Source organism: Anopheles ziemanni, chromosome 2, assembly GCF_943734765.1.
Source record: "Anopheles ziemanni chromosome 2, idAnoZiCoDA_A2_x.2, whole genome shotgun sequence".
Lineage (NCBI taxonomy): Eukaryota > Metazoa > Arthropoda > Insecta > Diptera > Culicidae > Anopheles > Anopheles ziemanni.
The window spans coordinates 17531230-17603318 of NC_080705.1; the positions used below are offsets into that span (position 1 = coordinate 17531230).

Sequence of the window (72089 nt, forward strand, 5' to 3'; positions counted from 1 at the left end):
TGCGCATACGTAGTGCCACGGCCGATAAACAAGTGCACATATTGTTTGAGCTATTTTCGGTAGTTTCTTGTGGATTTTCGAATCCCGACACGATTTGCCCAGCTGCCCCCTGCTGCAATTTGGACGGTGTTCAAATCCGTCCTCGCCATTTTGTGAGTGTTTATTCGGAACATTGTCCGCGCGAGATCGACTCTCTTTATCCATCGCATACGGGCGGCTCGGTTTGCTCTCTTTCGCTCTCGCTTCTTTCCATTACATTGTGTCCACGGCACGATTACATCCTTTGATCTGTGATGAATCAATAACGTTGGTGGGTTTTAAAAAGCGGTGCTCCGGCAGCAGCCGTTTGCAAGAGAAGGTTGATTTAATGTCGTGCAAATAGTTGTGAAAACAAATCAAACTCCTCGTACGTCATCTTGAGGGTTCCGCAGCTCCAAACACTCACGTGACTCTTTGGGCACTCACCGTGCGGTTTCGAGTCACTCACTGGGGCGAGTAATTTTGACAGCTGAGACAGTGGGTATCCCTTCTTCCGGCTCCCCTTTAAAAATGGTTGATATGAAAAGATAGTTATAGCAAGTTGACTAAAAACTTGTGAACATTTTCAGAAAAAAAAACGGTTTGGATCAAACATCTTCCTTGCCAGTAGTTTTGCACAACTCGAAGCTCTTTTTTAGTATGCTGTTTAGGAATGGAATCAGCTCAAATATAGTGAAGCAAAAAGGATGCAACCGACTTTTACCTGGAAAAGTATTATAAAAAGTAGTAAATATTTCAACCGGTAAAGGTACCGAGCAACAGCCCCAAACGAGGAGGCTTCGGAGGATGTTTTCTTTCGATTTCGGGGCCCGTCCCATTTTGTTGGGTCACGTAATCCTTCGGAAACCCCAAAACCGGATCCACCATGTTACCCACGTGCGAACGGAGCACGGTAGCGTCGAAATAGCAAATAACTTCCCAACCAAAATGTCCAAAAACGAAAAGGAAAGGTATCCCCGACGGCGCCCGGTGGTTTCAATTGACTTGGTTCGCCTTCCGTCCCGTCGGCCGCCGGGCTTCTGTTTCTGTGCGCAATGGCACTTTCAATGGCTAATTAATTACACAAACTCAGCAGCAACGGTCAACCCGAAATAAAAAGTGGGGAGGCAACAAACAAACTCTCGGTCAGGGAGGGAGACGAGAAACGGTGAAGATAAAAACTGGGTTTCGTACTTCTCGCTCCGGGAAAAACAGGTCGAGACCGAAGCCCACACTTTCCACGCGGGGGCGTGTGTAGTTATGGAAAAGTTCTTGCTCATTTAGCTGGGAAAAGGCATCATTCGGGTGCTTGCGTTTTCCGGGTCAGCCGGAGCTGGCTAGCGATCCAGGGTTGGGTTTTATGTGCAGCCTTGCATCGGCAACCAACCGGCAAAACCCAGCCGTGTACCGTTTCAGGTTACGGGTTAATTGCTTGGACCATGGCTCAATTCGGTCGCCCGGGGAACATCAAGACGGTGGCAAGCAAAATGGTAGTAAAGATAATTTCCCCGACATTAAAATGTCTTGTACACCAGAGATACAAATGGAACTAAAGGAAAAATCTCACTAATTTAGAAAGTACTCACCACAATTCAAAGGCCACTGATTAGCCACTGATATTTGAACAAAAAGGGGCTATAATCAAAACAGCCGACAACACAGGCCATGTAGTGTCGCCTGGTTGGTGGTTATATACTTGGTTATTTTATTTTATTTCTAACTGAAAAGTGTCCGAACAGAATATTTGAGGGTTCAATTTAAATGCAAAAATAGTCACATGGAACTGGCAATTTAACAAATCGCAAGCAAAGGACACTCCAATCGGGAGACAGAAAGCGAGCCCGTGCTTCGGAAGGAATTCGCGAGTCAACCACATAGAACACCACCACCACCACCACCACCATCCGCCGGGGGCCTTCCAGCGCGGGAAAACCAAACCCGGGGGACGATCAAGTGTTTGCACTAGTTCCTCCGTATCTGGCCGCCTTGTTTGATCATTCTTTTTCAATATTTATTAGAATTTACGTACGAACAGCAACGCGCTCTGTGAAATTTGTTTACTTTCCATTTAATATTTGTTTACATCCAGTAGTCTGTGGTGCGTATCAGGAGACAGCGTTGACAGCACACCAAAATGATGTGATCGGATACATACTGAAACGGAGCCATTACATCCAAGCGTGTATCCGGACGTCAGAGTGTTAATATTCCCGCCTTTCTCTCCCACCTTCTCTTACAGTTTCCGAGTTGTTGTTGTTGTTGTTGTTCGGGAAGGTTTTCCACGGAAGCGAACGCGGGAATCCTCACGCATCCAGGCACTCCAGGCCGTAAGTGTGAGTGCGTGTTTGTGTGTGTGTGCGCCGTGTGTTGCCATCGACGTAAAAGGTGCGTGTGCCCCCCCCGGTTAGGAGCGGAAACGAGCGGTGTGTCCCCCTGTTTCCGTGTGCGCGCGTGTGTCTGTGTGTGCGTGGGAAAATAATTTCCGGTGCGCGTTTGTAGTGCATCGGCGGAAGCAGCGGCAGGAGCAGGATCAACCCCACACCCCGACACGATCACCGTGGTGTATTGTGCGGCGATCGAGTGTGTGTGTGTGTTCGGGTTGGGAAAAGTGTGCGAGTGTGCGATTTTTGTTGTTGTTTTTGTTGTTCGTTAACGCAGAAAAAGGGCAGTGAAGGCGAGGAGAAAGTAGAAGAAAAGGGGAAGCGCAACAGATCGCCACCACCAACCATCGCCAGTGTTTCGGTTTCCGTTTCCGATTGTAAAGCTGACCGACCACAGCCTGCCTACTCGTGAGGCAAGTGGGAAGAAGATCACCGAAGGCGGCACCGATCAAGGTGCGGTAACGTCTTGCTAATCGAGAAAACAACCGACGAAGACGGAGGAGTTCTTTTTCGCGGCCGACAAGCGCGTGCCACAATCGCTTTCTTCCAAAAGCCCACAAAGGATCCAAGGCATAACCCTTGTTGTAGGGCCCCCCCACCGCAAAACAAGCAGCATCGCGCACCCCAAACCCCGGTCGCCGCCTGTATGAGCAACGTGTGCCGCCGATAGGAGCTCCGGACGCAGCAAGCAGCAGCAGCAGCAAGGAACGAGGAAGAACCACGGACCCGACGATGGATTGCAAACGGATTTTGCGCTACTCGCCACTAGCAGTGCTGCTCCTAGTCACCCTAGTCTTTGCACAAAACTCAGGTATTTCAAACGCTCCCCGCTTACCGTTTTCCGTTTCTTCTCCCACTGTACTTTACGTCTTTTCCTTCGATCGGTTTCGATCCTCTTCTCCTGTGCGTGCGTGCAGTACTACAACCTTCACCCTTTCTACAACCAAAACTTCTACTGCTGTTGTACACAAACTAACCTTTTCTTTAATAACAAAAACAAATCCTTTACGTTCAAAAAATGTTTCACTAACTCTAAACACCTGTTTTATTGTTTCTTACAACGCTGTCAATGAAATGAAAATAGATTTCTTTCCATTCTATTTATCTTTTCTTTCGTCAACTCTTCAAACGGGTTATGTTCTGTTGATATTGTAAAAAGATTGTTATATTTTTTCTTACCCCAACTTCGATGTTACCTGTCGAATCCCTTTTTACAATATGCTGTGTTTCGGGATATCGCAAATATGTTTACCTACCGTTTTCTTTATTTATTTATATAAACTCTTTTATAATAAACTCTCGGCTTATGGGACCGTCGTGTACAAACGAGAAAAAAGAGACACCGTATCCGATTACGGATGGTAAAACGATGCAAAACAAATTGTAGTTACACCTTTCTAGTGTCATGGAGCCGTTGTAGCGCCTGTCAGTAAAAAATATTGGTTTATCTGTTTCGAGTCATCGCCCCCTTTGTTTCCACATCAACACATTGCATTCCGGCCGAATGACAAACATCTTTGGTGTGTATGATTTACTTGAGCTTGGTATGTTTATGTTTTCCTCCCCGCCCGAGCGTCATCAACCTCATCGCCGCAATCGATTTTGTGTATATCATAGGCCGTAGGTGCTCCGGTAAAGAAAAAATCAACTGGCTAGAAACTCTCCTCTATGGCTTTTACCATATTTTGCCCAGCATCATGAGAGTATCTACCGAATTTCCCGGCGCGCAAAACATTTCATCAAAGCATTTCCCTGCATAAAAAGCCGTACGATCATGCGCTAAGCTTTTTTGTTTTCCATTTCAAATCGACGCGTTTTGGTGTCCCTTTGCTCCTCCATCAACACTTGCCCTGTCTGAGGATTATGTTTTTTGACATTGTTGTGATCTTCGTCTGCTTCTTTAGATCAGGGGTCGGCAAAGTCTGGCCCGCCAACTGATTTTATTCGGCCCGTCAGAAAATGTTAGTGCTTCATACAAAAAACTAGAGTTGTGTAACTCAGATTCAGAATCCTTAATCGCTATGATACTTTGCGTTTTAGAGGATTCATGAATCTTTGGATGAGAGATTCATGAATCCCAAAGCAACATCAACTAAGGAAAAGTGATGAGCCAAAAAATGGGTAGAGAGACCCTCTTTTTTTTTAATCCATGATCCAATCAAAGAAACGTCGAGATTAGTGCAAGATCCTTGAAAGATTCATGAATATTCATTCGGGTGACAAAAAGTTTATCAAGCTTTGAAGATTCGAATCTCCACAGATTCATGAATCTATCGGAATGAATCTTAGATGAAAGATTCATATGAACGAATCTCACCAAAAGATTCATGAAGCACAGCACTACAAAAAACCTATCTCAATTTTTATCGGATTTGTTCACGATGTATGGTTTATTTTCTTCCCAAAAATGAATATTTAAATTGTTGTTGAACGAGGTGTTGTTCCTGTCATATGTTGGAAAACCAAAATCAAAATTCAACGAAAATAGGTATCAAAATGTTGAAAAAAGTTTTATTATATAATTTCAAATATTTATTCTTTTACCACTTTTTATGTAACTTTACTATTGAGAAAGTTGATACTCCATTCAAAAGAGTACTACTTTGAAAATATTAAATAGTCGTTGATAAGGCATCCGGCCCGCACTTTCGGTTTCCTTAAAATCATCGGGCCCTTTTTTGGGAAATGTATGCCAACCCCTGCTATAGATTAATCATATACATAAACTCTCCTCCATAAACTCTCCTACAGCATGAAATAGTACATTAAAAGTATCACAGCGTACCCGCAGGCTTGTTTTAAGGAACTGTCATGTTTTGAGACAAGTTTTCTAAAAATCTTCGAAGGATGCGTAGGGGAGCCATTTTTTTTTCCTCGAATCATGAACACAAATTGGGATTGCAATGCTGTGGGTGGTGAAAACGTTGAAAAAGGGAAACAAAATTTCAGTCCCTGCATGTAAAAGTTGTGCAAACGAAAATCTTTAAGCAAATTTCGTGCGTAGCTTGTTTCTGCCTCAGGAAAAAAGAGAGAGAGGAAAACTCTCGCCTGTATTTTATATAGCCGGCATGTTAATGTATGCGCCGTACGCCGGCATTGTTGGGATTAAATCTCGAGGATCTTGGGTGTCCTCGGTTTAGTTGAATTGTGTCGCCCTACGCACGGTTCAGGTGGAGTATTAGCATGGGAGCTTTTCCCCCGCCCCACCAACCAACAACCATGCCGGGCTCCACGCGTGTATGATGTGTTTGGTAGCAGAGGAAGAGTTTTCCACAACACACAACGAAGAAAATGAACCCTTTCCATATCGTTCGCAGCGCAAGATGGAAGGGATGTTCCACTGCGAAGGGACTTTAAAATGAGCTTTTCCTCGCTGTTGATGTTGGTGTAACTATCCTTTTCTTGTCTGTTGGCTTGTCGGCGTTTGTTCGTATGGATGTTTCCTCCAAAGAGAAAGCAGCTCCTATATCCTATCATCTCACGCTCCGTGCTTTCCGAAGGGTTCCGACAACCGGCCCGAGGAACCCAGTTGGAGCCCAAGCAAGAGGGCCCTCCTAGGGTATGATAATACATTTTCCGATGTAAAAGGGATTTTCCCTCACATTCCCTCCCGGGGTGATTCCGTCCAGCGAAGTTGTTTCACCCGGATTGGATTGGTTTCGCGTCACCCACCCCTTTCCCTCCGTTTTAACTCCGTTTTCCCTTTTCTTTATGTTTTGTTTTTGGGAAAATCTGTGTGACGATGCTCCGTTCTCTCGTTCCGTTGTTTCAGCCATCTATTGGTTTTCTTACCCATCGCAGGCGGTCGCTTTTCCTTTCGTATATTCTCTGCGCCCCCCCCATTTTTCCTTACGTCAATGTCGCAATGTCGTCCACCGAGCACACATACACACACAACCACGTGCGTTGTGTCTTTCGGTCCTTGGGACGCATGATGATGTTGTGTCGTCGTTACATAACTCTTCAACAAAGGCCTCCACACGCTCTGCTTTGCAATTACAGATAAAGCCTCGGCCCAGCAAATGCCTGTTAGTGTGTGTGTTTGTGTGTCTGTGTGCGGATTTTCGACAGGACGTTCAGGGAGCTTTTCTTCGCCTGAAAAACACTGAAACACTCAGCAAAAAAAAAAGGGAACCAAAAAAAGCACACACAAAACAAAAGGAAAACACACAGAAGAAATCGGTGGTGGGCAAAGTTTTCCCTCGACCGGAGGCTTTTCGCTGCCAATGCTCTCCCCCCTTTTTTGCAACAACGATTTCCACGACGTTACACAACGCCACCAACCACACGCTGTCCGGTCGATGTGTGTGTGTGTGTGTGTATTTTATCGTTCACCGTTCGAAATCCTTGAACTAATTTATCCCTTACGATGTTCTGGATGGACCTTGGGGGGGTTCGATTGTTGTGTTTGATTATGCAATTTTCTGTCGACCAGAACTAACTACAGGTTCTTCGTACGCTTGGATGGAAAAGAGATTATTTTTCTATTTGTTAGGATTTGTTTTATGCAATTAAAGTTATTTTAAGAACGTTTTTATCTTCAACAAATATTTTCAATTTAAAAAACAGGTCTTCTTTCATAACAATTTTATCTCAACCAACTAGTCATTCGTCATTTTAAAATAATCGGTACTAAAAAAAACCACCCCCCACCCCAACACAAATCATCGCTTCGTTGAGTTCCGAGCACACGCTGTGTTTGTTCGCAAACCAATTATGAATGCAATAAACGGACGCGAGGGACCTTGGTTGTGTAGAAAACCCCGATGGCGTCAATCGGCGTGCCACCTCGGAATTGGCATCATCGACATTGGCGTTTCGTGTGACACTGACAGGGTGGCACCCACACACACGCGCGCTCTACTGTTTCCTTCAGCGATGGATTCAAGCAAACCGGTATTTTGTGGAAGTCGTCGTCATCTCTCCCTCAGCTCTTTTTGTTTCTCGTTAAGGCCTTAGCTGTACAGTCGTGGCTTGGTCAATGTTGTTAAAAATCATCTGCGAGTCGTTGACATGAGCGTTTTTAAACACGAAACAAAGCAAGTTTCTTATCAACGTCACACAGCGCCCCGTCGAAGAACGGTTTGCGTCTTGCGTCTAAGAAAACAGCTCCATAGAGTAATCGAGCAAGAACCGGTCGTGTTGTCAGGGGGTGACGACTACCGACACCCGCGTTGCATGCGTCATCTCGACGTCGGCATTTCGTCACACACAAGTTCCAGCGAAACGCGATCGATGGAATGGGAATAAAATGAACCTGCACATACATATATATTCAGCAATGTACGCCTCGCGATCACCTACGCAAAGGCTCGGTAAAACATATCAGGTGTGTAAAAATACACCACGGAGCCCCGGAATGCATCATCGGTGAGCGATTTCGCGTGACTTAATTGAAATGGATGCGCGCGGGAGTGAGGACTTTCTTAACATTTCCACCACCCCCCGTGAGCGTTTGGAGCGTGTAGGAGTGCGAAATTGATTTCAACCCGACGCCCTCCTCCTCCTCCGCCGACGCTAGGTCCCATTGTCTCTCGCGGCAGGACGGCAGGAAAAACTATTTTTGCATCGCCCACCCCTCACCCGAACCCGGTGGGTGGGCTCCGTCGTCATAAGCGGATAAGCCACCGCCTAGTGTGCCTTTCGTGCGATGATGGTTGCCTTTCCTACACCCGGTTTTTACCGCCTTCGACGCCGACTAATTAGAAAAGAAGCCGTCGGTGGAAGGTGCAAAAACGTCATCCATGCAGAAAGCACTCCAACCACCCCGGGGTTGTTAGATATTTGCCTTTAGTCTACAACTCACACGCCTGGCGGTGGCGCTATTTATTCGTTCGACACTTGACACGAAACCAGGGTGACTGTGAGGTATTTCTAAAGTGAGCGTTTTTTTTTTAAGTCATTTCAACGATAGAAATACTCGATAAGTCTTGTTCGGTTCAGTCAATAAAAAATCTGTACGCTTACTAATCATAAAAGTTTTGTTTTTGCGTCGTGCACGTTTAATTTTCCTATTTTTAACTCATGCGTGGAAAGTATAACGAACGAATAAAGTTTTTTAAATGACGCATTCATAACTATTTTTTCTCGTTTTATCAGAGTTATCACTAACAAGGTTATGAAACACCAACCATATGACTAAGTATGTTTCATTTCAAGCTTAAAAAGAACTGAGCATTAATTTAATAATTTTTAAAATACATTTCAAGGGAGTAGAAATTCCTGTTTATTCAGAATTAACAATATGACACACACATGTACTTATGAAAGAATTCATTCGGTATGCAGAGCATTATTTCACTGTTGACATAGAACTCATGGAAAATAATCTTCTGAATATCGACCATTAAGTGCAACTTAAAAAACTGGAATGGAAAAAACAGTGTGGAGAGGTTGACTGTAGTCATTTATTAAAGTTGCAAAAAATGAAACATTTTTTACTTCACCCGGGAAAATTTTATTTAAGTTTGATGGCTTTAGAAACCACAGGAACATGAAATTTAAATTTGTTTTGTTCGCACCATCATTAAAAATTGTCTATAAAATGTACCCAACCAATGGTTTTTGGAAACGAAGTAAAGATTAATTTTGCGAATGAATTTATTTTGTAATTACTATATCTTTTATGTTATACATATGTTCGTTTACTTATTGTATATGTACATTTACTTTACCTTTTATTGATTATTTTACAAACTGATATAGTGGAAGGCTCTTGTAAATATACAAATTTATCCTTAGAAAAGCTTGGTCTGTTTGTTATTTTGATTAAGAAACAAGTTTCAGTATTTGTTTTACATCAAAATTTCATCAAAAATGATTGTACAAAAAAAGTGTTCTAGAAACGCTCGGCGTTGAAAGTGTTAAACTTTTATTCATGCCAATTTACATTTACATTGCAAGACGCAGATTACCTTCATCAGTATCTGGTTGTTAATCTGCGGTTGGATGATTTGAAAAGTTCTACTGCATTCCAATCAGCTCGCAATTAACATCTGCATGTGCTACCTCGGTGAAGAAATTATCAGCCTAACCGCTTATGGTTAAGCTCTCGCGTAATACGTCATCCCCAACAGTCCCGGGTCTCGGTATATCTCTCATCTGCAATGCAGTCTCCGTGCGTGGCTGGACGCACGGAGATGGCCGGCATCGGGGGGTTGCTATTTACTTACCCTCGCAAATGGAAGCCGCCTTCCATATCTCCTATCTGCGAGCTTCATAACTCACTTAGCGCCACCGACGAATGGTCGTAATTACCATGCGCCGTGTCGCCAGATCCCATTTCTGGTCCGGTTCGCTTTTCTGTTGCCGGTTGCGTGGATTTTCACCTTCCTCGAGAACCCGAAAGGCGTCGACCTCCTCGCGGGAGCAATCTCGAGCCGCATTATTATTGCGCATCGGTCTCTTAACGACACGGCTTCATTCCGTGGCCTGCTGCAGGTATGGCACGCCTCGTGTTACACTCTGCTGTTTGACAAGTGTTGGTTGGTTTGGTTGCGATAAGGAATGTTATCATTGCGGGGAGATGATTGCTCGTTAGCCACACGCATTTTACGGCGAGATAAAAGTCACCTTCGCCAAAGCCCTGGCAGTCAGATGACACGGGTTGCATATGAAGGTGGTGACACTGAGCTCCGGGAGGTGTCGTAAATTCTGGTTAGAACACAAATTGCCTAATCCTCTACACGGGCATAAGAGGGCCGTGGCCTTTTCCATCAAGCACCAGTGTCGTGTGATGAGATTAATTTTCTCCCGTTTCTAAATGTGAAAACTTTCTTCTTTTCCCAAGCTCGCGTTTCCGAGCGCTCGGTCTCGCACCTCGTGGATCTAATTTATGGCTCAAGATGAGCTCACTCGGTCCGCGGTCGATCGATTTACGGACCTGATCTGGATCCCGATTAATCTGCACCACTACGGCGGTGGTTTAGCAGGGAGTGGAAGAGGAAAAACAATGGACACCGCAACTCCGTGTTGCCCAACCGGGGAGGGATGATCGTGTTGATTGCTCCCCATCCCCATCAAGCCTGTCGATAGCTTTTGTTTCGCGTTCCCCAAAATCATCACAATCCACACCCTCGAACCGAAAATCCGAAAAATCATCGCGCGGACGAAAACCCCACACGCGTCGTCACGGTAGTTGTTGTTTATACGTTTCCCGGCGGATAAATCGACGGATCGCGATTATTTACAGAAATAATCCAACCTAGTCGGCCACCTTCCCGCCGTAGGTTTGGCGCCGTTTTTCCTTCCCGCCCGTCGACCGGGCCCGCCCTTGCGGTGTTATCCGTGGTGGAAATCCGAACGCACCATCGAACACGTCTCACACCCGCAGAGCGATCCAGCGGCGTTGGTGAGGAAGATGGGTTTATCCTCGATTTCACAGGGCACCGATCGAACCCAGCATATTGTTCTGGTTTTTCCACACCCGCTGTCCATCGCCCGGGAAAACCTCCCGAAGGTGATCAGACTTCAGACTTCTAACTGATCGATAATAAATTTCCGGATTTTTGCTAACATTTAACGAAACCCGAATCATTTACGTAAAATCATCATCAACAATGTGAAGCCCGGTGTAGTTATCGAATTCACCTTACAACTATAGGAATTTCTGGTAAGTTCATAAAATGAACGAGTTAATTTTTTGTGAGAAAACTTTATTTGTAGTCTGATCCATTTTTGAAGTTCGGGTCTTTTGTGTTCTTGTACAGGCCTTTAGATCAAAATTTTAAAAAATTTTTTTGTTTTTTTTTTTAAATACAATTTGACTTTCATATACGGCCATATAGCTGTGTATAATATCAAAGTCTGACGAAAAATTGCTCGAAACATTAGAAAATCGTCGTGAGAAGTAATATTCATGGTAAAGCTACCTAATGATGGAGTTAACCAGTCTTAGTCGGGTATTTTATATTTTTAATACACCATTTATGTGATACTATTCGATGCAGTGGAACCTTCTTCGACACATTATTAACTCGGTTGCCTTTTGATCGCAATACACTCTATTTCGACGATAATTTCCTCTCGTATGAAAATGGGCACAATATTTGATTCAAGGCATGAGAGCGATGAAGAATGTTTGAAAACTTAAAAAAATAAAATTATAGATGATAAGCTTCTCTAACAATCACAAAGAACTAAGTCGTACTAAAAGTGTAAGCATAGTTGCTCTAAAATTGAACATTATTTAATGAACAAATTTTCAAAATCGTTGGACATTGTCATTTTTCTTCTGTTTTCGACCATAAACTATATAAAAATAAAGAAGATCCTCACAATTATGTGCGCCATTTTCCTTCAAGGCACAACAACTTATTATAAGTTAATTAAGTATTATAGCCAACGAACGTAGACCGCGCTGTGAGATCAGTACTTCGGAAGCTTAGATTTTTAAGGGCCCTTTCTTTTTAGTCTTACATATACAGTTGTTTGTGATCCTCTCAGTGAGAAAGTAAGCAAATTATTGTTTCAAACGTTTTGCCTTATCTTTTTCATTCCTTCTCCCTTGAAGATCTGGGGATTAGAAGGATTTGCCTGTTCGGTTGCACAAATGGTTATTTTTTTTATCTTTTTTAATGTTCTTTACTCAAATTAATAAGCTAAGATATACCTAGGCTTTCTTTCAACCTTCTTTTCCCCGATTATAAGCCAAAACTATCCTTCATTAAACAGCTTCAGTAACAGAGGCCCCAATTCCGCCCGGCTTTCGTCGGCTGGCGATAATAAATCGCCAGTTGAAGGCCTTAAAATAATGAGCCACTGCCAGAAAGCGTGCGGCAAACATAAACATCGCCCGGCCGAAAAAGAAAACCGAACCGAACGGAAAACACTGCTTCTCTCGCCCGGTGGTGTTTTTCCTCCGAGCGAAAAAGCGAAGCACCAGCGGGATCCCCCATCAAGCCGCGCGGGCAAAACAAACAGCATAATAAAACACGCGAACGTCAAATTTTCCCAAGTAAATTTAAATACCACCCCCGGCCGCACACACCCGTCGGAACTAAGTTTGAAACGAAGCATCTACAAATTAAACAGAAATTTTGGACCGAAACGAAAAATAACGCCCGAATAGGGAAATCTCGGGCTGCGCTCGGGTGGTGGGTTTTTGCATTTGCGTCCGGATCGGCGGGGTTGGTCTAAAACAGTACAAAAAGAACCACGAGCGTTTCTTTTCGTCTTTTTTATTTTTTGCAAACCCACAACCACGAGGTTTATCCCAAACGCAGGTCGCAAACGAACGAGTGGCCGTCATCTTCTCTCGTGACGTGTTCTTGTACATTTCACCAGTTTTTATTCGCTTCTCTCTTTCTTTCGGCCAGGGTGGTGTCTTTTAGGTCTTTTTTTTCTTAATTCGCATTTTGTGTACCGCGTGTTTTGCTTTTCGCCTCCCCAACACCCATCAACCCCGCCGCCTGATCATGTTGCTCTTTACTGCTTCTATTTTATGCTGTCACCGAGCCGGACCGGTTCTTATGCTCCGCTTGTCGTAGTATGATTGGCCCACGGCCTTCTCGGAGGGTTGGAAGGAATGGGAGGAAGGGAAAGTAAACAGAGCCCCCCCCAGCACCAGAAACCTCCTCCTTGCTCCTCCAGGCACCCATCCGCCGCTCCGCTTTTTCCGATCGCCTAACGTTGAAAACCGGTGATGGAAAGGTTGGTGAGTAAGCGTTTGCGTACGCATGCGTCTCGCTTTTTCGGTGCCAACCGGGCGCCACTGAGCCCCCACACTCGCCTCTTCCTCCTCTCTCCCTTTTTGCGAGTCACTTCTCCGCACGCAAGAAAATCCCTCAAAGCTCAGGGAATTCTTCGGGGGTACGTTGGAAAAGTGAAGATAGAAATGCTGGATGTGGAACAAAAATAAAATAATAATCATAAAAAAACACACACACACACACACATCCCCAAAAGCTCGCACGGTCATATTTGTTCGGACATTAGGCGTAAGTGGGGTGTGGGAGGAGGGGTTTTTGTTGCCTGACATTAAAACAACAGTGTGGAAAAAAAGGCCGAAAGGTCAAACGGTTTTCGAGTTCGCGAGTTTGTCACCACAGCATCCCTCGCAGTAATTATTCCACCAAAGGAAAATCGAAGTGGAAATGTTGGTTCCCCCAGTTCCCAGGGTTTGTTTTTTTTCTTCTCTCACCCTCTTCGCCTCTCCCTCTTTCTCTTTCGTGCAGCTCACAAATGAATGAATTGTTTTCTGCCTAGTCAGCTGCTGCTGCTTGCCTCAAAGGCTCAATCGATCGAACCGCGCGCGGGGGTTCTTTCCTTTGGTCGGAAAATGTATGCTCGTTTTGCCACAAATATAGCTCTCTGTGGAGCCACTCGTTCGTGCGTGAAACGGTAGCAACCTTCGACTTCAATTAGCTCGATGAGGAGGCATATTCGGGCCTTCGCTTCAGTGGGGTCTCCATTTTCGTTTTCTGCTGCATGCGTGCGGTGGGATATTTTTACGATCAGCTGTGTGTTACTCCCGTTGCATGGGAGCAACCAGTTTGCAACAGCGAAACCACGATGTATATGTTGGAATGTTCACTCTTTTGATCCCATCAAACGATGATCGTCTCACCACAACTTTTTTAGTGACATTTGAAAATAAAACACAGCAATTGTCTCTAATTTGATCGAATAAAATTGATTGATTGCACCGGTTCAGCAAAACCCCCCTCCTCCATTTGGCGCCTGATAAGATTATTCTCCCTCCCAACATTGTGTTGTTCTTATCGGGGCACGACGTGATTGATAGCTCAATGGCCAACCGCAAATGTAACCTACATTCGTTCGTGACCGTCTCGCCACACTTTACCTTCATGCTGCACGGCATGCATGCATGCTCCATCCACAAATGGCACTCGAGTTGTGTGCACAAAACGTGGTAAACGTTTTATGCAAACGTAACGAGAAGAAGAAGAAAGGCCGGTCGACATTCGTTTCGATGCCGATTAAATCTAATTGCCGTCTCGGGACTCTCTCCGGTCCTGTGGAGTGTTTAAAAATAAATCACTTGTGTTCCTCCAACCTGACCAAAAGTCAACAATCTCGAAGAAGTCAAGGAACACCCTTTCCACCTACAGCATACCTATGCTCCCCTATCTGTAAAGGGATGAAACATTCCTAACCGGAAATAAAACGTTTAAAAAACGGACCGGGTTAAAAAAAAACAATTGCCGCCCCGAAGAGGTGACCGAGAACGGAAATTGAACGGGGGGCTAGATGTGAAGGTCTTTTTTATATTTGTTTTTGATGTTGCTTTTTTGAAGGCCACCCGCGCATCGTCGTGCACCAGTGGCGCTAGGGGAAGATGGGGGGGGGGGGGGGAACTTACCGGTCCACGGATATCGATTTATGTTTTATTAAACATTATCGACCTCTTAGCAGTAGCCGGTTCGGTTCGGTTCGTTGCTTTGCCGGGATTGGTTTATAGGCTTGGTAGGGAGGGGAAGGGGGGGGGGGGGGGGGGAGATGAATGGAAAGGGGTGAAGGAGAGTGGGGGGTGAGTCACTACGTGCTGATATTTCAGTTCGGATGAGACCGGTTGACTTGAAATGGGGGCTCCGGACCTCGTTTGATTTGATGGTACGAATTCCAAATGGCAACTGATATGTGTGTGTATGTGTGCCATGGGGTTTCCCATTTTGCAAAAATGTCCGTTTGTTTTCACGTTTGTGGGTGTGTGAGTGTGTGTCTTTAACTGATGATCGAAGGACACAAAACCACACACTAAAAAGGGAAAGCCTCTCCGTTACGATCGTTTGGGGCAGGTAAAGCACATCCCTTCGGAGGCCGATGGCCATTGGTTTTCCTTCCACGCCCCCCCCCCCCCCCCCCCCTACCTTATAACCCCTTCCCACCACCCTACCAGGGGGCACTACACCACCAAACAACATCGTATGATCCCATTGGTGTTAGTATGTGTGTGTTGTTTTTTCGCTTTCTCCTTCTTCTCGTTTCGTATTCGTACTTTGATTTTTCCCTTTGAAATGTTTGTTGGGATGGACATTTATTTTTAGGTCGAATTGATTTACCCCCTCATCAACCCCCGCAACAATCTTTCTTCCTGGTGGTGGTTTTAACATACACATACACAAAACAACATTGCTGCCATTGCGGTACGATTTAGTGCCGGTTTTTTTTTTTATTTTTTCTTCTGCTATATACATTTTCAATCAACCTTTTGCGGGCCAGTAATTAAAGGATAAATAATAGAACCGCCATTACCGACGCTGGGATGTTGTTATCAACTAGCAATTTCGAGGAATTTGTGTGATATGCTGTTGGTTTCAACCTTGCGCCTGAGTGTGGGTGTCGCAACATTTCGCATTTTACATCGCAACGGATGTTTTTTTTATGTTTTGGATGATTCATACTACGTCGGGTATTATTTTTGTTTTCTTGTCCGCATTATTTAGGTATTATTTAATTCGATACACATCTTAACCCTTCTCTCGCAATGTGTATATGTATTTGAAATAATAATATTTACTGTAAATGCATTTTGCGTTTCGTTTGTTCGACCTCAATAAACGCAGACAATCAACGACGATAATAGTATGTGTGATCTCCATTTTCCTTCTAGTCTACAACATATCCTGAGGTTTTTATCAAGTGTGTGTGTGTTTCTTTACATTATGTTGCAATAATTTTTACACATCGTTACGTCATATTGCATATAAGGAACGGACACATTTCCTTCCTGTGACCGCACGTTTGCCACATTTCTCCTTTCGACTGACGTGTTCTCCGGTCATTGTCCTCTCACCGGCATCGGTCACCTGATCGTTGGCAGCATCGTTGCTGGTGCTTGCTTCGCTGGCAGTGGGTTGGGTAGCTGTTTAGTGCTACTTTAAATGCACGTTTGTGGATGTATGACGTTGTCATAGATTGTTGCGTCTGGCCCATATACCCAGACCAAATGCCAGGCCGACCAACACGAATGATGTCACAGGGCCCGTTTCGTAGTTCCAGGGCTCGATCAATGGGCGACCAGCCCACATTATTCTGAGATCCCATTGGATGCCACGGGGCAGGACAATCGTAGCTTGTGCTGTTACTTCCGGTAGCCTTAGGTCATCACGCCCGACCAACCAAGCAACTACAGGCTCCACGATCGCCAACTGGATAGGCCAACGTAGCTCGAATATTGTGATCGGCCGTTGGTTAATTATGCACATGATCAATCGAACGCCGTTTTCCACCATATTTATTAGATCTTGATTATCCATCTTAACGAGCGGATGATTCTTTCTAAGGAGGCGATGCACGTCCGTATCGATCAACAGCTGCAAGTGCAATGACACATTTTCAATGACCGATTATCGTCGTCGACGACATGATAAGATAAAGATGGTTAAATAGGTTCGGAACCATCACGATTAGTTAATCTTGACCCAACTAGATTTAAAACAAAGGTTACGGACACCGACATGTAGAATATTGAATGTTTTAAGTTTCTTTTTATAACCCTTACACATTAGAAAACTCCCACAAGCATATCTTAGGCAAATGTGTTTGCACGGTATGTTAGGATGCTTTTTAATGTTGTTGTTTTGGTAGACATATGATGGAAATGAACATTGATTGAAGGGACTTATTAATATTTCCTCCCACAAGACGTAACTGAAAAGGATACCAGTCCCTTTAATAGTGAATGGGTTTTTTTTTCATCGTGATAATCAACATATGAGTTAACCTGTCGGATCGAATCACAGCGCATGAGGTAGGTCCTTCGCGCACGACCCATCACTAAGCCACGTTGACAGCTGCTGTTGTTTACATTTTGCGAACAAATTGTTTACATTTTTATTTAATGTTTCTTTATTAATAAATCGATTATTTTATTCTGTTCATACAACATTGCAATGCTAGAAAAAAGATTTTCTTAACGAAATCGCAAAGCCACAGATGTGGCACATTTTCGGATGTCGTATTGACAGATAATAGGAGCAAAAGCTAGCAAGTAATGTGTGTTGTATTCAACTTGAACTTTATTTAACAAATGGTACCATTCAATAAATAAATGCTGTTTTTCTTTTATTTCGTCGATAACCCATTCGCATTCCACACGTTTAAGGCCAAGAGTTATTGCATGAAAGGCCACGCAAAATGGGAAACCGTAATCCATGCAGTACTGATTACTTCTCCATCAAGCGTACTTTTTCCTCTCTTTCGAAAAGACAGCTAAGAAATAACTTTCTTATTAAACTGCACAAAACTGTTGTATGCAGCGGGGGCAAAGCCTTATTGCTTACAGCGACACATTCAACTAGAATCCGCTTTATATGCCCTTCGAGCAATGCAGATACTCAGATGGGCACGGACAACCGGTTCCGGTGATTGACAACCCATCGCACCGGGACCCCTCTACAGTTAAGACGCTGTCGAAGGACGGGGGAGGCAACGATGGGGCTTTCGTGGGTTTTGCGTAAAAGAGCGCCTTGCGGAAGTTGCACCGAGGTTGTCGCTGTAATCGAAAATGGCCTGAGATTCGCTGCCACTCTAAGCGGCTTATACGCGTCGTTCGTACCATCCCTTGGCTTTCCCCGACCCTGGCTCCAATATAACATATTGCACCCAACCTTCAGTGTTCGAGAGTCTGGTTGTTTTTTTTGTTACTGTTACCATTCAGTTACGATCGAACCAAGGTGTGTCCCCGTCTCAGACAAGGTAAGAGGCACCGTTTTACCAAAGAGGTTCGACCGCCGTCGGAGGGATACCCGCAAAGTTCTCGAGGGAAATTAATACTTATGCTAATTATGCTTAAGTAACCAGAGCAGACGATGGTCCGCGCTGCGGTTTTTCGTGCCTTTCCCGGCGGGCAAAACGAAGGCATAAATTAGAACAATGGCGAAGATGTACCGTGAGAGAGGGCTAAGGCGTTTGTTTTCTCCTTCGTCGAGATCAAGGTCGGCCCACGTTATGCACGGACATAAATAGGGGGTTTTCTTTTTAAAATGTTTCGTTAATTGCTCCAAACGATTATCTTCTAGTTCTCTTGGTGTCACAGGTGATGATATTTTCTTTAGCCTTTGGAAACTAATATATTTTCCCTCGTATCTAATTTCTAATATGGTGGTCAGTCGATTTGAAATGTCCTTTTCGAATGTTTCTTTAGCGTGCTGACTTTAACTATGTTTTTTATTCATTTTATTTAAATCCCTTTCCTCCTTCGTACCTTATGCGTTTGCTAAACGTTCCACCACACCACGATTAATGAGCGTCGCTTGCGCTAGCATAATTATGAATTAGGAAATCACCTTCCAGTTTGCCGTTCCGCCGAACGTGGTGGGGTGTTTTTAAATTAAAATTCACTACAATTAAACACTTGCCGACGCCTTCGCGTTAGCACACGGCGCTGCAAAATTAATCACTTCCCGCGCGTCGTCCACCAGCGCGAACTAAGTTGATCTCCCGGCCACCGTTGGTTCCTTGAGCAGCGGCTCGTCGGGAAGCCGGGAAAACCGTGGAGACCGCGAACCCTGACGACGCGCGGCTCTGGTGGAAATGCATAGAAAAGCGAAATTATTCACCTGCTCGCGGGATGGCGTTGGGCGGCTGGGTGGTGGTGGTGCGTTCTTAAGGAAAATGTAAATCGCCAGCGCCGGAACCGATTCCCTCTCTCCCTTTCTCCCGTGCATTGCATGTGTCTCACGTGTTCGAGTGCTGTTTCCGACAACTTGCTGCTTGCAAATCGCGACAACGAGACACGCCCCGGGTGCGAACTCTCTCGGTGTGCCCGCCGGGTACACTATCTTGTTGCATGCACTTCAGCACCGACACACCACACACACACACACTCCCGGTTGCATTGCGGGTTCGCTCGTTTGCCCGGCCAGCTTTCGTCGTTCCGCCTCGGTGTGCATATTTTTAGCCCCCCTTCCTAATGGTGTGGATCAAATTTTTCATAAATTTTCATTCACCCCGGTCGTTCCCCAGCCGTGTGTCGGATTGGGAAACTCCTTCGGGGAATGGGTAAAATCGTGTTCGTGAAAAGACAATTTCACTCCGAGATGCGAAAGGAATAATCATTTTCGAAACCGTATGTCGTCGGCATGGTGTTTCAAAATGGCTGGCACTGGCTTAGTGGCTTTAAGGAGGTTTCCTTATAACCCACCTACTTTCGACTCTAGAGACAAGACCCATGTTGGAAAATTCATCCAACTGATGTTGGAAAATTCATCCACCCCCAAAATCCCGCCCCGCGTTGCATGTGTGTCACACAACAAGACAAATTACTTTACCACTGCGTTGGCTCAACGTTCGCCCCTCCTCTCCCTCCCCCTCTTGTTGAGATGGAAAATGTGTTCTGCTTTCGCAAAATCTGGTTCTCTCCAGTTTTCATTTGTTTCATTTTTTTCAAACATACTCTCTGCTCTTACTGAACGTTTGTGTAATGAGTCTCCAAATTGCAGATGGGAACGTTTTCCCTCGTACCATCACGATGTGGTGCGAGATTAAATTCAGTTCCGTTTGCCATGCTGTCTACTTCCCCCGGGTTTGGCGGGCAAGGATTAAAATCAAGATTTCGGCATGGAAAGGAAAATTAATTCCATTTTTGTAACGAGTTTTGTGTCATGTCGCGGACTGAACTATTTTGAAACAAAAATGGTTTAAATTTTAGACTTTAGTGGACGAAGTTCTAACCCAACAAACTGAAGGAGATTCATGGACATATGGTTTTTTTTCCTTTCCGTTGTGAAGATTACAAAGTGACTAGGCAAAATGATACGTCAGGCATTCTTTCACTAGGTGTCAGTTGTTCTCAATCAACACAAAAGGCTAGTCACATTTTGACACGATCTGCTCAAGACAACATCTCCCCCCCTCGCGGGTCTCGTAATCCGTCGCTCGGCAATGCGAAATGCCAATCTCATTAATCTTGATCAACGGATATCCCGCCAGGAAGGAGTGGATTCGGTGGTTCCGCCCGTTCGCTTCCATCGCAACTTTTTGTGTTGTTGTTCACGTTGTTTTTCCACGTCCAAAGTTACCACAAACGAAACGACCACAGAAGTGTGTTAGAAGCCCGGTGGCGCCCGCTTGCCTGCCGCCTGACGCCTGGGTGCGAACTATCGAACAACTTTCAAAGTAATCCTTTCTGATGGTGCCGCCCAGTTGTGCTTCCTTCGGTTTTTGCGCTGCCCCGCGAAGTCGTCGTGCAAATGCGTAATGCTTTTGCAATATCGAGCGATTGTGAAAGCTATTAATCATTTGAACGTTGCTTCGTGCACCCTAGAAGAGCGAGGCGGAAGCTGCCTTTGGTCGATTGAAGCAGTAGAGTAAAGTGCACATGCTTCATATGCCTTGCACTGGGGACGCATAACTTCTGTGTGTGTGTGTGGGTGTTCTTCTCTTTGAACTTTTGAACCCCGCGACCACCATCTTACATTGAGTTTAAGTGCGATTAAATTCACTTTAGAAGGGAGTTGGTGTACCAGTTCACTTTTATGATTTATGACAAGCTGTTTTTGCCGATCGATTAGCATATTTAAATATGTGGCATAATAATTGTCAAATAAGTAAAAAAAATAATCTATCTATATAAAATTCTTGTCTCACGGTGTTGGTGTTTAAACTCCTCCTAAACGGCTGAACCATTTTTAATAAAACTTTGCACACATGTTTCTTAGGTATGAGAATAGGTTATTAACTATATCTCACCTTTGGAAACTACATACTTTTTTAATAAATTACGATTTTCTATCGTCATATATTGGTTTGTTTACATTCCGCAATGACATATGGAACTTAATCTGAACTCTCTAGTATAAACTTTTCGATGATTTCGAACAAATCGTTTCTTTTCAATAACACCCAAAATAATCTTTGTTATTTGTCGGTAATAATAACAAAGTTTGTTTAGTTGTGGTAAAGTTGAAAACCAAATATTTTCAACGATTGCATGTCGTTCAAAAAATGTTTAACCGAGCTGAGGAGAAATTAATTTCTCTGATCGATTGTGTTCCTTAATTAGAACCAATCTTCGCCTAAACCGCCAGACAACGAACAACGTCTCATGCCCGAAAATGAATCTATGACGTTCCAGGGCATCAACATATTCTTCTTTGATTACCCTTGCCTTGGGTCAATTATACAAGTCTGTTTCATTTGGCGTTGGCACAAGCATATATTTTCTCCGTAATATTCATGTACCGAACCGAACGACATAAGAGGTTTTTGTGGATCAGGTTAAATTGATTTTCTAGCATCCACAATTTTGCCGAATCCTCACCGTATTGGAGATTTGGCATCCTCTATCCTTGACAATCCGAGAGAAGAGAGAGAGAAAGAGAAAAAAAGAAACGGAAAAGCTGTATTTGGATGAAGAAAAATACACACGTCGCCTCCATTTGGCATACGGCTTATAGACATTCCGGGCATGTAGGCATGCAGTAGAATAACAGATTTTTTGCTGCACCCCCCCCCCCCCCCCCCCCACAATCCCCCCCTCTCTTCCACCCCGCCTTTTCCAATCGTGCCGTCGTGCAGACGGGAAAATATGCATATGATAAAACCCGGCAGCAATGGGTAGGAAAAACTTGGCACTTGGTGGTTCCCCGGTAGTCTCTCGGATGTTTTCCCGAGACACCGTCTGTGTGTGTGTGTTTGTGTGTGTGGGGGGAACTATGTGATGCACCTGATACCTGACGTTGTCTCTCCCTACGAAGCGCGTTTGACATACTCGTACTCTCGTCAGTGCGTTTGGAGCGTTTTCCATCCCCAATTTCGACAGATGTGGTTTGGCAAAGATGAATTCTACCCTCCACAGGGAAGTACCGTGAAGTAGCTGGGGGTGGCATGTTTCTGTTGGGACTTTAAAAACTCCATCATGTCGCTTTAAAACCGAACTGTTCTTGGAACTACAACGATCGGTGGAACCGGGAAATGTCTCATCAGCTTCTTTTCTTCCGCTAGAAGGGGGGGGTAAGGTAGGGTGGAACATTTTATTTCTCATTTATACAAACACACACACACACACACACATCAGTCATCGTAAAAACCTGCCAGCAAGCGCCATCGTCCGAGCGAGCGAAAGGAAATAATAATAATAAAACGCACGCGCGCACGCTCACGGCACGGCGAACGGGAAAACTTTGTCCACAAGCGCCCACGGGCCAATCTCACTGTGTCAACTGCAGACCAAGAATAAGGGTAGGCATGTTACAAAAAAACAAAAAATGGCCATATAGTCGAGAGCCACAGGGTTTCGGAGCGTGCAGCACTTGGACGATGGAAATGTTGAAAGAACATCCACATCCAACCTCCAGATGCTTTCGGTCATCGTTTGTGTGGGTGTGTGCCTTGTACCGGGTGCATCCACAACCCCGGTGATGCTGGCGTCTGTATTGGGCAGTCAGCCGTCCTGAAAATAGGCCCCAACCCTCTGACCGCCGGCTCGCTACAAAAGCCTACAGTAGTTAGTATCTTAATTTTTCCACCCATTTCCATGGGTGTGTGGGCGTAGCTGGTGGAGGGGGGGAGTGGGTTTTGAGCAACCGACTCTCGGGACCTGGCAGTCTATTTATAAGCTCGGATCGGAGTTTTATCTGTCCACTGGCAGCACCGAGCAGCGGCGCAGTGCAATCGAAACCGGTCAGCAGCTTCAAACCAGCCGGAAAACCAACAAAACCGCAAAGCACCTACACCTAAATCTCTGGAAAATAGAGCGACGGGGTGGTTGGGGGATGGTGGGCAGGAAGGTGGCATACTGAATGTTGGAGTGATGACATTCCTTTCCCACCTCCTCCACCGGTTGGGGTTTTTTTTCCCCTGCTGGGGGTTTGAGCCTCAAAGAGTTGGTGGTATTTCTCTCTCCCACAGAGGAACGTTTTATTTTCCCTCTGTTTTACTTGCGAGTGGGTGTTGTTTTGTTCGCTACCACCTGCCCACACATCGGGAAAACATCGTGCAAGATATACATATCAAGATGGCAAGGTCTGCGTCGGCCTCTGCCGACAGTTGGTAGAACATTCGCCAATTGTTTCGTTTTTCTTCTTCCCGATTCTTTCCCAAGTGTCCTGCCGCTCATCGACTGGTCTCGTTTTCCATCAAACCGAGCGTCGAAGGTCGTCTGCCCAGGGTGCCCATTACATCAATTTTGAAAATTCCTCTAGTTGAAAAATTCGTCGAAAACACAAGAGGCTTTCCTTACGCTCTTTTTTCCCCAACTGTTCCTTGACAAAGAAAATACTGCTCGATTTCCTTCGAAAATCAGCAACACCCACCCGTACTCCTTTAAAAAAAAAACACCCTATGATGTAAGGCTCCCAAAGTTGTGCTGGAAAAACGGGAGTGGGATAGATAAACGGACGAACGAAATAATGTAATGCTTTCCAATAAAACGTGCCGACGAAGGAAAGCAACCAACGCGCAACGAAAAGGGGTAGTTGGGGGAAAACAGATGTAAATGTGGTGTTTGACCTAGAAAGCTCAAGAGCCCTCTGTATGCATGAATATTCGGTTCGGTGCTTTCATTTCCCTCGCCAACCAGCCTACATATTTTTTTTCTTTTTCTGAGGACTTCGAAATGTTTTGCTTCGGGAAAAACCAAAAACCCATGTCGTCGTCGTCGTCGTGTTATGTGTGTGTGTGGGTTTATGCTTGTGGTGGTGTATTTTTCTTTACCCCCTCCCCAGCACCAACTACTCAAACTGCTTGGAAAAGCAACCTTTTCCTTCCAGAAGGCTTCTCTCGAACGAACCGGGGGGATGCATTTTTCTTTTGCCATTCGCCGACCGCGGTCGATTTCGCGGTGGGGGAAATGGCTATCGGGGATGTCGTTTGCCTTGGGTTCTACTACCACTCTTTTCTCCAGCGTATCGATCGATTCCTATCGCCACTTAAACACGCAGAATTCTGCAGCATCAGCTTGAGAGAAGGAAAATTCTATAATTTTCTCCTCCTCCTCCTCCTCCGAAGCCAGTTCAATTTACGTGTTATCGCATTTCTATTTTCTTTTTCACTTGAAGAAAGTAAGTACAACAGGATTTTTAAACCATATAAATCGAATCTTTTGCCCAGTTTATAGATTTCTTTTCCCGATAAATAGTACGCAACATAAATAAAAAAAAACCGCTAGAGAAAAGTACCGCAATCTTACCTTCCGAGACGGTTCACAGGAAAGAAGAAAAGTATTAAATTGGCATCACCGAAACCGGGTTTGATTGCCTCATTAGGAAGGGGCAGGGGAGGGGGGCCTAAATGAAAAACGGTCCCCGCGGAGTCGAAAGTCGAAAGAAGTTGATTTCATTTGACAAAATAAAAACACTTGATTGTTTCCGAAAATGAAAGCGCGTCAAAACACGACGGCGAGCGGTAATTTGTGGAAATTCGTCCCGCTTATCCGGTGTATGGGAGGGGCGGGAGCCATCGATAAAGTTTTTCGGTCGCACCCACCCTCGCCCTCCCCACCCGTTTGCCTTACCGGGAAGGGGTCTCTCGCGTCCATTGCGCCAATTTCAGTCACGTCAGCTGTCAGATTTGGAGACGACGGACGTCTTGAACGGATTTCCCCGTGCGACGTTCTCCGTTCCTTCCGGGGAAGGGGGGGGGCCATTTTTAACCGTCCCCAGAAGTCGCACGGTCATCGATTATGCAAAAGGATGGCGCGGTGGTTAATTGACGGTGCTTCGGGACGGGAGAACTTATTATTAATCGCAACGCCGGCAACGAGTTCGAGTTGAGCCACCGTTTCCTGCAATGACCTTTAGCATAACGTTGGCTCTTTTTATGATTTTTGGCCACCGCCATTCAGTTGGTCGAAGATGTTGTGTTGGGGGGGAAGATGATGATTAACCGGGCATGCATTTATTTTCCCCGACGGGTTCCCGTTCCCGGGATTGACGTCATTTTCGTTTCAAAATTCCCCGGGAAGCAGCGGGATTAATTATTCCGTCGCGTCGGGGCAAAACTGCTGCCAGAATCAGAAGTGGCCAACGACATGCTAATGTTTCGAACGCTTCTTTTTTTCTTATTGGTTAATCTCTTCTTAAAATTCAATTTGAGTTAGCTTTACGCGCCAATTTAAAATAAACGGCACGTCGGAATCGATGCCAAACGAACGCTAAAAGTGCATCGAACAAATCGGAATAATCCTGCTGCAAGAACGAGGCACCAATGGGAATGGGATTTCGAATCCATACCGTGTCGGACAGTGCCCCCTCGCCATCTCGTCTACCCTATCTCCGTCAGTCACGTCGATAAAGCTTCTTCGAGGTCTTAGCGTTGAGTCCATCCGTCCATCTCAATCTGCAACGAGGGTCGATTTATCCCGCTGTGGCCAAAGTCGCCGTCGTGTTGCTCGTGTACCCCAAACAGACGGCCCATCTGGTGCTACACCCACCCCTCCCCAACACCATACCGAGCCCCAAGGAAAATCTCATGTGTTTCCGTCCCGCGGGTATGGTTGATGATTTTCTTACACAAAATATTTTCCATCCATGCGCGTAGTACACCACACACACGGTAACCGGTACGTGTCCCGCATGGGGAAGGCGTTGGGCGCGAGGGGATTTCGGTTAAATTGCACCCGGGGATCGGGTTGTAGTCCCCCCCCCCCCCTCCCCCTCCCCTTCCGAAAAGGGGGCCCGAGCAGAGCGTGTTGGGTGATGCTAAGCAGATGAAGCAAGTCCCCGCTTGTTTATAGCGTATTTTCCACACCAAGAGTCCGATGGGGGGGAAAAAAATTCTGCCCGGCCATACACACATATGCACACAAAATAAAATACAGGGCGGGAAGCGAAAAATTCAAGGTTCAAAGAATTTACCCAACGGTAATCAAATTGTCAGTTAGCGTGCCGACGTGACACGTTTATTGACTCCCCAGGCTGCAAGAAGGTGTGTGTGGGTGTGGGTGTGGGTGGTTACTTATCCTTTCTTCGCCAATCCACACTGACTTTAACCCCTCAGTCTCGGGCAATTTTTTAAAAGGCGGGAGTTATTATCATTACGTGCGATCTCTTGCGCGTACCTCCCGGGATTTGAATGCCTCCCATTATGTGTGTGTGTGTGTATGTGTGTGGGTAGGTGTGTATGTGTTCATTTTTCTTCCACTCGCTACTTGTTGTGTGTGAAGATTTTAAACAGATTTCGGTTGCCATCCCCGCAACCTTCCTTTCCCAAGTTAAGATGATGTACAAAATGAACGTGGAATGTTGGAGCATGACCGGCTCCAGTAGCTTCGATATTTAGAGTTACCTGTTTTTCTCAACTCGTTCGCCATGTGTTTCATCGGCGCTTTTTTTTTTCGCCTTCACCCCCTTGATGGAAAACACGGCATACAAACATCACACGCCTCGCACACATTTTCCCTTCATTCAACCCACGGCCCAAGATACATTGTCGGAATAAACAACCAACGTTGGGGGTTTTTGGAGGGTGGAATGGAAATATATGTACATAATTCTTTCCCGTAAACATCGCGAGCCGTACTACCTCCCCTCCCCACCCGGCGGTGGGCCGGGAATTTTAGCGGGACGAACGAGGGAACCGTTTAACGATCGCTATAAAATATTATGCAAACAAAATTGAAACATCGTCGTTCGGGGGAGAGGTTCGAGAGAAGGGCACGGTGGACGACACGGCATGGGGAGAATGTGACAAACGTGAAGGGGAAGGGGGAGGGGGACGGTGATCATCATCATCATCACCATTAGCACGTGCAGTAAAGTGCAGGAAGCCCATTACCAAGCTGCGCTTTCCAAAGTTGCTTATTTTTCCATTCAACCTCTGGCACGAGGAAAGAAATGTTTTTATCATGTTAAATTTTTAATTCTTTTTCCGATAGTCGTGCTTATTTTTATGGATCCAAAGCGCACAGCACTTCCGTTCGTCGTTTTAATTATATCTTAATACTTTTTTTTATGTTTCCTTGTATGTAAATCAAATTTATGAAAATTATTTTAAATCTTTTGGGTTAAAAGACCTTGTCTACTGCTCTTTTATAGAGTTAAAATTATTCCTTGTATTCAGAATGGTTCGATTTCATGATTACAAAGTGCTTTCCACCTTACGGAACGTGCGAATCATTTTTCCTAACCTTTACCTTTTTGAAAAACACAAGTTTATCGTTTGGTTTTGCACTCAACATTGAACTGTTTGCAAACATTGCACAATTTCCTCAATGTAGCATATCGAAAACTCATTCAAAACCCATAACAGCGCATACACCATTCAACCACCTTGATCGTTATGATATGATTGAACCAATTAAAATGGATGAACAACCCGGTGCTAATTCGGTTCCACCCAGCTTCAATATCATTTCTCCATTCTGGAGCTCACCGTTTTTTGTTCCTTTTTTCGGCAGTTTATTTATATCACAGTCTTCCAAAATCGATCGTAATTGAATCAGCAACCACCTATCTCTATCGATTGATTGAAGAACTCGGCTCTCGGTTCTGTGGCCCCGAAATGTGGGAACCGAAGCCGGGCTTTTTGCAGTTCGTCTTATTTTGGAAGCACACTCCCGGGCCGAAACTGCATCCCGCAATGGCTTTTCGGTGGATGATGGATGGAAACGAAATGTTTAATTAACGAACGCCCGAAATGTGCGACCCGAAAGGACCCCCAACCCCTCCTCCTGTCTGATGGGTGGAAAGCGGAAGGGGTGCTGGTTTTTGGCCGCTCCAACACACACGAAACGATTGCGGAATTTTGCGCCAATTTGACGTTTCGGTTACGTCGACGAACGTACATTCGTAGCGTCTCCTCGTCGACTTTTCGGGCATCATGCGGATGCAATTTCCCGCATCGATTGATTGTTGGCATTTTCCCACAGCAATTCCCCTCCCACTAGAAGGGTTTTCCTCGGCTCACACACACACACACATACTGCATCTGGTTCGATTCGAGTTTCATGAAAACAAACCCCGATGAATGTGCAAACCCTCGTCACATTTTTTTTTGTATACCGCTGTTCTCATTATTAATGCCATCATTATTGTCCATTGATCGATGATCCGTTTGATGGAACGAAGGAAAAACTTGGAGCCAATATTTATGTCCTTTCGTTCCGACTGGTTCTCGTGGTGTTTGTGCCCGAATACTGGCAACGATCTCGTGTCGCGATAGAACCGTGTTCTCATTCCGCAGCATAAATTGCTGGCTTCTGGTGTGTTCTTCAAAAGGAGGACACACGAACCCAAACCAAACCAATCTAGAACCCAAACGGTTTGTGCGATCTCTCTACCTTCGGGGATTTGTTGTACGTCAATTGGCCAATGCTTGACAGAGTCGAACCGATGGAAAGGATCGGGAAAGGGGTTTGCTTCCAACCCCACCGAAACCACCCCCCAAACTCCTCTTCTCCCCGAAATTTCGCTCCCAAAATTGCAATATGTTCAATCCAATCCAATCCGTGCCATCGACGGCGAAGAAGACGACGACGCCTGACCGTCTGTGGATGGCATTGCAGTTTGCAGGCAACGTTTTATGACGTGCCCAGATCTCCTATGTATGTGTGTGTGTGTGTTTGTGTGTGTGTTGGCAACCTGCTACACCCTGGGTTTAATATTCCACCCTGACCTGGTCACGATGTAGACGTCAGGCGTCCAGGGAGAGGAGGACGGGGGGTGATATTATTTTTCATCGGTTTAACATCGCTGTAAAGATGCACCGCCACAAATCATTCCCCCCCCCCCCCCCCCCCCCCCCCCCCCCCCCCCCCCGTCCCCTCCGTTTAGCTCCCTTCCGATGCAGAGCAAACTGTTGTACAACCATTTGCATGTATCTTTTTCCCCCCTCCCTCTGCTTACCTTATTCCCTCCCTCCCCCTTTGTGTGTTTGTATTTTTCTTGTTGCTTAAGAAGGGAGCGAAAAATAAACATCGGAATATGAGATCTCCGCTCGCCTCTCGCTACCGCGAGTTTTTTACGGTTGACATCGATTGGCCAATTTTCTTTTTTCTACCCCCCCAACGTGGTGACTCTTCGGTCCGCTTTGCGCCGGGTAAAGTTGGTTTTCACTTGTTGTTTGTTGCGGTTCGCTGCTTGTAATTGCGCCCCTGCCAGCGAAGTGTACGCCGTCGTCTTGGTCTTGGAACGACGATTATTATAAAGACGGTGTTCCTCACGGTGACCCGAATTCTTTCGAGTCTGCATTCCGGGACGACGCAAACCACGCAAGTGTGGTGATTGATTTCCTCCGGCTGGTAAGCCGGTTCGAACCTGGTTTCGTGTGTGTCGCGTACTGGATAGTGGTTTCTTTTTTCGTCGTTTTTTTTAGGGTTTTTTGAACCATACACGCCGCATCCCACGCGACAGAGTTAATGAATGAACGCGTTTTGGAGTAAATTTTTGGGTGCATTCTAGGACAGGTTTCCTCATTTCATTTTGTTTGTCGCTGTGACGATTTTACATGTAAACTGTTTGAATAATTTTGGATTGTGCTTGAAAATGCTTAAACACTGGATCTACCGGGACTTTCACGTATGGAATTTTAATAAATAAATTCGAAGAGATCTTTTTTTTTATAATATTTTTTGGAGTTTTTTTTTTAATGTTTTCTTGGCGACCGACTGTCAGCAATGGAAAATTCCAGACTTTATTTTCGAAGCTAATTAATGGATTTTTTGTAAAACTCTCATTTAATTTGACGAACTTGAAAACAAACACCTCTTTGCTTATTTACCGATGGTAGGTACTCATTTTGACTGGCTTTTGGAATTAAATTTCTAATGGTGGTTCTCGTGTTAAATTGCTGCTTCTCTCTTTTTATAATATTATACAAGTTTTTGAAGGACATTCCTCTTGCCAAACTCTCTTGTTATAATATGATACACAAGGAGACAAGTTTTTGAAGGACAGTCCTGTTTTTCTTACGTATTTCTAGAATCTTTTACAACTATTTCATAATACTTGACGCATAATCACTTATTTTTTCGAGCTTGAATAGCATTTTTATATTACGGCTGATGTCTCAGCCCTAAATGCTTATGATTGTCGTTCTGTTGTGGAAAATTGTGCTTTGATACCACAAGAAAAGGAGATTCCAACATCGAATTTTGAACACATTTCATTAGAAATATTCACATATAAAATCACCTCTTATTTCTTTAGTTGGCTTCATGGAAAGTATAGACTTTTTATGAAATAAACTCGATCAAGGGTAGTTAACTGCGAACAAATATATTTGGAAAATGCTTGATCTATTCACAATCATATCCGGATGTGTGCAACTACCGGTCAAGGCAGCACGACAGTCGCATCAATGCAAAATTCCCTCATGACGTCCGATCCCCAAACGGAATAAGGGAAAAGGGTAAAAACTGTCCGAATTGAACAGGCCTCTAAAAGCAAACAAATAAACAAACAAACAAGTGCAAAGCCAACTAAAACAAACACACACACACACGCACAGTTTCGACTAGGATACGAGAGATTCAAATAGCATCGCACGCTTCACGTGATGTGGTCAAGCTTCTTTTATTTTGCCTTCGTTTACGGTTGTCAAAATGGTGAAATAGGTCCGATGTTGTGGTGGGCTCGTCCTCCCCAGCACCCAGAGGAGGGAGTGTGTGTTAAAAGCTTCCAATTGCCTGGTGATGGAGAGGATGGGGCATTGTGCAGGAGGCTGCTGCATGATGATGATGCGTACAACGATGACGTCACCGACTGGGAAACTTTTCTGTGTCACGTCCCCGTGGCCCAGGACTTGGCACGGTTTTTGGTGTTCGTCCTCGTGCTGCCCCAGTGGTTGTGTGTGTGTGTATGTGTGTGAGAGAGAGAGTGGAAGCTCTTGAACCACTACAGCGACACCGGCCGTGTGTGTAACGCGGAACCAGCGGGGGATTTCCATTGTAACCGCCTTTCCGTCTCCTCGGTAAACAATCGGTTGAGTTGAGCAAGCGGGAGAGAGAGAGAGAGTGAGTGGCTCGTCGTGGAAACACCGTTTTGCACGCGAGAGAAGCATGAAAATCCTGCCTGCCTGCCTGAGACCCGCCGGGGTGAGAAGCGCAAGCGCCCTTTGTGTGACGTACCGTTTTTCCGATGGCGGGCGAAAGCGAGCCCGTCCTTTTCCGGCTGCCGAATTCAATACGAGCGACGGGAGGGGGGAGGGATCATCGATTTTCCCACTCACGACTCATTCCGTTTTTCTCTCCCAACTTTCCCCTCTGGCACCCCTTTTCCCTTTCCGCTGGCTGGCGCGAGAAAGATGATGTAACAGCGCTCGGGGTTTGTAATACCCCTCGACACACGCACACCGGGGTGGAAAACTCGGTGCGCTCAGCGAAGAGCGAATCATCATCGTCGCGGTGACGATCGTCAGTAGTAACTCACGAGTGCAACTCCGCATCTCCACCCGAACGAGCGCTGCTGGTGGGAGATTTATTTTCTCCCTCGGCCCGATTTTCCACGCGATCGCAGACGAAACTCACCTGTCATGTGACGCTGCCCTCCCCCCTCCCCCCTATGGACGGTCTTGGGGGGACCTCAACCGAAAGGTACATGCACCCAATATCCGACTGTCTAACAAGCGATGTGAGTATACGACCTGTGTTAGGATACTATTTTCTAATGCTGTTGTTCACAATAAGACGGAACAATATCTTACCTTGTTTTACTTTCCGTCACCTCCACATTCAAAGAAGAATTTACTATCCGGTTTATTGTTTTTGATGGTGATTGCGTTTGTTTCCCACTGTCGTAATGCTACTTCTCAGAACTTCCTATCGTTACCCAACAACACCGCCACACCGGGTTTCTCAACTCACACACCCGAGAACCGACCGGTCCCCGTTGTTATGCCGTCGGTGGTGGACGTCCATCCTTTCCCACTCCCCCCCAAAGGATTCAGCCAAGGGGTCCCATTTCTTTCTGGCTGGCCAACACAATCCGCGCGCGCCGAGCGAGTGTATTTATAACCGTGATATAATTTCGTGTCGGTTTTTTTTTTGTCTCCCGCCTCGCGTTCATTTGTCGCGTTGCGTTTTGTGGACCGCGGTGGGGGGTGAGAAGAGGTCACATTAGATTACCCTTACAACAACGAAACGGAGAGTCTCTCCCTACCTCCCTTCCCCCCGTGCCGACGTACGTACATGTACACGCGAGAGCGAAAAAGCTGGATGACAAATGGCACCCTGTCGTTTGACAGATTTCGCACCGTGGAAAATTTTACGCGAGGGTTGTGGAATGAGGGGGGGGGGGGGGGGGGGGGGGGCACAACATTCCGGTGCGGTCTGTAAACTCGCCAGTTCGCCAAGCGATGCATGAGGTTTTAATTATCGGCGCGCGGGAGATTGTGAGCAATTGTGACAGCGACGGAACGAAGTTCGCTGCAAAACGGGGAATGGACGGAAAGGGACCACATACGATGGTTTTATGTGTTGTAGGGAAGAGTGTCTTGGCGAGCGAATTACTTCGACCGAATGTCAACACATTTGTTCGATATGAAACACTGCTAAGTAATGACCTCAATTTTAGATTTTTGCTCGTACGGTTATCACTTTTCTGCGAAGGGTTAACTCAAGCAAAAAACGATTCGGGAAATCGGTGTACATTTTTGTCCATGTCTTTTTAACCTGTTTAATGGGAGAATGCTTCCTAGCCTACGTTCCCATCGCACGATCACCCTCCATTTACGGTCGAGTTGAGTGATGCTTCATCCAAAAATGTTGAACATTGCCTAAAGAACACAGAAAACGTTTTGAAAAGCCCAATATTGTTCGGGGAAAATCGTGGTCCTGTGTGTTCCTGGGGGTAGATAGTAATTATTCATCACAACCGTATCATTTTGGCCAGGTTTGAGTCACGTTGGCAGAGAAGAGAGTGGATTGCGTAGCGTTGGATAAACACAGCAACGTTCCTAATCTCGGCTGTGAAGGCCCAGTGACCGGTGGAACGATACACAGTATTCATTTCAACCCGGATTGAACCTCTACCCCTCCCACCCCCTCTCCAGAAGGGTATACCGGGATTAATCCTGATCCCGTTCTCCCGCAAGCTGGGTGTCCAGAGATATACCGAAGGCAAGCAATTAATTGCTCCAATAATTAAATTGTGTGTAGCTCCGGTTGGCAGGTTCCTGATAATGGCTTTCCACCTTCCATCAGACACACACACACACACACAAAACACATCCGGGGCACGCGATACCCGGTAGAAGATCAAGCTGGAACTCCTATGTTGCCGATATGCGTGTGCTTTTGGTTTGGTTTGGTGCCTGTTTTGAAGGCAGAGGTCAATCGATATCGAACCGATATTGGCCCTCCTCGTCTCGCACACACCCTCTGGTGGTTTGGTGTGTCCTGCGCGGGTCGAGGCTGAAGGAAAACCTGTTCGTTCGCCAGCAGGCAATCGCAGCAGTATCGATTTTGCCGAAGCAGGCACACAACACACACACACTCTGGTTTTTGATGGCTAATGCGATTCTTCGACCTCCATAGAAGCCGGGGATCGAGTTGGGGAACAGTGTATGTGTGTGTGTGTGGGGGGGAAAGACACACTGACTTGGCGGAAAATGTGATGAATGGGGTGATGCGACATAATGGTGGAGTTTTAATGAAATTGTTACCATTGTTGGGCAGTTAGCGTTCGATGAAAGGCGGGTTGACGGACGAATTTTCCGACCATTGTTTATGGAAGGTGGTGATAAAATCCCTTCCCACCGTCGACTGGTGCTCGCCGTGTTGTTTGTGTTGATAAATCCTCCTCCGGCGAGCCAACACACACTGACTTCTGGTGGAACTTATCAGTCGATTACCTTTCGTTTGTGGCGAGAGTTCAGCGCACCTTTGGCCCAGTTTGTCCTTGAAGGACGGTTCCCTTTGCTCTCTACCACGGTTTAGAGGGTGGAGAAATTTTAGAGCACCGCCTGCCAGCAAGAGTTATGTAACCGTACCGGATTGATTCCGGACCACGAACGAGTTTATTTTCGTAGCCTTCGATCGAAGCTGGCCTTTTTTTCCTTCGGAGTTTCGGGGCAGCACCAGACACAACTTCGCCGCCAGTTTATGAGGGAGGGAAACAAAATCGAATGGCGATCGAATGGCCCGCTGTTTGTGTTCGAAACAAGCTGCGAGCGCTAAAATATCCGCCCTGGGTCCCGTTCTCCCTGCTCGCTCCATCTATCGCTCCCGGGGCCATCTGGTATTTTGTTTCGATCGATTATTTAGCGGCTTTTCCCACTCACATGCCCACCCCCACCCCGCGGTTCCGGTGGCGGTGTTCCATTAGCAGGATTTTCGCAGTTCCTCCCTCGCTTTGGGGTCGGCATGCGTGTGCGTACGTGTTGAAGCACACTATCAAAAAAATATCCAATTTCGTCGATACTATACTGCCGTGGAAATAAAATGGAAAAGTAAAGCGTCGGCGCTCGACTCCGGCGGAAAAACCGCAGGTCAATAATCGACCCCGGGGTGTGGGATTCTGGAGTGAGAGAAAAGCATTTCCTTCTGCTCCTCCTTCGCCTCCTTCGAGAGTTCCCTCGAGCCTCTCTCGTCCGAAAAGTAGACGGACGCGCTGCTTGACTGGCGTGCAACTTGAGATGTATTTATTTTGCTGGCGCTTATGCGAACGCAGTGTTTATAAAACAATTATTAAGAAAAGCAGCAGCAGCAGAAGCACCAAACCAGAACAACACACAACAGCAGAAGCGGTGCTGCGAACGAGCGGGAAAAGTTCGATCGTAAAGCCATAAACATATCCGGCAGAGAAGAAGGGGTCGGCCGACTTGTAATTGAATTTGAACGAGTGCGAGACGACGGACTATCCCTCCGATGGACGCCTTTTGGTAGCGTCCATGTGTAAACCGACTGCAACTCCCTGCCGGACGGTGTTACTCGGTTCGATCAAGTGGTATTTTTATAGTTTCTTTTTATCTTTCCTCAGCATCAAGTGTGTTGACATGAGGGCTCATTAATTTGGCTGGTTCAGAGCACTTCGGTTTCGTTGGAAAAATGACTCAGAACTTGGTAGAAAGTTTGTGAATATTTTCAATTCAATTGCCCTTCAGCAAGTTTTTATTTCCAACACAACTGTGAAGTCTTCATTTAAAATGTTTAAATTCATTCTTTCTCCATCAATCAATCGAATTCCACTTTCCATCTTTATTGACTCGTTTCTTGTGACACTTTAACGCCTTGCGAACGAAACAGAAGAAGATTTAAATTTCATCCGTAAAGGTGACACAATTAGCTCGAGCTAAAATGGTATTTCTGATTGAGGGTTAAAACGACAGAAAAAAAATAGCCAAGTTCGCCTGTAGCAAATTTAGCCCAACTTGGACGATGGTTGCGAGGAAGAAAATGTTCTTCCCCACCCCGCCCGCTATCGATCCTTTTGTCTTCCGGAGACCAACACACCCGACCGAAAGCACGCCCGGACGCCGATGAATGGATTGGAAAATTTAAAATTCAAATTAAGCAACTTTTCTCCATCAGTCATCTGGTTTGTGCATTGCGTGGTACGGCACCGCGCTGGGCATTCGAGTGATTTCGGAGCACGGTGACAGGCGTACGGAAGGAAATTAAGGTGTTGAAAAGAGGAAAAGAAATATAGAAGGCAGGCAAGGCGTGGAACAAAAACGAAAAGCACGGACCGAAGGACACCAGCCACTCACGAAACGTGTCCTATCACGTGAAATAATCTCCCGAGGACAAGGTGGAAAGGAGTCGGAAGACAGAAGTCACCGGTCCGTGAGGGCTCGGCAGAAGAGGCCTTGAATGGCATTTTCTAATCACTGCTCGGCGCAGGAGTTGCGACCCCCCCGTGCGAGCGAGAGAGGTGGTGGAGGGGTGGAATGGCATACGAAAACAAATCCACTTCAGCCTCTCGAGAATACTTACACAGCACCGGGACCGTCGTACGCCAGCGATTGAGTTCTTCCGAAGTCGACTCCAGAGTACCGACGATGGGCCATTGGGAGGAGGGTGGGAGAGGAAAAAGTTTTTCCAACCGCTGAAAACCGCGCTTGTATAGTGGATGATGGTGGGATGTGGTGAGGTGTGCATGTGAGGGACATGTTCTGCGAGATAATCAATCAATTTCTAGCGCACTGCTTCTTGCCCCTCGTTTGCGATAAAGATGGAGCCAAAGGGGGAGATACTGAGGTGGGGGCCAGTAATGGGAGGGAAGGGGGCATTTTCTTGCAATTTCTCAAACCCATCGACCCCGGCGATGGAAGGACAAGTTTCTGAAGCACGAACTACGAATTTTCGGAGAAAAGTGTTTTCGCAGAAAAGGAAGTTATTTGCCGCTGAAGAAAGTCAATGTGGTGCATTTAAATATGTTTGTTATATTACTGAAAACATTTGTGTTAGGTTTTTCTAGAGCAAATAAATGTTAGTTTCACCACGAATTTTTTCGAATGTTCGGAGAAAGTGTTTTCGCAGAAAAGAAACTTGTAGGCACTGAAGAAAGTCACTGTGGTGAATTTAAATATTTTTGTCATATTGCTTAAAAAATATGCTTTAGATTTTTGTAGAGAAAACAAACTGTAGTTTCACCGATAAGAACTTCTTTAGTTCCAAATCGATAATACGAAAAGTAAAAATTAAAATAACATTTTTAATACTTCACTTTAATATATTTTTGACGATTTAAAACATATAAAACACGTCAAAGATATTTTATGAATCATTTTTATTTTTCTCTAACCCACAATGGGTTGTTGCTAAGAATTCAAACAGCCTGTTGCTAAGAATTCAACTCATAAAACGAGAATTGTTGTTCACATTTTAGCCAAGAGACGTTGCAGTTTATTCGTCAGGTTTAGCTTATCTAAAATATTTATTATATTTCTCAAAACGAACCGTCGGTTATTAATTTTGGTGCTACTTTTCTGTGTTCTTTCAATGAGATAAATAGTAGGGCTTACTAGCTTAGCGAATACTTATAAAGCCTACTAGTTGATAATGGAAATAAATAAACTTAGGAAGGCAAATTTTCCACCCTCCCATACGCGATGAGTCGTAAAACAGACGGTCTTACATCACCGCCTTGTGAAACAATCGAAGAACAAGTGTGCCTGTGGAAGAATTCCCCGTGAACGAATTTCCCCGGGGCGCCTCCATTGCAACGATTCCCGATACCGATGGAGGCGCCCGGTGGTTCACGGTTCAAGCACATGTGCCTGGCTCGGATATGATAGTGTCATCGTTTCGCTTTTCCTTTGTTTAGCGTCAGCCGCGTTCTCCGCTCAGTGGTGCTGCTGCAAACCTTCACCCGAACGGTTGATCCTATTATCGAAGAAATGCCTACTCACGGACCACGGAGGAGGAGGAGGAGGTGGTAGAAGGTTCGCGTGCAGCGCCCTTCGATAGGAGGAGAGAGCGTAGGAAGGCGGGCATATCCTGACACACTTGTCGCCAGCAGGACACTATCGGCTGCAGGCCTCTAACCTCTCGCTTCAGCACACCCCGCCGCGCGGAGAAGGGAAATCCTGCAGTCGTCAGAAGGAAACCCACCCCAAAGTTGCAACACGAAGGCAAACTTTTCCACACAACATCGGTGCGCCACGGAACAGGCCTGGTTGGTTGCAAATGATTTTATTTTGCGCCCTGTAAATTTGCGTTGTCTGACGGGGTTTTCGCCCGACGTTTTTGTGGTAAAGTTGTGTGTTCCACCCTTTTCAACCCTCCCTTTCCTTCGCGATTCCATTTCCGTTCCAGGGCAAGAAGAAACCGATTCTGACAGCACCGCATTTATTACTTCTGGTCCGATCTTTGGCCTTCCTTTCGGGAACCCTTTTGTCATGTGTTTGAGTGTGTGGAGTGGAAGCCACGTTGTGCTTTTCGTCACGGTTCGCGTCCCGCCATTTTCACACGGGTTCCACTCTACCCACCACTTTTCGTCGTTGGTGTGTTTGTGGGTTTTTGCCGTGTCATTGTGGGCCACCCAACACCTACTCCTCCTCCCCCCGTGGTGTGCTTTCCTGAGCCGACGGTGATCCTGTTGTGCCAAAGGCAGCCGAACGAATGGGGAAGAGTTAGTTAAAAACTTTTAGCCCATTATGATAGTTTGCACACGAGTTTGGCCGCTCGCCTCCTTCACACGATGGTGTATGTGGGTTAGGAGGGTCTCACACCGCCATTCTAGTCAAGTGTGGAATTTGATATTGTACCCAACCTGACGCAGGGAGAACACCATGGATGGTTGGTTGCATTAGGAGAGGTGGAAAGTTAGTGATGCTCGCTTTTTCCCACCTTCCTCTTTTGTCGACTTCAACCTAACCTAACTGTGAGTCTTCCACTTCACGCTTCAACGGTTCGGTAGGCGAAAAAAAAATAACCACGCCGATAAAAGGAAAACAACACGGGAAACTCCGGTCCGGTGGAGACTAACAGGGAAAGAAGAGGAGAGACCTCCACGAGGAGGTCGGAGGTGCGATAAAAGTTGAAGCGAAATGAGAATCCTTGCGAATGGAGAAGGTGAAAGGTTGCGTTGGTGGGGCGCGTTGGTGGAAATTACTTCACTTGTGCGGGAAAATCACTCGCCCCCGATGAAAGCGCCTCCGAGTGGGAAGCATGTGGGTTGCATAATTTTACTAACTAAAATGAAGTGAAACACAACGTTAGTACACCGGCATGGCATATAACGATCGCTCCGGTGGGAATCTACCCACTGTATCCCTCCCTCTTCTTCTCTCTCTCTCTTCCTCGGGGCAGACGCTTCTGTCCTAATTTCGCTTGTTTTTTTTGGTCACGTTTGGAGCAGTGCAGCGCGTATATGCGAAATGAAACGAAACCGTGTTCGACCGCACTATGAGCACAATTTAATGAAACTTTTACCTGGAAGCATTCCGGCGGCGCTATTTTGGCATTTCAATTTATTTGCCCCCTCCTGCGGGAGAGGAATGCACGGACATATGAAGCACACGGATGTAAATAAAGTGCGAGGGGGGCAACAAGGTATTTTGTTTTTATATTTTTGTTCACTCTTGTTTCCGGGGCTTGATTATCAAAGTGGAAGCGTTAGACACGGGGCTCGTGTAAATCGGGGCACACGAACCCGAGGGGGTGAATTTTACCGAGCGTTACGAAAACATGGTTGTATTGCTAACAAAAAATTGTTTTATACTACTTCCAAAATGTCTGCCCTTGTTTGTTACGCCGTAGGGTAATTATAATTTCGATTTTTGCTCCTTCGATCGCCAACGGCGCAAAGGGCACCTATTTTGAGCAACGATCCCATCCGCGAGCGGTAATTATAAAGCAGGGAAATTAAATGAATGTGCGTTTCGTGACCGCTTCCAAGGGGCACAACACAACGAACAACGCTTGTTGCCAATTGGCGTGCAAGGGTGGATCGCACCGGAGTAAAACTTTAAGCAAAAAGAAAAAAAATAACCCAGCACCATTTTCTCCTCCTCATCGAATCACCGGACACGCGATAAGTTGAAAAAGAAAGGAAACAACTACACATCGCCCTTTTTGCTGTATGCTGCTGCCTGGTTTGGTTTTTTTTGTTCTCACCAACGTTTATCACGATTATTTTGATTTTCAGCTTCGTCATCATCATTTTCCCTTCGAAAAGCAGCACCACCTTCGCAGTTTTCGTGCCATTAGATCGTTTGTCATAGCGTTAGGCGTTAAGTTCTTGCGATCGCTTGAAGCATATTTCACTCATGTACTCTGTATTTTACACCACCCTCTACCGATACACACACACGCACTCACCTAATTAATATTCACATTTTGATTTGTTCTTTTCGAAAATAGAGTGAAAGTGAACGAAAGTGGGAGTTTAAGTTCAAGTTCGTTTGGTTTTCGTGTTATTGTAACAATACATTTCGCTGAAGTTGGGGGAAGCAAGTCCAAAAATCCATTCGTTTCCAGCGTAGTGTATCGATCGCAATTAAAATGTGGTTCTCTTTTACCATTCTTTCTCTCTCCAACCTACTCCCTCCCTCCCCCCCGTTCTGTCGATGCGTCGCGTGAAATAAAAAATGCTAATAAAACACCCAAAACCTTTACCGAAACCACTACTCGTCCACGCGAATCGAAGAAGGTGCCCGCAAACGTGATCTGAACAATCTGTACCAAGTGATCTATTACGGTGACTCGCAGGTCGAGGTCGGCAAGCCGTTCTCGATCTCGTGCATCATCAGCATCGGCGACAAGATCGAGTGGCACAAGGACGGCGAGCCGATCCGGAAGCACACCAACATCCGCCACGGCAAGGACGATCATCTGTACAACGTGAACGAGATGTCCATCGCAGGTAATCCAGCTGCGTTGTAGTGGAAGGCGGGAAAAAAACCCAACGTTGTGTAGCGCTAGGTGTAGACGTGAAGGATGGACAAAAAAGAGGGAGCCATTTTGCCTGACACTGGTATCTTCATCCGCCGCGACGAAAGAAAGAAAGTGTCTAGGAATTTTTGCTCATCGCCCACTCGCCTGTAAAATACACCTCCACACGGTCTGCACAACTCTGACACCCGGTTGAACGACGAGACACGACGGCCCCCTCCCCTAAGTCTAATTGAACGCATCCCGTGCCCCGTCACCCGGAACGCGCGGGTGACGGACATCGACAGTGTGGGAAATTCTTTCTAGTCTCAACGAGAATTGCAAAAACGAAAAACACACACCAAAGAAAACTCTTTCCTATTTAGCTCGCGAGACAGGTCTTTCGAGCCGCGTGGGAGGCAAATGTGTCTCAGACGCGACGAGACATGATCGGTGGTCAGTGGGCAATTCGAGAAAAATACCAGGCGTCTCCATTCCACAAACGACCAGGCGTCTCCATTCCACAAACCACCAGGCGTCTCCATTCCACAAACCACCAGGCGTCTCCATTCCACAAACCACCAGGCGTCTCCATTTCGACGCGTTTGGTTTTTCGCTGAGAGTCACGTGTTCAACCGGGCTGCCGGAACAGACAAATGGCCCCAAAAAAACACCAGCGCGAGTGGATTTCGAAAAAAAAGAAAAAGTAGACGCGGTAGAATTATATCACAAGTAGCAAATTGACACTCTTCACTCGCTTGAAAGATGTACCGAATCAATTCGCATCCAAGATTGGCCAGTAGAATTATGCATGCTAGAAATCATCATTGGGAAAATTGCGATAGGATCGAGCTTGAGGATCAGAATGACCGTAAATAAAAATCGCTATTACAAATGACAACTTTCATAGACTGCTTGAGAACTCTTTTTTGCTTCATGATCAAAAAGCGTCGACTTTGACGCATCTTGAAGATTGGAAGAATTCATTCCGTAGAAAGCAGCACTCATCCTCACACAAGGACACCTATCACCAGTTAGCTAGGACTCGAGGCCCCGAGCGCAAGTAGTGTGGGTGCGTCGCGGGAGGCTAGTGTACAGCGACAACTGCACCGTGGTGTATCGATCGTTCGGTGCACGCATACTGATCACGATTTTCTCTTGCATCGTCGCGGCAGGGAATAACGACAAGATCGAAGCGTCGCTCAGCGTCAACCGTGCGCTGCCGAAGCACCAGGGCAAGTATCAGTGCAACCCGCTGTACCGGAACTACCACCAGCTGTACGTGTTCCGCAACGGGACGCTGCTGGGCCACGCGAGCCAACCGGGCGCGGGTCGACGCCACGAGACCGACGAAGGGTCGGTCCGTCCGGTGGTGCTCGGTACGACCAAGTCCACCCTGCTCGCACCGGTCGCGATCGACCATCATCATTTCACCACCGCCGTCGCACTAGCACCCGCTCCGGGGGCGACGCTCGATCGTGAGGTCGGACACGGTTCGCACCATCACCGACCTGCCACTGCCGGGGGCGGTCATCGACATCACGAAACGTCGGCTGATGAGAAGCCGCTGCAACAACGATCAAACGACGTCGGTCAAAAGAGTCCTATGGAAGTAGGTGATGTTGAGGAGCAGGAAGAGGGGATGGATGACATGGAAAGCATACTCGCGTTGACACACGGGGCCGATAAGAGCTCGCCTTCGTCGGCGGGTGGCACTCGAGGCACGAAACATACGCCGACCGCGAGACTGCAACCTCCTCCTCCACTGCTCGAAGAGGACGAGGATGACGACGACGACGACGGCGACGGCAACGAGGAGGATGGTGGTGGGGACACCGTCGAGGACCTCGCCGAGCCGGACACGGAGATCATTATCGACAGCAAGGCCGTCTCACTCGACGACGATAACATCGAGCGGTTGATCCAGAACAAGACCGACATCGATGGCATCATTCTGGTGGACAGCCGGGAGGAGTTGCCACCGGGTGGTGGGCCGAGGATGCACCCCAAGCCGCACCATCACACACCGCCGGGTGAAGACGGAGCCACCGCACCCAACACAGCCTCCTCCGTCGCCTTGGGGCCCACGATAATCGTGCCGATTAAAATCACCAGCTTCTCCGAAGAAGAGATTCCACCAGCTCCAACCATCATTACTACCACCACAACCACCACCACCACGACTACCACAACCCCAGCGCCAACAACGGTGGTGCTGATTACAACGAAAATTGTCCCCTCCACCACAACCACCACCCCCGCACCGACCTTCTACCCCGCCGTCGTCCTGGGGGGTGGTGGTGAGGGGCAGAACAATAGCGAAAACACTGCCCACCACCACCATCATCACCATCGCGAGCATCATACAACGGCAACCGTTACCACCACCACCACCACCACCACAATCGCCCCCGCTGCCGGTGAGGATACAAGAATTTCTCCCACCCTCTGTTCCGCATCTTCCCGCCCAGTGTTTTTGGGGGGTGGCAGGAACCAAAAAGAAATTAAAAAAAAACCAACACCCTTTTGATCCAAAAAATTCGATTGGTCCCCATTCCAACGAGCGCGCTATCATCGTTTGCTAAATTTCTTATTCGACTTTTTTCCGTCCACCACGTTCCGGAGGGTGTGTTTCGTTCGGTTCCGCGCCAATTGTTTCTGTTGTTTTTCATTGCATCGTTTAGCGACTCTCTAGCTGCTAGAGTTCTTTTTTCTGCTCAGTTGTTTTGCGTATGTGCGAGGTTCTCGTTCGCTAGTTTAGCTCGTTCAATCCTTTCGATCTCACGCAGTATTTAAAATTCGATGGGCCAGTGAGAAGTTAAAAAAAAATCCCAACGTTTCATATTTGCAACTTTTCCACTTTTTCATTTCGCCGAAATCCATTATTTTACTGCATTGTTTTTTTTTATAGTTCCAATTTTGTTTTCAAATAACGTTAGATTGTTGTGTTCCTTTCCGACACGATACACTTGTTGTTGCCTGCAAGATCATTTAAGTTGTCCCCATTTTGTTTGGCTCGAAGTTCAAAAGCATCCAGGATTTATGTTAGTACGTAGTTTTTCTTCACTTTACTGTCGATAAAACTTTTAAATTTAAAAGCGTTCGGCTTGCGTTTGGCTTGTTTGTTATGTTCTTAGCCTTCCCCCGACATTAGCATCCAATTAGATTTGTCTCGTTTGGAAAACCCTCGCTCGATTTGTGTTTGTTTGTCGGTTCTGTTTTTTCCTTTGAAAATTTTCTTCCCCGGCACAAATTACAGTTTTCCTTTGCCATCCGAGCCGAGCTGGAAGTATTCATTTCCGTGCCGCTTCTTCTGGTGAATGGAGTGGTGCCCATTTGCAAATTAAAAGACAGTCCGGATAAAACCGTCCATTCAATTATGCCAATTTTCCACCTTTGCTTTTTTGAACTTGCTTTTCAATCGCCCCTAAACCGCCCCCTCCTTCCACTCCATCGCCCCCTTCCACGGTTTTTGGTATAGGTTTGGTTGAGTGGTATAAAAAGCTACCGTTTCTCGCAAACCAAGTTCCTTTCCTAACTTTCCTTTCCTTCTCCTGTGGAGGTATGAATTTCACCTGCCCTCGGCATCGGAAAATGCGTTCTGAAAAGGTTCCAACATCGAACAAACCGCCGACACCGCTTGTTGCTGTTGCTACACTTTTTAATTAACGTTTGCTACAAACTTTGCTTGCTTTCTTTTTGGAATGGCGATATTCCCGTCCCGTTTGGAACTGGTCGGCTAGCGTAGAAAGATTTAGAGACAGATTTTAGTCCGTTTTTTTTTTTTTGTTTTTTGTTGCGTTAGTTTAATTTTTTTCTATTCCCTTCACTTGGCTTTTGCACTAGATTCGAACGCAACTTGCTCGTGTTTTATTCCTTTTCTTGCAATTAAAGCAGACCAAAGAACTTGAAGCGTAGAAGAGCTTGTCGATGGAAGAAAAAAAAAATGTTGCCACTTTGATGTAGCTTTCATTTGAACAGTTTCGAGATCTTCTTGTAGCCTTGCCGCCGTGCTTGTTCCGTATGTGTGTGTGTGTGTGTGTTTCGGTTTTATTTTATATAGTGACCGGAAAAGTATAGTTTTTAAATTTCCCCTCCAAGTTATTCGCTTGTACCTTTTTCAGGCTTTCGATTGATGAAATAAATAAAAGCGTTACACTAGTTTCTTCCCACACACACACGCACCTAAACACCCAAAAAATCTCGGTTGTTTTAATTTGCTTGAGAACTATTAGTTTACACGATCGATGATTCGATTTCGTTAATGTTTATATAAGTTTGTCGATTAAAGTTTCCCATTATTCTCTCCTATTTGTTTTTGCTGTTTTCTTTTTTCGCCAGAAGCTATGAAAAACTTGGTTATGGTTTTTTTTTTCTATTACGGAATTCAATTTTTCTCTCCAACTGTATGCTATTTGTTTAACTTTCGTTTGCTCTCAACCCAACCGGTTGAATGACCAATGATAACATACTAGGAGGGGTACAAAAAACAAGAAATACATACACACACACATACGCACAATCCTCCTTCCCTGCGTGCGGAACGTGCCCATACATGCATGCAACACGGGAGCCCGGAAAATGACAATTTTCCGGCCCGTGAATCAATTTGTATGTTCATTAGCATAGGCACCCGGTATATGGGTGTGTGTGTGTCTGTGTGTCGTCACTGTCTGATTGCGATTCGTGTCGTTCACGTCACGTGTTGCTGGCTTTGGAGGGTAGCTTGACGTATTCCCCGCGAAAACCCAGGATGGTTCGCGTCGGAAAAACGCACGCACCGTCCGGATTCACTTCATCCATTTGGGGGACTCTATTTACCCTCCCCTTCCACACAACACACCTGGGACGACAGGTGGACCCGAACCTGTTGAGTTGAGTGAATCGACTCCCCGCAGGTGTTTTCCACCCGGTAGAGAATAGTGTACAAAGGGGGTTTGAGAACCCCATTCGAGCGCGCGCGTTCGTTCCGTTGTTTCCGTTGGAAACATTAGCATAATTAGGTCAACACACGGCCACACATCAGCACGCCTTGAACGGCGTGCAAAACCGACACGGCACGACTTGGAGCAAAGTTTTGCAACAACACACACCCACACACACACACAGCCTGATAAGGCTCCTCCTAAGAGGGAGTGAAGGTGGTTCATAATTATCGAAGGGTTGTGCATAACTCTTATTATACGAGGCGTGCGCGCGGGCTCGATTCTCGCCCGTCGCAGCAAACACAAAATGTTGTGTGTTCGCCAAAGCCCAGCCCGCGGGTACCGTGACACACTTTTGCCGTCGTCGGCTCGAGCACGCACCTTCCCGCCGCGCTGGTGTGCGGATTTTCATTATCATAAATGTTTTAAAGAGGTTCGCGTGTGAAGTGGCCCGCCGTGGTCCTGCGCGCGCGTGTGTGCGCATTATTTCCTGTCGTTTTTAATTGCGTCCCAACTGTGACGAGCTGTTGCTTTACTTCTTCTCCCCCGAGTTGTGATGGATGTGTTAGAAATGTGCTGGACTTTGACAACCGGCACCTTTCCTTTATTGCAACCAGAAGTGAAGATGTTTAACTGCTTCATTACTGTTTACAGTATTGCGCAACGTTAACGCAAATGAGATGCCATAAAAAGATGATACCTTTATAAGAGAGAAAAAAGGCATGATCCGATCCTCAAGCTTATGATCTTCATTTCGTCACTAAAGACAATCGTAAACGTAATCCTCATTGGTAACGACGAGTTTCGACTTCCTTCGCATTAGATTTCAATGGCGGGTTGAGAAAAAGAAACCTCTAAAAGACCAATGACGTAACACATTCCAAAGAACAAAGCATTTTTGTGCCGCTTTTTTGCTGGGGGTGGGGGAAAAGGAAAAGGAAAAGGAAAATTCCTTCGGTCGCGAAGATCGCGCAATGAGAGTTTACATGTGCCAACGTTCCATCGCCGCAGACGTGCGTCGTCCCCCGCGTCGATAAATAGATCTGAGACGACCATTTTTCACCGCCACAGCCGGACATATGGACACGGAGCAACAGTACACACACACACACACGCCTGAGACGGGCGGCTTTTTTCAACCATTTGAAACCCCCACGGCGAAACACAAGGAGACTTTCCCTTTGATGTGCGCGGACTAAAGGAAAAACTAAAAGTAAAACCGGTACATAAAGGCGGCAAGAAAAAAACACATCTCGCCACTAGAAAACCATCAACCACGGTTTGGATTTTTCCTCCTTCAGACACCTCTCCCTCCTTCGCAGATGATCTTTTCTTGACGATTTCGGTGCCTTGGCCTTGGCCAAACCCCGTTCTGCCCGTGGTGTGTTCCACCTTCCTGATTCGGAGTAATGAAAGGGACGGTGGGGAAAAAGGAGCGGGAAAGAACTTTACTACCCAAAGGTGCACTTGGGCGAAATGGAACATTCGTGCCAGTATTTATTACAAAACTCGTTTTCGCGCACCATCCATAAACGAACTGTTATGCTTGTGCTCCGTGTGCATTTATCCTCTTCATGGTTTGCGTTTTACGAAGAAGCAAATGCATTGGAAGCGAAAAAGAACAAGCACACTTAACATGGTAACACTCCGATACGGGAGCCGGAGTATGGAAAATCATTGCTTTAAGCACTCCACAAACCAGACTCGAGTGATAAAACTCGCAGCAAGGAAAATAAAGCCTCCAACGGAATAAAGTTGGCGCGGAAGTACGGATTTAAGTCACGTCTCGTGCATTTGAGTGCATTAGATGAGGTGAGTGTTTTCCCGTTGGCTTCTTTCGTCCATTAAAATTGTCTAAAGTCAACCGAGACCACGTTGCTTTAACCCGCTTTAATGTGGAATATTTTCAAACCCACATTTCCACGGTGGAAACGGAAGCGATTTTTGACTTCCAACAGTCGCGCCTTTACAACAATAATCAATAACCTCCCCTACTTGTTTGATTAGTAAACCAATACTCTGACCGGAACAGGAAAGGGGTGGCCTAACCCATCGCAATGTCTATTGATTTCGCTTTCAAAACGGCAATGGCAAAACGATTTCCCACCCCCCGCGTATCGGAAAAGCCCCCCCCAACGGAAAAGGTGTGCTGGCATGTCCGGTGTGTTTCGTAGGCAAATATTTACAGTACGTACCCGATGTTTCGTGACCGATATGACGGTATAACCATTTCCATTCCACGCTTCCATGGTGAGCATTCCAAGGGAAGGTTTTTGTTCTAAAGAGTTCCACAAAGGAGGTTGTCCATCAAATGCACACATACACACTGATGGCCCTTTGTCAGAATTGGCTCAAACTGCATCCTTGTTACCGGTGTGATCACTCACTCCCACCCCCCAACCCTGTTCCATGCGGGGTAAGTTCATCAAATGGGGAAAGATTTTCATTAGATTATAAAAGTTGATCCTCTACGATGTTCCTCTTACCTTCCTTCCCCGGCGCTGGCCCCATAAAACCTTCACCTTTCGCTTGCCTTATCTCCTCCGGCGTCTTATACTGCCGATGGGTGGATGGTTTCTCCACCCCCACCAGCACCCTCCCCAACACCACATCGTCCCAAATTGAGCCCTCTCGTGGTTCACTCCTCCTAAAACCTCTAAACTACTCCACTGTCAGTTTTGGTTTGGGGATGGCGTGTTTCCCTCTGCTTTTGCAACCGGTGGCCTTCTTTTTATTGCCGATGAAAATCAGCCCCTCCCTTCCCACCGTGCTCCGGATGTCTTCGTTGGCCGCTGCTCCTCCGCGCGAAGGGAACGAGGGAATGTAAACAACGGCAAATTAAATATTTATTAAATTTATAAATATCAGACGGGCACACGCTGTCCCGCTCGCTCTCTCGCCCGCTCTCCCTCGGGGAACGAGGTGATAGAACGAGGGAAAAGTTGGACGTGTACGGGTGTGTGTGTTTGTGCTGCGAACCATGGAATCTCTCTATCGGATCGGATCACCCGAATCACGGCACGAACTCATCCCTTCGCTCTCGCCGTGGCGCATGAAATTAAAAGCCAGATGACTGCGGTTTTCATTAAATAATCATGCCAGCACCGGTTGCGAACATCATCCCCCCTTCCGTCCCCTCTTTCGTCCAGCCCATTTTACCCCGAACGGGGCCGTAAACGAGGAAATGCCTACACAAACGCACATCCTTAGCGCTAAACTAACCCGCTCCCTTCATTCTCACTCCTCACTGTTTTCAACTTGGCTCAACCCGGGTCTCATCTCGGTCAGCTTCTCGGGAACTGGACGGAACATATGTTGGCATCGGGTGAAGACAGAAGACGCTTGTTCTCAGCGCGTCTCGGTGTGAAGAAACTGTGGCGAGAGTGCGCTAAGAAAATGTCTGCCTGGGTTTTCCCATCTCTCCCTCATTCTGCCTCTGTGTTCAAGAAGACCTCACAATGCGGGGCGGTACGCTGGGGGGGGGGGGGGGGGAGGGGGGGGGGGGGAGGCGAAGGAGAGCATCAGTCAAATTACGAAGATAGAATGGAACAGGTGCGCGAGATTCCGGGTCTGCCCCGCATAAGCCTGTCGTCTATCACGCTGAGCACGGCATGATGGCCTGCTTGTTTCGTTCGACCTACTGCCCAACGGGAAAACCACCACCACCACCAGCAGCATCCCCTTCTTACGTAGGGAGGGACAGGACGGGTCCATCGACACCCCATTTCCATCCTCCGAGGGATGGGGAGGAAGGGAAGGAGGCAGAGAGGGTTGGTTTGGAGCATCCATTTACACTTACTTCGACGGAATGATGGGGGTTTTTCTTTCGCTGTCCCTCAATCCCCCCCCCTTCCCGTGTCGGAGTGCCAGTTTTCCGACAGCGTGGAAAACTCACCGGCTGATGGCTCAATTTGGCCCGACAGAATCACCACGCGGGTTCGCTGGAGCAAGTGGTGGAAGGTGGAAGTGAGCTGGCGGACCGAAGGGATTTTATTTCGAACACAGATATTATTATCTTTCCCAACGATCCTACAATCCCGCATTGGCTGCCGAAAGGAAGGGAAAAGTCTAGTTTTCCTGGGTTTTTTTCCAAATAGTTGGTTCAAATCGAAGGGAAATTAGAATGTTAAGAAAATGTTAAATATGTATCCTTTTGTTGTCTTAAAAAACTAGTACTGAATGTGAGTTGGTAAAACGTTGTTAGACCAAAAAGATTGTTAAATAAACATACAAACGTATTGCTTTTAACAATATCTTAGCTGGTGAAATAGAAAAGAATTGCTACCCAATTTGCTCAATATGCAGTTTAGCTGCCTTCTACTTTTCTCTTGTTCGAATTTAAACTTTCCCGAAGGCTACCTATATCGTTACGCTGTCTGGTTCTGTTTTCAATCTCTTTTCTTTAATTTCTATTTCCCGACAGCTTGACTAACATCAACTTTTAACTAATCTTATCTTATTTCCGCTATCTATATATATGTATCTCTTGTTTTATACTCTTCCTGCCGTATGCTTTTTTTATTCCTCTTGTAATTCCGCTACCGTTTTCTAACTATCCTTACTTCCTCCGCTACTACTTGAAAACCATAACCGTCCAGCCAACCACTGCCCGGTAGTGCCTGTACATGTAATTTCTTTTTTCCTGTGTTTTTTACTTCTTCTATTAACTCCTTCTCTCGCTTTCTTTCCTGTTCTCTTGTTCGCCGGTTTTCAACGCAACCGGAAACGAATTTAGCTCTCTCTCTCTAGTGACCGGCCGCCGTTCCGCATTCGATAATCGCACTCGCTAATAACTTTCTTTTTCTTCTCTCTCCCCCGCCCGTTTTTTCCCCTCTGTATCGTCGCCACAGATGTTCTGCAGCCTAACTACGACATACCCGCCACTCGTCTAAAAGTATTCGATTTAGGAAAACCGTTGACGCTCGGCTGCAATGTAACAAAGGAGGGAACGCACGAGTTAAGTTGGTAAGTAACGTTATTTTTTTCGATCTTTTTATCTTTTACTTAAAGCGCATTGTTAGGGCTTGCTTATAGTTTTTTTTACATCGTTTGAATCTTTAATTTGATGGTCTTCGAGTAACTATATTAAAGACTTCATAATATCCTCATGTTCATAAATTTATATCGCGATGAAAACTTTTTTCGTCCTTGGGAAAGTTTCTCACCGATTATCTGAAACTATGCACATTGGTTTTTATTTAAAAAAAAAATCGTTTAGATTATCAACAGACCATCCTTTTTCAATCCAAACCGGACAAACGGATCCTATTATATCGAATCGCTTGCCAATGGAGCGCACGTTTAAAATCCTTTTTCTCCCCCAAACAATTATCCTTTGTGGCAGCGTTTTCGAGCGTTCGTTCTTTACCACCATTTCTTTCATCCGAACCAAGAAAGAACGGCTGGGCTGGAATAAAACTTTCCTCGACGTGTTACGGGTGGGCATCATCATCTCCTCCCTGTTGTCATTAATATTTATCAATCCACAAAACCCCTTTCTTTTTATCGGGCGAGATAAGTTTGCGAGGGCAGCGTCGAGGGTTTTTCCTTTTTTTATTTTTCCATCGTTTCACACGATGGCTCTCCGGTCGGGATTCTATTCTTTTGTCTTGTTTGTGGGCGTGTGTTGGGACGTTTTCTTTTCTACTTTATCTTTCACAACACTCTCTGGGTTCCGTTTGTTCCGGCTGGTGTGTTGCTGTGCTCGAACTTTATCGATTTTTCATTCGAAACCGGATTTTCTTACCCGCATGCTAATATTATCCAGGGTAAGGATGAATCTTTCACCAAATCTCCACCGAAAGCAGCGGCGAGAGCAGCAGGGGGCGTGCTGTAGTCAGCGTTTGCGTAGTGTAGTCTCGTATCGCACGGAAGGATGTGGGCCGTTCCTCCGTCGGTGGAATGCCTTTGGGCTGCTTGTTTCTTACGATATGAACTTCGAGAGCATAACACCAGCGAGTATCCTCCGGGTTTAAAACAGGGTTTAGATTTTAAGAGGGCTCGAATAATTTAACGTCCTAAAGTTAACCGATCCCCGGATCAAACGAGAATCGAGCGTGAGGTGGGAAACGTTCCGGTTCCACCAACTACCGGGCGCCTCCATTCGGATTTAACCATTTAATGTTACCCATTTTTCAAACAAATGTGTCGTCACCGTGCGATCCAGTATTGATCCAACCGTAAGCTCCGGTGTGTGGCTACCCTTGAGATTCAACCAAACTAAAGGCAAGAAACCATAAACAAACGTAAAACAAAGAAACAAAAGCCACACTACAAGACCAGTGCAAATAAACATCTCATTAACACCCTGCGTAGAAAAACGCTGACGTCAGAGCGACGAGAAGCACGTAAACGGTTGAACGATTTTTCCCGCATACCAACCCCGGGTTTGAGGTTTTTTTCCTCTCCTATTTAAAAAAAAAAAACAAACCACCACCCCCGACAACGAATACTTTGATAAGAAAATCGTCCCACGTAGGGCGCGCGACGTAAGAACAACTTTTGACCTAAATAATAATGTTTCCCCCGGAAAGCCCGGAACTCGGACGAGCGTCATACGGCAAAAAGGGAGGGAGAGAGGGAATAAAGGGCGCTGCAGCGTTCCGATGACGCATATCTTCCGATCCGGTGATGTGTTTGATGTTTCTTCCCGCAACGCAAAATACAGATAGCATGTAGCTTTTTGGCCGGAAAGCAAGCGGTTCGGGTACAGTAGGATTTTCCTGTTTCTTTTTGTCCGGTTTTTACATCTTTCCCATCCGCCCATTGATTGATCCGATCGTTGCGCGTCAGCAAGCCATTCGCCGGGGGTTTTAGTGCCCCCCCCCCCCCCCCCCCCCCCCCAACGGTTCGGTTCGGGAGGTTCGCCCATTAATAACAGCTTCCTGTTAATTGATGCTCAAACTACTTAACATCCGACGACGGGCGAATGAAATTTGAGCGTAAATGAAAGTTTGGAACGAGTCTCCCGTGTTGGGTGGTTTTGACGTAAACGACCCCATTTCCTGCCCAAAACAAAAAAAAGGAGATCGCTAGTATCTCCATATCGTATTCCCTCCCCCCGTTCGGGGCATTCGCGTCGTTTCGCGTCATTCCTTTTATCGAAGATCAATTTCAGTACCATAACACGATGCACGAGAAAACCACATTACGATATAACTCATTCCTTTTGTCTTCTCTTTCTCTCTCCCTACCACTGTTTCTTTAGGCTTAAAAACGGTACAAATGTAAACGAAATCGGCGAGCTGAAAGGTCGCTTCAAGCTCTTGGAGGCCGAGCGAAAGTTCATCATCACCCGGACGCTGGAATCCGACGTCGGCCAGTACACGTGTAGCGTAGCTGCCTTGAAGCAATCGAAAACTTTTAACGTAATTGGTAAGCAGATCGACGGGCTCGACATCGAGTGTCGACGATCGCAATAACCCTTATAATAATAATACCCTTTCTCCTATACTTTTAGCTAATGTTTTCGTTAAATTTGAAAGCTCAGAAGTAAGCAAAACTAACATCGTGGAAGGCGAGAAGCTGTCGCTCCACTGTATAGCTCTCGGAACGGAGCCCACGATTCATTGGATAATTGGTAAGTATCGGGAGGAGGTGGAGAAGTAGGTGGAGAGCTAGTTATCTATTTATAACAATTCTCAGTCGGTTTCAGCGACAAAAATCGCCTCTACCGACCGTATCTCTTTCGTAAAACGGCCAACAAACATGTCAATCCGACGGCATCGTTTGTTGATCACGGAATGAAACCAATCTACTCTTCGCCCGAATCTTTTCCCTCGGTCACTCATGACATACGAGATCAGTTTGCGCATCATCAAAGCGCGTTTGCTTGGTTTTTCTTTTCACTTTTGTCCCCTCCCCCCTGTTCCTCCCTGTTTGTGCCTGCCAAAGATGACGGACGGGTGCGATTTCGTTCTCTTCTTGCCTTGTTCCGGGCTGTGGGTGCTGCGAACGAAAGTGTAGCACGCACCATTTGTTGGTTTGTTAAAAATAATTGCTAAGCAAAAGTATTTATTTGCATTAGTGTTTGTACAAATAAAGAAACCGACAGTGCTACAAGTGGTTGTGCTGGTTTTTTAAAGTGCTAATTAACACAAGCATTGTGTTGTGTGTCGCGGTTTGCGTCTCCGTTGGAAGATTTATTTCCACTCTCGATGCCCGAGGGTGTGATGTTTGTGAATTATGGAATGTGTTTTGTTTTTCCGTCTTTTTTTTTGCGTCAAGAATAAAAAGATTTATCACAATGTATAGAAAATACTTTTGGCACTGGGGTTTTTGCTCTATCGGAGTTAGTTAATTTTTTCATCGATACAAACTCGTGAGAGTTAAGTTATGGCCTGTTCTACCCGGACGGTTATCGAACATATCCCACCCCATTTCCACAGTTTTCCACCGGTTCTGCCACCAAAAGTCAAGGCGGAAAATGGCAATAAGGCCATAAACATCGGAATGGAAGGCTAGACCATAAACTAGCAGGCCAAGAAAAGGAAACCGAAGGTGCGGTGAATGGAAAACTGTCTCCGCCGTTTAAAAACCCGTTCCATTCTATTGCTCTTTGCCGTTTTATCTCTCTTTCTGGCCGCGGAAATGTAACTCCTTTGGCATTCCTCGTCCTCGACCAGCTCGTCGTCTCCCTTTGCTGGAGGAACCACCGTCCCAAATTGCCAATCGCCGTCGGTCGTGACACATTGGCCATGAGGTCGGTTCTGTAACTCCTCCTAACCCCCTCCGCCTGCTGGGGCCACGTGAGGAACGAACCCCGGGCAGCCTCTGGTGTGCTGGATGTTGCTAGAAAATATGTGCCGTGGTGTCTTTTCAGTTTCACCTTAAAAGCATTATATTGTCGCTCTATTTTTATGCTGGAACGCAGAAAACGAACGGAGGCGCTGCGGGGTTGAAGAAAGGAAATGATTTAATTTTTTTTTTGTGTGTTGCTTTTCAACCCCATCGAAGGGAAAAGCGGCTTTGCACGGCGGAACACAAAGCGCACCCACACAACCGGCACACAACCGCTTCTTCGAGCAAAAGACACTCTCGCGTTCGCTTGCCAACAAATAATGTCGCATGGCCGACGATTGGAAGGGAAGCCGCAGGAAGGGAAATCGGCCGTCGAGACCAAGGAGGAGGAAAAGGACGCCGGTGGACGAAAATATTCTACCGTGTCTATTAATAGTCCCCAACGGTATCTACTCGCTCTCATAAGCATTATCAGCTTAATTTAAAATTTATTTTTAATACCCACCTTATGTGTGTGTGTGTATGGTTTGTTAGTGTCCCATACGGGACAGGTTTGCTTCAGCTGCGACGGTTGCCACGTTGTGTTGTTGGAAATTTTGTTCCGTTTTTTTCCCTCGCTCAGCCCTCGTATGCTTGTGGATTTTTATTATTTCATACCATTTTTCTTCTTCGCCCTTCCATCGTGCTCCACATTTGCATACCACGACCACGACACCAGCCGGGGCTTGGGCTAGGGCTTAGGGCCACTCGCTCAGGTGTCGTCCTATGTCCTTGATTTGCCGTCGATCGAGCGTTTCCTTCGCCGCCTTCAAACGCGCTGGCACAGAAAAATCGCACTCACTTATTCGACAACGATGGCGGGGATGGGTGGCGCGGAGGGGAGGGTGGTCTGTGTGTGTCGGTCGTTTTTGGCATATTTTATCGACCACCCACGAAACCCTCCTCCGTTCAATATGATTATCCTATGAGGAGACTGGTTTTGTTGTTGTTCTTCCCTTTCCCCTCGTTTAATCATGGAATCAAATTACATCACATCGGGGACATCGATCCGAGGCCGAGGAAGGTGACTCAACGGTGCTAGAAAATGGTTGAGAAAAAAACAACATCATTGGCTTGGGGGTGTATAGATGAACTGTACCCGGGGCGAGTCTTTAAACGAATATTTTTCTAAACATTCCGATGTGAATCGATGTTCGACAGAAACACACAAAAAAAAAATGAAGCGAAACAAGAACATTAAAGTTAATGTGCAAATGCGTGTTCCGAAACGCCGGACGTTTTTATGCATTGATTTGTTTTGGTGGAAAATAATTACCCACCAGTCCATTACACCCCGGGTGAAGGGAGGGGGTCGGCGTGGAGGGAGAATCGCTTCAAAAGCCATCAATTGGACAGATTCGATTAACATTAATCAAACCAACAATAAACAAACTGTTACGATCTTCTCCGGCTCCCCATCGCAAGGATCCGCGCGGGGATGAACCTATGGACCTATGCTTAAGATGATTGACAGCTAAAGCAGTTGAGATCTATGCAGATTCAAATACCTAGTGGTTCAAACCGAAACTTCACCGAACCGGGAGGCTGATCATAAAAACTGATCGAATTTATGTTTCATCAACTTACACCGGGTGTGTCTGCCGAGCAAAAGAGGTGCAACGAGAACAAACATTACAAATCCATCCACATCTCACGCCCATGGTCAACTAAGAAGAAGGAAAACACTAACCACAAAAGTCGATTTGTTTATGGAGAAACGTAAATTTTAAATACCGGAAAAAACACTGTTGTCCGACGGTAACGCATAAACAACTGCAGCATACACGCTCCGAGCGGCGTGGAGATAAATATTTACTGACCCCCTGTCGTCGGCCGGTCGGTTGCGGAGTATGACATTTCGGTCAGTTTCGGCAAGCTAACGGAAGAATCTGTAAACCCCGTAGACCCCGAGGACGTTGGTTAGCAGTGAAGCAACGGATTGGAAAACCTCCTGTGCAGCGTCGTCAGACTGTGTTGTTTTTGGCAGAGACCGTTTTTAAACCGTTTACATCTTGAGTCACCGTTTGCGCTGCCAGGTGCGCTGAAAATGTGAAGGAATGGAGGGGGAGAAAGACCCCGGCTATTAATCTCATTCCGCCGGCTGGAAAAGGAAACAAATTACTCGCCCTCGGACACAGTGCAAGAAGCAAGTTCGTTGGACAACTTCCTGCATAAAGCAGCAAGCCATGTATTCCGATGCCACAGCAACCACCGTGATAATTTGCGACGAAAATAAATCACCGAACACAAAGCAACCATTGCCTCGTGGAAAGCATCTGCAAGTTCAAACAGAGCCATTTTTAATACCGATGGGAAAAGTTAGTAAAAAGTAGTGGGAATCAAGAAAATGGTTTAGTAAATGGTAGGAAATCGAGATTGGGCTCCTCGAGACTTCAGAAAAGCCCGACTTGGTCTCATGGATGTCTGGTTTTTATCGCCCTCGTTCGTTGTCCTTTGAAAGCACGGTAGGAACCATTATTTTTGTATGATTTAGAACGACCTGAGGTAGAAATATGAACGCCCTCTGCCGCACGGTCACGCAATCTTTGCAGCATAAATTAAATTGCTCAACTCGACCGCGGGCTTCCACCGAAGATGGCGCGTTGTGATAGCGATGGTTCAGGTGTCTGCTGTCGCCTGCCTTCGTCTCGTACCCCCGGCGTACCGTCGTTTGGCAATGTCACGGTTGGCTGTTGTTGGTGTAAGGAGAAGTAAACTTCCCCCCGGAGTCCACTCGCTGATCGACGAACAACAACAATAACAACAGCGGTACAAATGGACAAATCGATCGAACTCCTCATCCTGCTCTTGTAAAGCGCACAAACCACCACTACAACTAACCATTCGCACGACGGCACACGGGCATAGCATATTCCTGCCCTTCGGTCAACACTTCAACAGCACGCCTTTTTCCGGACACACACTCCGGCCGATGGGTTTTCCTTTTAGTGTCTTGTAGCGGGTTCGTGAAAGCAAGGAATAAAGCTCATCGTTGCCTTTCCCTCCCTCCCGCCAACTCCACGAGGACGTTGCTGCTCTAATGGACTTTTGTTTCTCTTTCCGGGTGCTTTGCGCTGGGTGGCACGGTCGGCATCTTCAACCACCCACCCGCCAAAGTGGGTATACTCGAGTAAATCGAGCAAATCGACTCGGCTCTTGGACGAGGGCGCGCGCGCGCGCTGCCCGTGTCACAATCGTCCGGCGTGTGATTCCAGAGGAATTACGTGACTGGTCAACACTCCCTGGACCAAACAATATTTCGTTTCTCCGTCTGTGCTGTCCAGGAAACCCAACGTGGTTGGGGATAAAACAGAAAACGACACACAAGTGGAATCTCGATTCTTATGGAGGTTTCCTTTTTTTCTACTCTTGTATCGACTCTTTCCCACCTGTCTTTGTCCCTAGCCCACCCGTGATTGAAATTGTGCATCAACTTTTGTCTTGTAAGCTTTTTTTTAAAAAATAAACCATACTCGTAAGTCTCTACCGCATCAGGATTTGTCGTGTGTTTATTTTGTTTTGTCGCCTAATTTAAATTTTGACCCTATGTTCAATTTTTTTTTCAAATCAATGTAAAGATCAAGATTATTATTAGTGCTGAGAATGCTATAATAAAAAGGTGTAAAAAATGCTAATTATGCACCATTAGTAAAAAATTAAAAGTTTGGTCGTGGTTTTGGTTGTTTACAAACGTTCATATTTTTGGTTATTTAAAAAAATTGAATGCGCAAATAAAAATGTACTCGGAAATCGGTAAAAAGTAATTGGCACAAGTGAGTTTTAAATCATTACTTTATCGATGATTGTTTTTGTGAGAGTGTAATTATCTAGGAAAACCACAACAATCTGATTTATTTTCTTGTTTTCGACAAGATACAAAAGTAAATGACTATGAGCCAAAATCTGATGCGATTGGGACAAAAGTTGAAGATCTATTTCAAATCTTGTTGCCGTAGAGACAACATCTCGCCTGCTTTTGCGATAAAGTTTGGTGACAACGAAACTATTTTATCTCGAGAAAACAACCTTATTGATTTTTCTTACATTTAAAATGACTAGTATTGCTTGCATATAATAGTTTTCAATTTTTTTTCTTTTCTAGGCAACACTACTTATAACGAGTCGAAAAATAACGTCGTACTGGGGCCGGACGAGACGGGCATGCAAAACGCGATGCTTACCATCGAAAGCATAACGCTGGACGACTACGTCGACTTCACCTGTGAGGCTCGAAATAATGCCACCGACTACACGAACAAGCCGGCACAGGTCACGATGACCGTTAGAGTTAGAGGTACACCTCCGGGGGACTGTTCGACGTTCTATCTTCTTATCTTAATTTCAGTTACCGATACTAACAGCAGTTCCAATTTCTTTTGTTTTAGGAAAATACGCCGCACTTTACGTTTTCGTGGGTATTATTGCGGAAGTTGTTGTATTATGTGCGATTATTTTAATATGCGAAAAAAGACGTAACAAGACAGAGATTGAGGAGAGTGATACCGACCAGAGTCCCGACCAGTAAGTAACCAGTTTGCTTTTCCTTTTTCGTTTTTCCTTTTCTTTCTTTTGTCTCCACCATCTTCCGTTCACCATTTCCTTCCGGCCCCCTCGTCTCAAGCCCATCCGGGTTCGCGAGGTACAAACGGTGTCACAACGCGTGTCACGAATTTTCGAGCATTTGTTGAACGTGATTATGGCACCGTAGTTCCCGCGACCGCATTGACGCTTTGTTTACCGCCTGTTCTCTTGTAAGCTTTGATCCGGAAATGTCCCGGCCCCCCTTAGTTGTCCCCTTGTAGTGTTGTCTTTGATTTCTGTAGCGCTTCCGTGATAATGATCACTACTCGTGTCGTCGTGCTTGAAACCATTATGTTGTACCGTTTGGAGGGTAGCTCCATTAGTTCCATTTTTAATTTCATGTTACATTGTTTACCGTCACAACAGAAGCGCCAACATCACCACCCCACACCTTACACACCACACACACACACACGTCCGCAGTTTATTCGTTGTGCGGTTCATTCGTCGCTTTCTTACTGTGGGTTTAATTGATATTAGAAGCAGTACATAGAGTTGGAAGTGAAGGAAAATGTGTTTATAACCACAGGACGTCAAATAATTCCCCATAACCCGTGTACTAACGACAAACATCGTGCATCCGTTGGGAGCCTCCTTTAACATCTCGTTGACCCTCTAACCTCTAGTGCTAAGTCACAACGAATTCCGATGTTTAGACTAACAAATCGGTGTCGTTCTTTTCCTCCTGCGTGGTAATGAATGCAAAGCATAAGTTGCTTCTTGTTACTAACCGACTTGCTCTGCTACAAGTTTCGTGGCAATATGTTGTTAATTGTTGTTGTTTTAGAAAACTGCACACAATTCGTTCCAAAACCGTGCGCAACTAACCAATTCACTTTCGCTGAGCTAAAACCGACCTTCGAGACCGTTTTGTTGTTGCCTCTCGCCCGCGCTTAACCTCCTGTTAGGCGACCCTTCTTAGTTGCCGTCGTAATCTTAGTGTGTGTGTTTTTGTTTTTCTTCCCCTCCTCCTTCTTCTTCTTCTTCTGTCCCTTAAAGTACCGATTTTCCCTAACCGATGCTACCCTTTTTTTTCTTCTTCTATTTCTTCTCTCCCGCTTCGCAGAAACAAGAACGGCTACCACGGTAATGATTCCGAACTACGCCAAAGAAAGTAGAGACACAGAGCCTCCCGTTCCCCTTCACAAAAGTAAACTAAAAAAAAAGAAACCTCCCCGGCGCCCAAAAATCGCGTTCGTTGTGCTCACGAATCGCGTGCGAGATGTCGTGCTTTTTCAGTGCTGCGTGTTGCTCTCGTCTGCACATGCACCTTTTTGACGAGTGCCGGGACGAACGACTGCGCCTACAGCTTCTCGCATGTTCTCTTGCAGTCGTTTGTTGAGCATTGTTACGTTTCGGTCGAATGAAAGAATGAAACCCCTCATTTTGTTTTCTTTTTGGAGGAGCCGGACGCGCGCGGCGACTTGCGGCAATCGCCTCCTGATTTTTCATTGCCATTTTGTTCCGTTAAGCCTTTTTAATTCTTTGTGTCTCTCCTCCGGGGGGTTATCAAATGCAGTAACAACCACTTACAACCGCAGCTGCCCAGCAAGAAATAGATAGAGAGAGAGAGTGACAGAATATAGCAGCCACATATAGTAGCAGCAGCACAACCACCACCACCCGCCAACACCCCAGCCCCCGTGTCTGGCGTTGTTGTTAACCATAGGCTTCGGATTCTAATTCTTATCCTCAAACTTACGTTAATCGCTCCCCTTCCAGCATGCACGAGTTTCTTGTTTCCATCACCCCCATCGTACTTTGAAGTATGCGAATTAAAATGAATACCTTTTTCCAAATCTTATATGATTTTTGAGGTTTGTTAAGCCTCGAACTCAATCCACCTGACGCACGTTGGCGTTAGCTTTAACGGATTCCCTTTTTTCCCCCCAAACTTGTTACCATATTTTCATAACCACCGTTGGAGGTGTGATCCATGCGAGGGGGAGATACTATTATTATTCTATCAGATACAAGCAAAAAGATAATATTTTAGTTTAGTTTGATTTTGTTTTTCCACTATCTTTTATCGTACCACATATATATATATATATTTTTTTTCCTTCCAAAAATTCACTGCAACCCCACGGACTTGCGTGGGGCGGCCTTCTTTACCTAGAGTAGTTAGCCTTACCGAACCCGTGCAACCCGTGCGAAAAGTGTTGCACAAACACTGTTGTTGAAATTTGTTAGAATTGTCAGTATTTAAAGAAGAGAGCGAGAGAGAGAGAAAGAGGGAGACACGCGTGTGAAAATCAAAACCCAGCCGAGCGAGCAGTAGCAAGGAGGTACAGAGGTTCGCCAGTAGGTACAACTGGCTGGCTGTTTGCAGGGTAAAATACCAAACAACCGCGCACGAAACGGTGTATTCAGTATCGATTAGAATCTCAATAAAAACAAATTCTTTCCTCTAACAACACCATTACGAATATGAGTGTGTGTATGTGCATTTTTTTTCTTCTCGTTTCTTACCTTTCCACCATTCAGGAATTCGATAGGAGTTGGTTGTTAGATTCGCAAGGATAATTATTGATGCCGTTTAATTTGGGAAAGAAATCGTCCTCCATCAATCCTCCTCGACGATATGATACTAAACCTCCCTGCGTCGATTGCAAACCAACCTACACACTCACACAGCCATAATCAAATCAATGCGCCCGCACCCCCCTTCATGCATGATCGCGAATGCAGCTGCATGATCGTTTATTAGTTTCGCCACAACATAACACTACTCGATGCAGTTTTGGCTACAGTTTGGCGCGTATTCGTTCTATCCTCACTTGGCAAGCCGAATTTACTTTCCTTTTTTTTTGTCTTCCAACTCTAATAGAACCAAAACCCGCTGTTTTGCCAGTAGCGCATGCATGCTTGTTGATTTTTAACCATTTCAAACACCTAAATAAAACCACTACTAAACCCGAAAGAAATCTGACACATTTTCTCTCTTCTCTCTTCCTTCCGTGTTCCGTTGGGGAATCCGCCGACTGTACTGTGACTTTTTGGCCCGCCCGTGGTTCGATCGGTCACGCGCGGTTCGATTAATTTTAATCTTCCCATCCAATTAATCTTCCTCCGCTCTGCTGCAACGTGCTGCAACAATTCACACTCGCCACAACGAAAATCAAATCCAACCAACCAACCAAAAAAAAAAACAACTGCACAAAAATCAAACAACAACCACAACCTCCGGGGGGGGGGCTTGTGTGTGTCCTCTTCCGGCGAACACACGACTTCCGGGGGAATGCCGCGGGACCGCGCATCTTTCTGCTCTTCATTTCTTCAAACTTTCTTGCCTTCGATGTGTATGTGTCTGCGTGTGTGGGTGTGTGTGTGTCTGTGTGTATATGTATATTTGTACGGGGTTTTTATTTACAGGAGAAGGCGAAAAAGCTCTCGAAATTACAATTAATGATAAGTCTAGTCCTGTAAGTCGATATCTGATCGAACACATTAAAATAATATTAAACAATTGTTGACGCGTCGGTCCCGAGAGTGTGTGTCGCAGTTGATGGCACGTGCGGCGACCACCACCACTACCACCAACAAATAGGTCGCGTGCGAGTCACGTGCGGCTGCGTTGTAGGAGGTCGCATTAAACAAATCGAGTGGATAGCAAGTGTCGCTAATGGAGTGTCGGAGTCGGTTCTAGGCATACACGCCGGAAAGAGCTGTAAGATCACACCACCGCGTGCGGAAAATGGGGTGTGCATCCACGCAAAAGTAACATCATTCAAAACACATTGACAAAACTTACCGCTCACCAGCAGAATAACAAAGAAAAATCGAAAATCATAAAAAAGACACATCTACGGATAGATACCGGTAATTTTGAGAGTAGAGTAAATCAAACAGGAGCCGATATTGATGCTACCGAAAGTAGTTACGAACTAACTGGAAAACTAAAAATGCAATAAATGAAATCTTGATAAAACAAACACACGCTCGACAGTTGGACGCTGGTAGAGAGCAAGGATGTGTGTGAAACCAGCTGCTGCAAACGGCCTTGTTGAGAGAGTTTGTGGCACTAAAGGAGGAAACAAAATGGAGCATAAACCGGTTCACACATCGGAAGGAAATCCCCAAAACCACGAAATCTGGAAACACTCAACACAGACACACTGATCAAATAGACGTTGTTCAGCTGCCCGTAGTCGAATTTTCCCCCCTCGAAATGAGTATAAACGATCGTCGTCCTCTTCTTAGGAGCGAGGATCTATCCCGAGGTCCCCGGCATAATGACCATGCTGCCAAGCTGAAGCATTATAAGATTTCGATAAATAGTGAAATATGAACAATTGATGAAAATTTATATTAAATCCCACCAGAGAGAACACATGACATGTAGTTACTTACCTTACATACAAACAAAACATATTGGGACGAAGAAGCAGGGGGTGAATATCATCCCCCCCCCCCCATTGTGACCGGAAATACAGAGAACCATAAGGCTTATTGTAACATATAATGACAGGTGAACGTTTAAAGATATGAAAACAAAACCCTAAATACACACAAACGCAAACTCAAAGCTAAAAAAGATTAATCCCGCTAGCGATCTACGAAGATACGAGGAGGGGGCGCGCAAGCAAAATCGTTTGTATGATTTCACATGCAATATAACAGTGGGGGAAAAAGGAAGCTGGATAAGATGTGTCATCGTAATAGGACTTCTTACAAGCTGATTCGACCGAGTTTAGGCATAGTTGTGCTAACCACAATGGAACGAATGTCACGTGTTGATCGCCGAAATCCGTTTTTACAGCACCATTAGAAGAGTATACGTTGCAAGCAACCACGATCACATACCAGCAGTTCAAATCACTTGCTCACCGGCATGTTCATGCTCGTTCGCTGGCTGATCGCATGTCAGGCGGGCGTTTAATCTGCAACGGAACCAGAATGAACCGGTGTGAATGAACCCTAGAATTGGAATTTCGGACGGCGAACCGGCTTAAGTCACTCCTTGCCACTGCATACGTCTCAATGCCATCCCAATCCATTCATCTCCCGGCACCTTTTTATTTCTTCTGCAACCCATCCACATTTTTCACTCGTTCATATGATGATGAAATCGATAGCTTTACATCCGTTGTCCTTCATAGCGGTAATAGCTAAACTATAACTACTACCGATACAACTACGACTACTACTACTACTACTACTATTACTACTACTACTACTACTAAATACTACTTCAGATACATTTAGATAATCGAGAAGAAATGAAGAAAGCGAGAAGGAAAACACGAGTCATGCTTTAAAAAACTTCTAAACCTTAAAAGACTATTTTTCATCCATCCGTTCGTGGGGGGAGGGGAGGAAAACAACCGGTGGATTTTTGTACACGGAGCAATCAATTCCAATTGTAACGAACGCGTGCGGACGATTCCGTGGCGATTACTTCAACTCTTCCATAAAAGTGCTAGGGGTACGACCGGACGTGCGCGTTTTCCTACCCAAGTAGCGAGTAGCATTGCCACAAGCGTTTGTACGTTATCCGTGGTAGAATGGAAAACAAACGAAAAAAAAAAATTGAAAAGAAAATACCAAGCTTTTATAACTGCATTACCTTACCCGGCCCACCATTTGTTAACAGTTCTGTCTCGCAGGTGGTTTTGTTGCTAGAGCTGCGCAGGTGGTTTTGTTGTAGCGACGATTTCATGGTTCAAATTATGTTAACTATACCCATTCGAGATCCTTTCCCCGCTCGTTCTCGTTGCGTGTTGTTGCGTTTACTTCTGACGCAGCAAAGGAAGCGTTCTAAGGGATTCCTTTCGCAGAGTTACCGATCACTTGTTGTTCCCATATTTCATCATCCCTTTGCCGGGTGGAAGAGTCGAAGAGGCGCCGGACATAATTCACGTAGCAGCATTAACGTAGAAAGCATTTTAAAAAGTGAAATACACCGGTATCGCGGTGCGCAATCGAGCGATTCGAATTTCGTGTGGAATGCCGTGTGTGTAGAGCTAAGCTAAACATATATATAAAAAAAAGCAAACAAATTGAGCGCGTCGCGTCGTGTTCTGTTTCGTAGATCGTAGAAATATCCAACATGCAGATGAAGAAAAGTGGAAAAAATACGATAAGTAAAAGATTTTTTGTTGACCTGATAGTAAAACAGAAAATCAAGCGAAACGGAATATAAACAAGGGTAATAAATTGAGCATTTTGTACCTATTGTTTCGTAGCGAAATATGACAGCAGGCTGATGCGGTCCTTTTGCTAATAGGATGCGAACGAGCGAGCTAAAATAATAGAACAGGACTCTGCTACGAATCGTCGCATACACAAAAAGGAAAATCAAGAACGGAAAGCGTGGAATAAAGTAAACCACAACAACAACAACCAAACATAACAATTAGCGTATAGTATAAGTAGTTGATCGGAATTAGTAAACGTCAGCAGCGTACGTCTATATGCTTTTGCACTCCTGTACATATTGTAAAATAAACTAAAAAGGCAGAAACAGATAAATGATAGGAATACGATGAGAAAAGAGGAAAGCATGGTGGAAGGCAAATAAATTAATATCAATGATCTATATAGAAACTACTCGAAAACAAAAGTACCACGGGACTTAAGCAATCTCACAAGGGAATAGATAAATTGCGAAAGATCGCACGCGAGAAACAGATGGGAGAACAAACAAGGGTATAAGTGAGGGTGATGTGAGTCTTATCTGAGAAGCAAATGCAAATACCGAACAAATTATTAGTGGAAAAAGCACGCAGTAATATGGAGTCACCGTAGGAAACACAGCAAACACACAGAAATGGAAAGATCTGCTATCGTAGATATTGTTTCTTACCTTCGATTGTTTTCCTCTCAATGTTACTCTATTGTTTTCCGTCGTCGGATTTTGGATCTTTCTGCGTCGTAGTTGGGCTGGAAGCGGGCATGCACACGGCATAGGCTATAGTTTAGTGCAAAATTGGTAGGAAATAGATAAAGAAAAATGAGATCTTTGAAAATTCAGATTTAAAACACCATCTACGACCACTTTCGCTTGCCTGCGTAAAAGCTCCAACCCCCAGTGCCGGGTTTGTGTATGGGAATTTGATTCGGATGGTTACTCCTGTAACGAGATAACAAATTGAAACATACCGGGGTGGATTTATTTTTCTAGCCAATCGATCGAAATAAGTTATGTAGAAAGAGATAACAAAAAAGCGAACTCAACCACTGTACTTACTATACCTAGTGTAATGCTAAGCAAGCAGGTAGGCAACTGGTTTGGCAAACTCGTGGTTTCTTGAGGGCTATCTGCGCCTACTTTTCCTAAAAATCTTAAAAACATCAACCGGTGACCAGTGCATGCAAAAAAAAGAGATTATTCTGTTTATCAGCGTTGCTTCAGTATTTGAAACGGAATCGGAAGAACGTTAAGAACGTTGATGTATACAATTTTGAACTTTGTTCCTTCCGGTGCCGGTTTTAGATTACATTTTTCTCTTTTCAACTTTAACCTACGGAAGAAGATCAGCAACTTGATGATGAATTGCCAGCAAACCAAAACTCCAACTCCCGACACTCACCCCTCACCCTCCGCCACTGTCCTCCGGCCTGCAAGCGGATGGAAGTAAATAAGCAAGAATTTGTTTACTAGTCGCCTTATCAGTGAATGAAATGAGGGATAGAGAGAAAATAAACAAAAAAAAAATCCGAGAGTAAAGATGTATGTAAACATTTAATGGTAAGCAGAGCAGAAAACTATAGATTAAAATTACATTTCGATAATGCAACACAGATTCATACACTGTAAGTAGACAGAAATATAAAGCATAAAAAAAAGGATGATAAAAAATATGCAAAAACGCAAAAACAAAACTTCCTTCACTTGAGAAAAGATAATAAAGAGGGAAGGAAAATAAAGCTAAAGATTAATAGAAACTAAACAACCGGTCAGAGTAAGTGGCGAACGAGTAAATGAAAACAGTGGTACGGAAGAGCAGCTATACCGGGTAAATGCAACTTAAGTGTGAGTAAAGAGACAAGCAAAAAGCCATGGATAAAAACGCTCAGTGAACAACGGTGAAACCTCCAGTAAGAGGTGCACGGTTATCATCTAAGAAATGAAGAAAAAAAACGGAGCGAATGAAGACATCGTGTTCATAGCCTTTCGTATTGCAATAATAGTAGTTGAAGGATAAAGTAATAGCTAAAAGTTTTACTCGTTATTTCTTTCGCCTTTTCGGATCTGTTCGTGCGTTAACGTATTATATAGTTATCACAGGCTCACAGGCGTTCCGTTCTCTCGTTGGCTCTCGGGACTTAAGGAAAAGCGCCGGTGAAACTGCTATCTAAACTACTGTTGCTTTTGCGCTCGAGGGAAAACAAAAATCGGAAAACTTCTAAAGTTTAGACAACCAATTGAAACACACTTCGTTATGCGTAGAGTTGCGAGATTATTTATTGTTTTTTTAAATTTAATGTTATTTCACCACACACACCAAAGGGATCAAACGTGATTCAGAATTGAGTTACCTTTAAGTTCTCGTCCCGAGCTACGAGCGATTGTTAACGTTGATGCCAACACCCTCCTGCTTTCAGTGCGTTTGATTGTTTCTTCACACTAACAATATCATGAATTAAAAGAAAAACCGACAAGTGAGTAAGGCAAAAAGTACGATCACCAAACTGTAGATATCTTGAATAAAATATTTGCAAATTACGCATTATTATGCATTAACGTGCGACGGTGGTAGAATAATACGTTTATTAAATTAAATAACAGATGATGGAAGATGAAAATGGAGCATAAAACCACACTTTCTGATTATGAAATACGAAAATAACACATAAACGTTTTAAGAGAAAAAAAAAACAACCCAATGCAAACCAACTCAACAGAAGCAATTACATTGAGGAGCGCCATCACGCCACGTGGGAGTTATTTTTGTCATTATGCAAACATATACATATATTCTATCTCGTAAGTGGTGTACTAAATATGTGTTCAATGTTCATTTACTTTAACGTCAGTCCGATGCGAAACGCGTTAGGATGTTGAATTAGACCTATATATTTGCAGGTAAAGATCGTTCGTGCATTTAGTGCACAACGCATCACTTCTTCGCGTTCCGTTACCGTTTAGCAAACCGTGTTGCGTTTCGTTAGAAAGTTGTTGGCATCGTGTGTGACGGATAGATGGAGATGCTGCCGGGAAACAGCCAGTTGCAGTTGAAAGTTTTGCACTCTACCAAACTTCTCGTTGTCTTTTGGTCGCGATCCTCGAAAATGAAAAGAAAAGAAAAAACAATTCACCCACCCTTCTCGCATATAGCATTCACTATTTGTGTCACCGTTCAAAGTTTCACGTACGTTACGCACTCTCACTCGAATTCGCAGGATACATTTGCACAATCGTCAAATCGACAAACACTCTCAACACACCGAGTATGAGGGCGAAAGGAAACAAAATCGCAAAGAAAGATAAGCAACCAAGAGGAACATTTTTGCATAAGCATAAAAATTCAACAAACTCCTCACGCTGTTAACCATGTTTATAGCGTGGAAGGGCATGAGATAAGAAGACATACAATCGCCTAATCACTTCGAGCACTAACGATCGTCCCATTTGTTTCCTACTCCCAGCCCGAGGCCCCTATACGAATCGAACCCTCCCAGAAAAAAACAGGTTACAAGCAACGGCGTAAAGGAAAGACTAATCCCCCCAAATTTGTCTCTTGTATAAAATTGAAGGAAAACAAATGTAATTGGAAAAGTTATGAGCAGCCAAGGCGCAAAATAAAACACTAAGCTAGAGTAAACAAGAACCATTCGACCGTAACCGCCGCGGGGACGTGCATTAAACTCCAATGTTCCTCTTTGGCGGCGTATTCGGTACCTATCGATGGCAGAAGCCAGAGGCATACACACAAAACACTTAATAGAAGCGAAAACATCACACTGTGTCACCCGAATGACTGGACTGAGTTAAATTATAAATGTTTAGTTTTTACCATCGATCTCGCTTACATTTTATTCAAGGCTTTGAGTTATCCTTCTCTCTCATAAGTATGTTATTGAATCAATCGCAGAACAATCTTGATCAGTTAGTGAGCCCATTCGATTTGCCAGCATTGTCATCAATCGCGTCGAAGATCAAATAGGAAAGATATAGAAAAGGGCCAGAGTTGTCGATCTACAAATACAACAAAACAAAACTTTCGTTTCTTCAAAAAATAACACCAAAATGTTCGGTGAATGAAGTAAGTAAAAGTAAAATGGCACCGAAAAACAATGTCCAGTTCTTGAGAAGCACTTTCCAAAGCCAACTCCAGACAGCAAAAGTACGTAAAATTCACATGACGATAAAGATTGCTACACCAAAAGCAAGCTTGTCTTGCAAGTAGAAACTGTGAGACAACCAATAGAAACATTAACATTGAACAAAAATACCAGACCACAAATGCGCGGTCTTTGTTTTCTTCGGCGGTCCGTTTTAACGTCGCAAAAACACAATCAATCGCACGATGTCGCCGCAGAGATATACGACAAACCGGTTCGTTTTTTTTGCAGAGGACAAATAATTTAGCTATCAACCAATATAGTTATGATAAAAGGTTACGCAACACTCAACGTTCGATGAGCAAATATTAAAAATGAAACCCATCGGACGTACATTTCAAGCGCACTTTCTCTCTCTCGTTATCTACTTTTCTCTGTTTAGAAAGCAAACTGAAATATCAACTAACTATCGTTTAATCTGTTTGCCGATTGAAGTCTGTTGAATTTATTGCTAATGTTTACTTGTTGATTAATCATCTGCTGTAGTTTATTTGGCCATCAAATCTAGAGCAAGGTGCCGTTAGCGTATGTTTGATAAGCTTGCGAGAATCGCAAATACCATTGAGGCTAGTTGTGGGGCACTGTTTAATTTTCACTAAAGATTATTTATGCCACTATTGCGCCTAATTCGCTATAGAGAGTACCAAAACAAAAGGTAATCAGTGTAACAGGACAAAGATACGAAAGCATCAGTTTATCGAGTGCTCTATCATATATCAAGATAAAGTTGCGTTGTTGAAAAATATAATATTATTATTTATCCCACACACTATGCGTTCTCAACCGTAACGACCGTTTTCGTTCCTAGAAAACCTCCCCCAGAAAAAAACAGATTGCATAAGAAACGGCATGTGTGTGCGTGTTTGATTTGGAATGTAATAAAGTGGCAAAACTTCCCCGGCGAGAATCAACTAGAAGAATACATTTATATATCACAAATCACCGACCGACAAACGCGCCGACAACTGGGACAGTGGGGACTTAAAGCGCCATACGCCTAGCATAAGCACCAACACTAAACATTGAGCAAAACAAAGGCAAACAAAAACACAAACACTCTCACACACTCAGTTATACAAAGCCCCAACAACTATCATTGTAGAAACGAGCGTTTAAAATTAAGTGAAGTCATGCACCCGCGGCAAGCATTATTAAAGAAAAAAAACTAAAGTAAAGTAAAAAAAAAACAAGCAACAGCAACAACAACCAAGAGGGGCGATATGTGCGCCCCTGTCCAAATAGAATATTGTGCATCTCCGACAATAGCGTTAGGAGCCAACCGTGTGTATGTGTGTGTGAAACAAGGCAGCAAGAAACGAGGAAGAAGTAAAGCATACATCCAAACAAAGGGCCGAAGTTAAAAGCGAACCGGTAACTATATAGAAAAATTGCATCCGCGCACATACGAACTGTGCAAAAGCTAATGAGATCGAGAAGCAAGAAATAAAAAAAATAGAGCAAGCGTAGAATTATAATTACAACAAAAAAAACAAGGAATAAAAGCATCAAACACACAAACACAAAATGAAATAAATAAATTAAAAGAAGTAAAATAGAAACAAACAAAGAAGATCTAAGGAAAGACGGGGTGTCAAGATTGAGGAGCGCTAATGAGCATAATGAGAAAGGGGGACAAAAACCATGAAGCAGAGATGCGTGGAGGAGAAAAACTACCAGATATTGTTATTATGTATAATGTTTGACCAATAAAAGAAAAACAGTTGATTTAAAATGAGCTTCCATCGGTGTCGCTATCTCGTAGTAGCAGGACAACCGGTTCGATGTGACTATGTGGTGTGATTTCACTGTGTTGTTGTGCTTTGTCACTTTTGTACTGTCTTTTGTTTACTTCTTTTTTCTTGTAATATTACTTTTTCCCCCGTTTTTGTGTGATTGTGTATTTTCCTTTCCTTCCTTTTGTTGACACTGCTTCCTACTATAAGACTCTGTCATTTATTAGTTCGTTTAACGTTAATTTGACTTTATTTTCACATTTTCGATTTGTTTCGTTTTTCTTCCCTCCAACGGTTTCATTGCAGAGAGAAGCTGAAGAAGTGATGTTTCCTCCCAGAGCCGCATTCTGCAGAAAACTGTAAATAAACTTAATGCAACCGAAACGCAACGCATTACATCGCCACTCAAAGCGTAACCGTTCGACGAGACCACCACAATAAGAAAACCATCCTGTGGCACCGAAGGAAACCGGCAGGTCGTCCGCGCGTAGTAGTAGTTCCGGTTTTTCAGGAGCGAAATCGCACTGGTTTCGGAATTTATTTTCTTTCCATTCACCTTATTTTTCTGTTCCTATCGCTCTCGGATATTCTTTCTAACTTTTCGGATTATGAAAATGTTCTGCTACCCACAGTTTTGTTTATTTGTATAAGTTGAATGACAATCAATGAAGTTACATCTTTTATTTGGTGAACACTGTGCATTGTGTGGGAATCGTTTTTTAAGCCTCTTTTCACGCTTGATCGTAGGATCAATTATTAATTCACGATAATACATTTACTTATGACATATAGAATTAACATCGTCCACAGATTTCGATTTTTGATTTGTGTTTTGGCGCAAATGAAGAGATTGCATTGAATTGAAACCAACATACAAGCAAAAGCATCAAGGACAGTGATACAATGCCAAACCATTGTTGATGGTCGTTGTACATTAGAATTAATGAAATGGCAAAATTTTGAAATTTTTTTTGTGTTATATTAAAAATCTTTTCCAAAGCAAACATTGCAAAAGTGTCCGAGCTTAATTCAACTGTTTGATTCTAATTGTTTATTTTCGTCAGAATACATTGAGTAGATCATAACAAAACGTAAAATAAAATAAAGGTCCAACAACCAACTTCAACTGCATTCTTTTAAATAAATTATCTACTCAAAGACCACGAATTCTTATTAAGTAGATAGTGTAGGACGTGCATACGACACCAGCCAGACGTAGATTGCA

The 72089-nt window shown here is 45.1% G+C and overlaps 1 protein-coding gene across 1 annotated transcript; it reads left to right on the forward strand.

The window, feature by feature from the left end:
• The first annotated feature begins 3012 nt into the window (after window positions 1-3012).
• Window positions 3013-60018, forward strand: LOC131293078 (uncharacterized). The gene is made up of 9 exons (XM_058321158.1): window positions 3013-3210; window positions 40334-40549; window positions 41733-42977; window positions 50333-50447; window positions 52690-52856; window positions 52942-53061; window positions 58363-58554; window positions 58646-58781; window positions 59908-60018. Exons 1-9 carry the CDS (start codon window positions 3132-3134, stop codon window positions 59957-59959), a joined length of 2322 nt encoding a protein of 773 aa, XP_058177141.1. The 5' UTR covers window positions 3013-3131; the 3' UTR covers window positions 59960-60018.
• Window positions 60019-72089: the final 12071 nt, after the last annotated feature.

What these genes read in the sequence shown, in the direction of transcription:
- LOC131293078 (XM_058321158.1), top strand. Translation starts at nt 3,132, where the DNA reads ATGGATTGCAAACGGATTTTGCGCTACTCGCCACTAGCAGTGCTGCTC. An exon ending in CACGATTCATTGGATAATTG is followed by an intron (nt 53,062 to 58,362) that starts GTAAGTATCGGG and finishes TTTCTTTTCTAG; the next exon opens with GCAACACTACTTATAACGAG. An exon ending in GATGACCGTTAGAGTTAGAG is followed by an intron (nt 58,555 to 58,645) that starts GTACACCTCCGG and finishes CTTTTGTTTTAG; the next exon opens with GAAAATACGCCGCACTTTAC.